At 37.8% G+C, this 72,089-nt stretch overlaps 1 protein-coding gene across 1 annotated transcript; it reads left to right on the forward strand.

Moving 5' to 3' along the window:
- Positions 1-12,802: 12,802 nt before the first annotated feature.
- LDAH (lipid droplet associated hydrolase) lies at positions 12,803-55,360 on the forward strand. Its single transcript, XM_026845766.1, has 3 exons — positions 12,803-12,957; positions 31,835-31,969; positions 55,167-55,360. The coding sequence occupies exons 1-3, from the start codon at positions 12,804-12,806 to the stop codon at positions 55,343-55,345; spliced, it is 468 nt and encodes a 155-aa protein (XP_026701567.1). The 5' UTR covers position 12,803; the 3' UTR covers positions 55,346-55,360.
- The last annotated feature ends 16,729 nt before the right edge of the window (positions 55,361-72,089 follow it).

Genomic DNA, 72,089 nt, shown 5'->3' on the forward strand with positions numbered 1-72,089 from the left:
GTCTTTGTAGCCTCGTTTCTGTCCTCACTTCATTGATTCTCCTATTTGATTTTTGCTTCTCCTTTGCACAGAGCTGCATACAGCCTATTTGTTTTCATGTCTGTGCTTGCAGAGCCCTCCTAGCCTGTCTAGGTTAATAAATTAATATCAGAATGTTCAGCTGCTGCAGTAAACATGAGGAGATGGTAAGCAGCAAACACAGGTTGAGAGATTACTGGAGAATGCTGTTGTGACTAGTAAGTTAGTTGACTGTATTTTGACTTAATTCTTTTATGTCCTTGTTAGAAAGCAATAAAACCGTTAGTAGCTAGAGAGCTAAGTTGAAGATGAGATAAACAGTTTATGTAAGACACATGCAAGTTGAAATAATAAAACGGAAATAAAAGAAAAAAAGTATTTTGAATTCAGAGCATATGTTGGGCTAAGGGAGAACAACTAATGTGGAAATATGGAAGAAACATATAGAAGTAAGGGATAGTTCCATAGGGAGAGTCATGCTGAACAGCACAGCAAAAGATGGGGGAAGCCAGTGGAAGACAGCATGATGCTAATTCGATTGGCATGTGTTTGGTTTTGCTTTGATACCTGCTTCTTGCTAGTGTTCATTATGCTCTTTGAGCTTTGCCTTACCTAACAGCAAAGAAAGAACAGTGCTCTCCATTGAGTAGTGAAGCTCATTCTGATAGAGGCAGAAAATGAGTTATTTAACATAAAATGAAATAGTAGTTGCTTTTTACTGCTTTTGCCTGTCATTACTGCTGCTTGAAAGATGGGAATTTCTTCAAATGCTTAACTTCTGGGTGTTGTGGTTTGAATGCATATATAGGTTACCACTGCTTTAAATTCTTGTGCTTTTTTTTGTTGAATGTTGTCCAGATTACCTGCATGTCTTAAATGGCTGTCCAACAGAAATATGGGGATGTAGTTTTTCTTCCTGTAGAAGAAAAGAGTATAGAACACATGGTTATAGAGCCAGATAGTTCTTTGACTTTTTTTGCTTTTGAAAAGGTGCAAAGTTCTCATTTTCCCTAGAGATAGTAGGAATCAAATGGCAAAGAAGAATCACCTTTGTTTAGTAAGCATATTTTTCAAACCTTTAGACCAAAAGCAAACGTTTATGCAAGTTTGTTTTCTATCTCCTGATACCACTTTCAATTTCTTCTTGTGCATGTGTCTTTGCTTATCTGTTCTTTCACCTTTTTTGCATTATATTCTGCTATTCCTCTCTTATTGAAGCAATACCCTGGGAAAGACTGTCAACTCTTCTCCCACACAATTTGCATACCTGTTCAATTTTGAACTTGCTGTTTTGGGTGGTGATAGGTGCTGAAGTTTGAAGGCCACTAATCTTTCTTTTCTCTGTACTCAAACATAAGCATGGTGGATGCTTCTTCATGAAGATTTCTGCCTCTTAACTTCAGCAAGATTTCAACTCAGTTTATAATCATGACATTACATTTCAGTTTTGCCCAGTGGCTCCCAAAATACTGATGTTCAGCATAACCCACATTCAAAAAAACAATTAAACAAAATCCATACTTTGCAGACTTTACTGTATTTGTGACTTGTTTTTCATGCTATCCATTCCAAGCTGTGATTTATTTCCCTTTGATTTTCTAATGTAGAATTTATGCTTTCTGCTTGACTTTCCTGCAGGCAGCTAGGAAAGTTCATTTACAAGATTCTCTTGACATGAATCTGCTGTTTCTGTGAAATTTGCTGGTCAGAAGAGACCTGGCATAGTTTTCTCCCTGGAAACCTTCTTAACCATGAAGACATTGTACTTCAGCAGCATCTTTTTATATTCTCTCACATAGAAATTCTATCTTTACTTGACTGAGGTTTTGCTAACATCGCAGTCTAATCTCAGAACATATATTTAAAGTATATTTATTATACCCACCCTTATTCATGCCTACCATCAACTGTTGATTTCTCCATTATATTTCAGTTTTAAACTCCCCAAGGTTTTTCTCTGGGTCCAATATTTTAATGCAGTATTTGGAGGGAAAGCTGTTTTTCCTTCATTCATCCAGTAAATATCAATACTGTGTGCACATGAACAACTTTTTCTTCATTTTGGACTGCAAATTTTCTCAAAATCCCATTTTTCTGTTCAGGAAAATACCCCATATTACACCAAATTAAACCAGCCAAATTGCTTTTGTGCAAATGAAACCATTGTTACTTCCTTGAGTGCACTTGTTTCTTTAAACAAGTTTCTTGCTCATTTCTTTTTAGGTCATCAACATTATTAGCTTTATCATCAGGCTTGCCTATTAACTGGGAAATGGGAAGTTGCTAGGAGTATAGCTACCACTTTCTTGTAATCTGTGGGATTCCCTACTTTATTTATGCTGATGAGGTTACCTTAAGAAAAAACAAAATAAAAAAAAAAACTTGTACTCTTTTGGGGTCATTTTCATGTTGGTAGCTCTGATGTTTGTGATGCTTTAGCTCTTTTCAAAAAGTGAAAGTTACCATCTGGGTATGATTTAAATAGATTGACAGGACATGATATGTAGGACCTCTTCCACTGTATGCTGAAATGTGTTCGATAAAACATTCCGCTTTTAAAATGTCATGTCTCTTCCTTTGGGTACATTTATCAATGCTGGTATTGTACAAAGCCTCAGGGGACCTTCAGCCGCACCAGGGTAACTTCTTAGGATTTGCTTGTGCTTGCTATGACTCTCGTACTATGTGTTTCTAGCTGAGTTTTAAAGTTTCAATGGCAAATGGATGACATCTTGATCTACCTAGTAACAAGGGACATGGACTCTGCTATTTGAGCATTGGGCAAGCATAACTGAGCTTTTTGAGACCTTTGTTAAAGGAGCTTCAATACAAAGAAAAACTGAGGTCTGTGATTGCCAAAGAAGAGGAGACCAGACCAGATGTAAACTTAGTGTCGTGTTGCCAGAACTGCAGTGAAATGTCAGATCCCCTTGCTGACTATGTTGAGTGCTGTAGACCAACAGTTGATGCTTTCAAGCTTGCAACTGCTTTCATAAAGTCCACCATTGTGCCCGATCCCTTGGAAGTCTTTCGTTTGCCGTTTCGTTTGCCTACGGAGAGTATGTGGAAATCAAGGCCAACAATGCTGTAATAGTTCTATTATGATAATTAACAAGAGGTCTGTGGGGTTTTTTTGGAGTCATTAGTACATGCTGAACTTCTTAAAACCAGAACTCTTGGTGAGATGTAAAGACTGGTTTAAAGTTACAGTGGGCCTTCCTAACCCATTTCGCCAGGGTTTTGACCACCCTCTTTGTTGAATAATTTTGTACCAGGCCAATGTAGACATGTCTCATTGTAGGATCTGGAAATGTTTTCTGATTTCTTGATTTCTTGCCCCTGAAACTTTCAGATTTTTTTTATACCAGAGCACCTTGTTGGATGGGGGATCCATCTGTTCCTGATTTGAATCCACAAAATCTGGACCTTTCCAAGCTAACACTTTTTTGATTTTCAAGTCCTACACTGCTTTGAGGAAAAGCTGCCTCAAGAACTGCTTTTATAATATTTGGCACTGACAAGGGATGACTTGTCCAGTACAAAATTGATACGCAGAAGTTATTTTCCCTGTTTCGCTTCCACCAGGACAGTACACACTTTTTTGATGATTTCTACAAGGCTATTAGTGATAATGAAATCCAAATTTTGTGGTAATACTGTAGGCCCAGTTCTTAAAACTAGGTTTGTTCCTACTTAGGTCTGTGCACAGTCCCTTGTATGGTGTCTCTGTACAAGTTTCAGAAATGAAAACTGATTCCAGTTTTCATTCTGCACTTCAGCTTTTTATCATTACAGCTCTAAGCATGAGTAAGCTTATGTACCCCATTTCCATGCTATTTCATAGATATTTTTGCACAGTCATCAGTGAAATTCTCCTAGCTGTTTTAGTGCTTAAGGGAGGGGCATGGGGGAAATGACACAGGAACAAAACAAATTAAAGGCATCAGATTGCTAGGTCATTAAGTGATCCCTGAAAATAAGTCTGCCTAGCTACTTCAGTGTTTTAGACAAAACCAGCCTGCTGCTCTGAACTGCCTTATGTATAGATGTTTGGGTTTTGTTGGGTTATTTCATATAACTACATTGCTTCATTTGATATGTCCACAGTCTCAACTTTCTAGCTTTGCTTGCTTTTACTGATAACACCTAACAGTTTGATTTATTAATTCAGGGACTAGAAGGTCCTTGCCATCATATGCTTGGCAGAGAATTGTACTGTCAAATACGATGAGGAAGTGTTTTAGTTTTATGTGCTTCTGCTTTTCTTATACAGAATTGGTCAAGATTTGTGACTGATGTCACAGCAGCCTTCAAAGTCTTTGGCCTTTGCTGTTTTTCTGTAGAAACTCTGGCATCCCCTGTTTGTCTGTAGTTTGTCCAAAGAAATCTTTGAGATCTAGGCATCCTGTGTTCCCTGCCTCCTCCTCTTGTTCATCTTTGCAGTTTTTCTACCAGATCAGTCAGTCTGTCCTTTCTGCTTCTAGTTCTTAGCTATGAGCATGTTAGTTCCAGTCTGCAAATCAAGGAGCTTACGTCAGGTCTGGATGGTTCTTTTCTGGGGATAACATTGAAGAAATTGTTAGAACCTTAGCATAGCAGACAGGTGAAGGAATCTCTCTTCCTTTCTATTTTTCCAGTTATTCTTTTGCATTGTGGTATTGAATTCAATCAGATAAGCTCACCAATTAGGGCATCATGTCATTTTTAAGCTGGTACAGCTTATCCCTGGAATACATCTACTTCCTATGGTTTTGGGGGGCTGATCTAGTTTAGATTACTTTTCTCTGACCTATATACTTAATTACTGTCATCTACTGTATTCATGAAGCCTTCTGCATTTGCTGGGGTACTAGAAAAATTGGCTGAGGCTTGTGTTGTACCTCACCCTTTACCTTTTTCTGGTGTTTCAGGCTCATAAGAATTGTAAACTGTTGATTTATAGAAAATCTGGAGAGAACTTAGTCTGTCTTTGTGTTCAGTCCAAAAATTGTTTTGTCCAGCAGAGTCTTAAAATCCTCCACCAAAAGAGGTTCCACTGCCTTCCTAGCAATCTTCCATTGCCTTCCTAGAAAATAATTTTTCTGTAATGTCTTAAACTATCAAGACACAACTTGTGGCTGTTGCTTCTTGGTTTACCATCTGCCATTGCAAAGAAAAGTTTGGCTATGCGGTCTCTGCAGGTCTCTTTCAAGTAGCTCTAGGTTGCTGTTTGACTGCAGCTTGTCCTCTTCTTGGCTAAAAGTGCACAGTTAGTAAAGCTTTTCCATAGAGGTCATTTGGTCTGGTCTGCTCACCTTCTTGGCAGTCTACTTGACCCTGCCAAGTTTCCCTGTGTCCTTCTGACCTGGCGGGGTGAACGGAACTGGGCTCAGTATTACAGTTGTCCTCACTACTGTTGAATCAAAGGGAAGAGTAACTGTCTTCAAACTGCTGGCCATGCTTCTCGAATTTCAGTCTGATACATAGTTTGCCTTACTGTGTTCGGAGCATGTTGTTGTCTTTCAATCTGGCACCCATCGTGGCAAACATAGCTTTTTCAGCAGGGCTGCTACTCAGCCAAATTCTTAGGAGCTGCTTCTGAAGCATGATGTTCTGCTCCAGGCACAGATCTTTGTGCTTTCCCCTGTTGAACATCATAAGGGATTTCTTGGCCTGGTCCTTAAGGTTCTCAGGGAAACAACCCTCTGAACTGAAGCTCTGCTCCAGATGTATCCACCATCACAGATGATTTAGCATTGTTTGCATTTTTATCTTACCATCCAAGTTTCTGATGAAAATGTTGAGATTTATAGGCTCCAGTATTGACCCAAGATTACTTGACTTGTTTGACATTCAGCTGACAGCCAGCAGTTGACTAACTTTTAAGATTGTTCAGTTAGTTTTCAAACTATGTGAGTCAATTTATTCAGCCTCCATTTCCTTAGCCTTGGAAAGAAAATGCAGTGGGAGATGGTGCCAGAAGTCTTAATAAGGCAGCGTGCATTACATGTCCAGGTTTCATTCTTGTAACCAGGTGTTTTATCATTGAAGGCAATCACATTGCCTGAGCATGGTTTGCCTTTGGGAAATCAGTTTGCTATTCTGGATTAGCGTCTTTGGCTTTATGTGATTAGAATACATGCTTCTGTGATTTTTACGAGGACTCAGCTGAGCCAGATCAGCCTATAGTGCCTTGGGTGCTGCTCCTTACCTTTTGTGATTGAAAATGGCTATGATTTTAGATTTGTTTTTCTGGCTTTTTTTATTTTACCCCTAGCCATCAAGAGCCCCCCTGATTTACTTTGATTCTTTGATAGCAGCAGCCTTGCAATTGCATCAACCAATTATTTTTTTCACTTTCAGGTGTATCTAGTCTGATCTCATAAATTTACATACATCCATCTTCTGTAGGTAATCCCTAAACTGTAGCCCAGCCCCTTTCTCAAAAAGGGCAGTGTGTAAGGGCAGGTTCCTGAAAGCATTGTCCAGTCAAGCATTGAATTATTGCTGAGGTTGGAGATTCCACAGCCTCCCGGGCTACTTCCTCCATTATTTAATAATTCTTATTGTGTGTGTGGGGGAAACCTCTGTCACTGGAATTTCCTTCGTCATACCTTTTGACTGCTTGTCCTTTGAACATTCATCACGCTTCAGCATCCAGATCATCTAATTGACTCTCTGGTACGTTGATGTCTTCCTTGTACTGAGGAGTCCTAAACCGGACACAGTACTCCAGATGGAGTCTTTCTAGTGCCAAACAGAGGAAGATAATCACATTCCTCAACTTGCTGGCTATTCCTGCTAATGCAGCCTTGTATACACCTGGCCTTCAAGGCTGAAGGACACACTACTGACTCATTGTCAGCTTGTTACCCACTAGTGTCTTTTTTGCAAAGCCACTTCCTAGCCTTGGAGCCCCCAGTCTGAGTTGCTCATTGGGTTACTGAAATCTATGAGCAGGATTTTCCATTTGCCCTTGGATTTCATGTTGTTCCTGTTTTTCCAGCTTGTTAGGGTCCGTTTGGATAGCAGCCCTGCCCTCCAGTGTTTCAGATGGTGTATCTTGTCTTCCCCTCTCAGTCTGGTATTATGCACAAACCTGCCGAGAGTGCATACTGTCCTATTGTCCAGGTATTTAATGAAGACATTGAGCAGTATTGGCCCAATGTTGATCCTTGAAGCATGTTGCTGGTAAGTTAATGAGCTTTTTTTGTGTTGTGGTATTTTCTTTTTTCATCATCTTTTTTTTTTTTTTCTCCCCAAGAGGACCTTATAATCCACTTAGTCCACCTCTCACCAGTTTAGCTGTAGGAATACTATGGGAGACAGTGTAGAAAGCCTTGCTCAAGTTAAGCTTAACAGCATCTACCGTTTTCCTCACATCCACTAAGCCATTGATCTCATCATAAAAGACAGTGAGGTTATTCGAGCTCAATGTGCCCTCCTCACCAAATCCATGCAGGGTATGCTCCCAGTTGCCTTCACATGCTTGGGTACAACTTGGGGAGCATGGATTTTCTCTGAGAGCTTTCTGAGACTGAGATGAGGCTGACTGGCCTAAAACTCCCTGCACATGCCATCTTGAATGTGTGCATGATGGTTGCCTTTTTGCAGTTTTCAGCCACTTTCCCCCAGTCATCCTGACAGTTCAAAAAGGATAGAGAGTAGCCTCATGGTAACCCTGGCCATGGGCACCCTGGGATGTATTTCTTACGGCTTTGCGGAATCTTGTTTGTCAAATCTGTGTCAGTGGTCCTTTCTCCTCTATTGTTCCACCACTGTTTTATGCAACTTACTATTGTCTTTGTGATTACCATTGCATCTCTCTCTTCAGCATCATTCTTCAGATCAGGTACAGCAACCTGCTTGTCCTGTCTTGTGATTGGATAGTTTATAGGCCAAATCTCAGTCGACTACTCTGATTACATTATGCAGTGCTAGACTGAGTGTGTGACAATTCTTTCATTAAACACTACTCTAGATACAGATCACAAACTTTGTTATTCCCAATTTACCTTTCAAATAAAATGTCAAGTCCAAGTAATAGCGTAGGATGGAGCAGTTAATATGCTATCAGGACAGTTGCGTAAATAATTAAGCACAATGTGTGCAAAGGAAACTTAGTTTTACTATATCAGCATTTTACTCTGGAGTCAGTTGAACCACAGGTGAATATAAAGAGACTTAGTCATGTGGCAGAAGTAATCTGCTCCTTGTGGACATCTCTGTTTCCAGATATTTTTTATCTGAAACAATGACAGTAGGTGGAGTCCAGATGAGTAGTAAGACACCTAAATAGATGTGCTGGTTTGTAAGTGCAAGTGTATGTCTAAGTTCTCATTATAGGCTTTGAGTTCTCATTATAGGGAATGATTAGTCTCATCCAGAGGTAGAAACCTAGTGGCTGGTCCCGTGGTTAGTCACTATCAATCCATATATTGTCACCCAGATCTCTGTATCCTGTAGTAGGAGTTTGCTTTCAGGTAGACACCTACATTAAGGGTGTGTTAATCTAGTGCTAAAGCCCTACCCTGTAAGTTAAAGCCTGTGTTTATGTATTCTATCAGAATTTTGGTTATTAGATTAAGTACTCGTGACAGAAGCTGCCTTTCTTGTAATATTTTTCTATATATGTTTAGAGTGCATGGGTTGGGGTTGGAGAGAATGAAGGAAATACTGCATGGGACACAATAAGACCTGATTTCCTACATAGGAGCATCTCTTTCTCTCACTCTATTATTTTATTTTGTGGTGACTCTTATGAAACTCCCACTGGTGAAGTTTGTGGTTCTGTCTTCTCTTAGCTTTCTTAGAGCTGTGGCACAAACTGTGCCCTCTCCGCTAGCTGACTGAGCTGAGAGGTCTCATGTCTTGAGACCTCTGCTTTTTAAGTGTGTTTGAAAATTGATAGACCATCTTAAGATATTTCTAGGGGAAATTCATGCCAAAGATATATGCCTATAATGGAAATACTGTTCTTCAAAGCTTCATTTATTAAGAAGGAAGGAGATCTAGAAGTATTTATGGCTACTACTGATTTTACCTTAAAACGGGTCTGCGTAGTATCCTGGGAGTATACCCACCGTCTTTTCTCAGTTTTTGTCTTCAGTCCATTTCTATTACTAAAGGCCATAAAGTTACAAATTGAAACCCCAACAATAAATAAAAATCTCTCAGATATTATATGGAATTAGTACTAGGAAACCTTTTGGGATTGTCTCAGGCAGTTTTTCTGAAAACCTTTTCTTCTCTAGGGTGAAGTCTTCAGGCGCTGTAACACTGTGCGTAGTAGAAATTGAAAGTTAAAATAAGTTAAAAACTGGACCAAAGGTTCTACAGGAGTCTATGTGAACCTGAAAAGCCCAGTCCAATATGTGTTGCTGAGCCTCCTTTTTTCATGGCTTATTTTATTACCCTATGTTGCAAATGCTACTTGTGAATAGAGTTATCAATGGGATTTCCGTTTAGAGTTGTTCAGTGAAATAAATTCAAAATGAAACTATACAACTGATTTTATTAGTTCATGATCAGAAACTTTGTATAAAACCTACTTTCTTGGGTAAAGACTTGTTACTTTTGCTTCTTGGGTTGTAAACAATTCAGAAAAAGGATGACAAGCTTAATATTTACTTTGGTTGTTGATGTACCTGGGTTTTTCTATCAGAGCTGCTCTTCTTCCAGCTTCAAATAATGAAGAAATAAAACCAGGAATAATGCATTAAGTACATACCGTATTATAGTTTAAGAATTTTTTTCAGTTACGTATGTTCCAGTCACTATAAGTTAAAGACGATAACATGACAAATAATGAAGTAGTAAAGATGTCTCCTTTGGCATTAAATAAACTTTTTTGTGTGTGTGGAGGGGTGGGGAGGTGAAGTAGGGAGGTGGGGAAAAAAGTTTTCATCCAGAGAATTGTGCTGTAATTGAAAGTATTAAACAACACTTCTCCCTTCCCTCTAGAAGCATTTTCTGTTTGTATTATACTCAATTTTTTCAAGGTGGTACTTTTTAATTCAAAATAAAACACTGTCTCTTCTGCATTACCTGTTGTTTAAACCCAGTTGGGTGTTGTTACTTACGGTTTAATTCAGATCTGTTCCTTTCAAGTTGTGGAGCACTGAGAATTTTCCAGTGACTATTTGTGAAGGTAGTGCCCCCCCACCTCATGGTCCTGCAAACTTTGTAAATCTTAAGTTTCAGTTTACATGTCTAAAGCTTCACAAACTGACTATTCTAGCTACTAATAAGAAAAATTTACTCTAGCCCAGCTGAAAACAGGACACTAGGAAGTAGAATTTGGATCCTTGTACTCAAAAATGAATGGTCCTTTTTCACTAAGCAAAAACATTTGTAGGGTCTAATGTTATCCTTAACTAGATGCTTTTGATCATGGTGGTAGGCAACAATATCCAGTTTTATTGTAATGGGTTTTTTGTTGCATCTTGTTTGATTGTATTTGCATTTTGTTGGAATGGTTTATCCTAATTCCATGTGCTGATGGATTGTTGCTATGGAAATTGTACATGAAATGGTGGCTTTTGAACTCAGGAAAGATCATCTTAAATAACATTAAAGGTGGTTGTACTTTTGTCTGTTAATTTTAAGATGAGACTTACCAAAAAGTTTTTCTGCAGTGGCTGCATGTGAAGTCCTTCAGACTTCCTTCTGAGAATTGCTGGTCTATAATCTTGGGATTTTTTGCTTAGTGTCTCATTGCACTTTTTTTTTTGTATAACACATTTCAATTCACTTTCAGGGTGCAGAGACACTAATGCCTAATTTTCAGATTAAGTCTAATGACATTTTCTCTCAATTTAAGTAAATTGGAAACAGTTAAGTTCGTCTTTTCCATTATAGATGGTTATGTATTGGATAAAGAATGCATAGTCATTCCTGTAATAATTTAACCAAGTTTTTCAAGTCTGTTTAAGCCAGATCTGTTGCTTCAGAAGCTTGAAGTGTGGCTCTTATAAGACTGGAAATATTCTGTTGATCTTAAATAGCCCTTGAAGTTACTACAGACAGCTTTGTGGATTTACCAAGCACTGGTGTCTGTTCCAAGTGATGCATGTGTGTGATCGTACTCCAACACGGGCAGACTTCTGACTTTGCCTTCAGTGACTGCACCTGTAGTTGCAAATGTTAAATTGCTCTTTTGGCAGATGCTTGTGTATGTCGTCATTCATCTTGATGACATTTTAATTTATAAGTAGTCACTTGATGAAGTAGCTTTTTTACTGAAGGAAAGATACAGGGCTTTGGTCAATACAGTGAGTTCCAAACTGGTAACCTAATGATGATTTCATATGTGGTAAGTCCATGAGCTGATGAACATGCCTTGTTTATTTGGCAGCAATCTGTTTTATTTTCCCATCACTGCATTCAGATAACCAAATAATTTTTAAAAAGTCATAAGGGTGAGTGTAAATATTTGCCTGAATTGATCAAATTTCGATTAGCTTTAACTGACAAAGACTGTCAATGATGCCTCCTTTAATGCTTTGAAAATTTCTAGAGAAGTTATGATGCACTTAAAATGAGGAGCCCACCTAGTGCTGGAAGGCAGTCTGGTAATTAGCATGTTCCTTTTGGCCTCTGGTATTTTCTTTTAGGCTTTATTCTGGTTGTTTTGCTGTGCTCCCATAGTTGAGGCACACAGAAATGGCAAAGACATTCACAGAATCACAGAATTATCTAGGTTGGAAAAGACCTTGAAGATCATCCAGTCCCACCATTAACACTGACAGTTCCCAACTACACCAGATCCCTCAGCGCTATGTCGACCCGACTCTTTAAACACCTTCAGGGATGGGGACCCCACCACCTCCCTGGGCAGCCCATTCCAACACCCAGCAACCCCTTCTGGAAAGAAATACTTCCTAATATCTAGTCTAAACCTTTCTTGGCACAACTTGAGGCCGTTCCCTCTTGTCCTGTCACTTATTACTTGGTTAAAGAGACTCATCCCCAGCTCTCTGCACCCTCCTTTCAGGGAGCTGTAGAGGGCCATGAGGTCTCCTCGAGACTAAACCCCCCCAGTTCCCTCAGCCGCTCCCTGTACGACCTGTGCTCCAGACCCTGCACCAGCTCCGTTGCCCTTCTCTGGACATGCTCGAGTCATTCAATGGCCTTTTTGGAGTGAGGGGCCCAAAACAACACAGGAATCGAGGGGCGGCCTCACCAGTGCCGAGTACAGGGGTCAGATCCCTTCCCTGTCCCTGCTGGCCACGCTAGTGCTGACACAAGCCAGGATACCATTGGCCTTCTTGGCCCCCTGGGCACACTGCTGGCTCCTGTTCAGCCGGCTGTCAATCACCCCCCAGGTCCCTCTCTGACTGGCAGCTCTCCAGCCACTCCTCCCCAAGCCTGTAGCGCTGCTTGGGGGTTGTTGTGGCCCAAGGGCAGCCCCTAGCATTTGACACTCATGCAATAGTTCTGTTTGTTTGGTATTTTAATTTTGTTTGCCTTCAGTTAGATTGCAGCTGAATCTTTTTTGTGTGAATAAGAAATTTAAAATTTTTTGCCTTTAAGGTAGAATAGATCTTACTGTCCAGTTCATCACCATGTATTTTTGTGACAAAAACTGAAAGATTCCTTTCTCATATAGTTGTAACATGTATCAACTTCTACAACTTACTTAAATATTAGATAGTGAATTGGGCCTCTGTTTACTGGAGATGACAGCTGTTTGGGGAGGGTAGTTTGGGGTATTTTGCAGTTAGGAAGGTATAATACCAAAGAGGCAGCTATGTAAGTATTTGCTGATCTGTTATAACAATATCTTATTCTGTCTAACAGCAAACATGAGGTCGGTGTCTGAAGAGCCAGTGCCATTACACGAAGAATTTATCTACTGTTGTGGAGCTGCTACCCATGTCCTAAAGTGTGGGCCATGGAAAGATCTCTCAAAAGATGAAAGTAAAAATCTACCCAGGCTCTTATTCATGATTATTCCTGGTAAGGGTCTTTTTTTGTTCAAGTCCAGAAGTGTGATGATTGTAAAGGGTATGTTCAATTTGAATTTCAAAATTCTCCCTTAGATAAGTGGCAGAATTTGGCCTGTGCATATGGCCAAAAAATCAGTATTACTATTGCAGTGGTGAAATTTCCTTATTATATTTGATTGCTGCTGTTATCTAGATTTGTAACAGTGCCATAAGGTAAAACTGAGAAATCAGTATATCTCATTTACTCTGTGGCGGTGGTTTGCTGAAAGCTTTGTGGTTTGGGTCTTTTTCTTTCCATTGCTCTCCAATTTATTTATTGCAGATTGAAGTAGTACTGCAGTGTCAGCTGTGTGCCTACTGAAAGGTGAAAGTTAGAATATTTGAGGGTAAATTCTGGATCTGGTAGGGTTTTTTTTAGTTGGTTTTTTTATAGTAAATGGTTTCTAACTTGGATTTTTGCACATGAATTTTTATGATAAGCCTCTTGAACTCAGTGAGCACCATATAGTTCTGAGTTATATTTAAATCTAGTCATCTTAAAATGAAAGCTCTGAACTTTCATTTAGTATATGTTAAAATTAATGAAGAAGTCCTAAATTCATTGAAGTCTGCCAGTGAACTGTAGGAGTTCTGCCATTAGCGAAAGTAGAGCTTGAACCCACTCAAGCACAGGTATTGTGACTCTTTCACTGCCTTAGAGTTTGCAGATTTCTAATGCTTCATATAGTTTATTTGAATGTATTGGATACTATTGTTACTTCCCCAAGAATTAGTGATGTAAATAATGACTCTTCTGATTATTCACATCTTTGACTTACTGTTTCTGTTAGAGTATACTCTGCTGCTGTTTATGGGCCACTTTGTGGGTTGGTCCTTAGTGGTAAAAGAGAGAGATGTTTTTTTGGTTTGGTTTGGATTTCCTTCAAGATTTTGGAAGCCCCATGGAATATTTTACATTAGTTTCTTTGAGCACAATGGTTTTATGCCCTTGCCTCCTGGAGTTGAATAATGGTGTATCTTTTAACCCAGTGACAGTGAAGTTTAAATTCTTTCGTTAACTGAAAAGAAGAAATAAACCTCCTATGATTACATCTTGCTGCTGTTTCGTGGGAACCACTTTTAAAGCCAGATACTGCATAGTGTAATTCTTTAATAAATTACTATCTCTGTGGATCCAAATCATCAAACAGTTTTCTGGAGGTACGAGCCCAATTTGATGCTTTTCAATTGCTGTTTTCTTCCAGTTAAGGCATTTGTGGAAGGCTTAAATGAACAGCTAAATTAAGTGTCTTTTTTCCCCCAAGTTCTAGAGCTTTCACCTGTCTTCAGTTTGTGATACCCTTGTGTTTGGGTTGGTAGCAGTGCCTGTAACTAGGATAACTCTGAAGCTGACTAGTATCAATAGAAAGATCTGTAGGGGAAGAGCACAAGTCAAATATTGGCATCCAAGGCAAGGTACCTCTGTGAGGTGTGAAAGTTACTCTGCTCAAATTATACCAAGTCACACAGATTTATGGGCTCTATGTTCATCACAGGAAACTTTTCTTGTAGTGTCAGGGCTACATGGAGTTTGTTTTCTGCAGAACAGTTGTGTGAAAACTCCTTAATAACACCTTACATTAACTAGATAGGTATTCAGAAACAGACATCAGTGAAATATCCACAATGCTTCTGTTGTGGTTTTGCAAGCAGCTGATTTATAGGTTTGCTTTTATTTCAGAATTATGTTTTAACAGGCTGGAAGTTCTCTCACCGAAAAAACAATTAAACGCAGCAACCACAATAATGTTATCTTTATTTTAGATACCCAAATTCAGTAGTGAATCAAGTTACCCAGGCTCCTTGCTGTGTCTGGCAGGGAGCTGACTACGATCTGGCATAACATAATGCAGTTTTGCTTCTCATAAATCAGATGGTTTTTTCTTACTGGTATATGCCTCATTTTTAGCCTTCAAGGGAAATTCTGTCTGCCAACACAAAAAAACACAGCCTTAGGAGAGATCCGGACATTTGGGTCATCTGGCAACGTGTTAGTGTACCTAAACACTTAGGATTAGATAGCATTCCCCTCGTGCTTTTGTAACTTCTCAAGTATGAAATGTGGAACCCTTCTGGAGTCCAGCAATTTTCACACTTGAAAGGCATGTATCCCTAGTTGAGATTCTTGATAGAATTAAATAAAAAGGGCAAAAGGATAGCTTGGTACAGGTCAAGAAAAGGAATATCCAGACAAGGGCAACTCTCATTCAAAAAGGAGAGTATGCACAGCCAGGTGTTCGGTGATCTGAACCCAACGTGGTTAGTCCTGCTGCGTGTAATACATTGTTCTGCATATTAAACTGCTCTGGTACATATTTTTCTAATCTTAATGAAAATAAGATTTTGTTTACATGTAACCAAACAAAGGAGGTTTGGGAGTGGGTATAGAAGAAAAACGTGGTAAAATTCTTAGTTCTGCTGGAATTGAATTGTTGCAAGAGATGAGAGAATAAATCCTGTGTACTTTTTTTAGTCAAATTTCTTCATAATGAGGAGGATTTATTTCTGGTCTGAAATTTTTTTGAAAAAAAGGGAAGAGAGGGAGGAAGCTGACTCCAAAACATTCTTCTACTCTGAAATCAATGGCAAGATTTCCATTGACTTTAAAAGAGGCAGGATTCTGCCTCCTGAGGACTCACAGCTCATGGTGCTTGAAGCACTTGCAATACAGAATGTGCAGCGGAATTCAATCTAATTTAACTACAACAAGCTAATGTTTTTATTAGTGGCAGTGTGTGTAAACTTAGAATTTTAATAAAGTTTTTCTATATTAATTGAAATGTTTAATGTGCACTTTCTTCTGTAATGTTTTTCCCTTGTGTAAGCAAAACCTCTGTATAGGAGTATTAATGTGTTTACTGAAGTAATTACTGTGTAAAAAGCCTGATTTTTCCTCCGTCCATATACTTGTTTGCCTGCCTTAATATAAATTATTTTCTATTAAAATCGATGAGATTTACTCATGAAAGTTGAAGGATCAGGTCCATGGTTTTCTGGAGGCGTTATGGAAAGGACAGGAATTACTTTTCTTCCTCATGTGTTATAAAGGTCTGTTTTCCCTTTTGTGGTGTTTAGCCTAAAATTAGCAGTGAAGTGGAAAATCTACTATAACAATATTTAACATTGCTTGGGTTCATTGAAAAACAGGATCCACAGAGGGTAATGGAATGTTTTTTTACTGTTCTAACAGTATCTGTGTATTTGTGTCTGTGTATTTATGAAATATTTGACTTTGTAAATAAATACAGTACAAATTTTAAAGCCACTGCGCTGTTTATCTCATGAAGTTTTTGATGTTCATCAAGTTTATCTTGCATTTCATTGCAGGAGTGCATTGCAATACCTTCATTCCAGGCTTTGTAATTTGTTTTACCATTGCTGTAAGCTAGGCAATTTTGCTATTTTCAATCTTGTACTTGGGAAGATTAGTTCACAGTTGATAATGTATAATGTAAATAACATTTTTTGTGGTAAAGCATGCCACACAATTTTCGTTCATTAATATACAGAAATAATTTCAGAGTTAGGTTCTTTGGCATGCATGTAGAGTAGTCCCTATGCTCGCCAGGTTTCTTGATCTGCCTGCTTGCAGTTGGATTCCTGGTGGGTTATTGGATCATCTTGTTCTATCAACTTGTGCAGTGACTTGGTGATTCTTAATGCCTGTGAGGATTTAACCAGATACTCTTTTTAAAGTATAAAGTTTTAATCTCTTGAGCTCATCTTCGGAGTCAAGAGTTGCTTATGTTTTTCTGCACAACAGAAAGTGAGGGCTTGGATTCTTATCTTCTTGGAGTAGTTACATGTACTTACATCAACTAGAATTGTTATCACTTGAAGACTACTAAACTATTTCTCAGCAGTGAAAACAGTGCAAACAATTTGCCTGGATTATGACAAGTCATTAATGTGTTCTCCCTTGAAGTGAGACTTCCTGTTAGCTTCAAAGATTTAGAAGTTCTATTTTTGACTCTAACATAGGGACTCTGAAAAAGCTTTCAATACATTATCTGGCTTGTCTTCACCTGCTGTTTTGATACCTAACAATCATCACCCTCAACATTTGCATAAGAAAAGTTATATTAAGAATTACTATATAATAATACTTTGCACTAAAACTAATGGTATAGCCCTGAAGCTTAGTTCCTTTGTATTATGCTTTTCTTGGCTCCCACTAAAACAGCTTTTCTGAGGTTGTTAATCATTCATTCTGCTCAGCAGTCACTGGAATTAATAGTTCTTCAGAGGTCTACTGTCATCACCGAGACCAAGGGGTTTGCTTAATAATAAAAGAATCTATTTCTTCATTCTATAAACTGTGTAAGGCATGTTTACTCCAATTCTCTTCAGTTTGGTTTTAGAATGTACTTTGATCTATACAGAATGTATGTGATTAAATGTACTTCTTGTTATGTAATCTGTTATAACCATTTGTCTGCAAGAACTGCATTGGATCTAGTAAGGACTCATAGTATTGGCAGATTAGGTTGCAGTATGTATCTTCTGGCAATCTTGGCGAGAATGTAATCCAGAATCCTGTATGTGAAAGTTGGTCCTTAATGTGTGATTAAACCAATAAAAGGATCAGAACTGTTGACGTGAAGCAAAACCTGAACTTGGAGAAGAGACCACAGGGTTACTCAAAGAAGATCCTTCCATCTTCTGAGATGCTACTTTTTAACATCCAGTGCTGCCTCCTCCCCCAGGGCACAGCAGTGTTCACTATTTACCTCTGAAATACAACTGGAGGAAAGATGCTAGCAATGGACAGCCAGGTACAGATGAAAGATGACTTTTTAACTCCTGGGTATGGGGACTTCTAGGTCATGTTAAACTCCATAAGCTTTGTGCTTGCAGTCACTGAATGAGCTCTGGCAACAATTCTATTATCAAAATCAAGAAGCTGTTCTATCTGAACACGTTAGGCAGTAAAAGCTGCTTTTTTCCTCTTTCTTGTTTTGGGTTTTGGTTTTTTTTTGGTCTGAATAGTGCCAGAGCATCAGCAATAGGAAAAAATGTCTGTCCAGTCTCAGTTCATCTTTTACCTCTGTCACTATCAGCCTGGTTATGAGAGCTCTCCTGTGGTTTAGTTTGTTTGGCCTTTTTTTGTTCAGTTGGTTTTTGAGATTTTTTTGCAGGGTCAGGCTGTGTCTATGTCACCTAATTCAAAAAGGGACTAAGGCTAAATTTCATCCAGCTTAATATTAAACACCTAATTAAGATGCTAAAGTAAGGAGCATAAATTCCTGGGTACTTTGTATAATCAGTAGCTGGGAATGGTAACTGCCATGAGCATTTCTGCCTACTGAGAGGTTAAGTTGCTGTTGTTAAGTCTCTAGCTGTGGAGATAATCAAAACTTGACCAGGTACAGACCTGAACAACCTGCTCTATCTGAGCCTGCATGATCATAGGGTGGGCTAGGAGATCTCAGGTGATCCCTTCTCACCTCAGTGATCCTGAAAATGTGACCCAGGGACTGACCATCCAGGCTTCTTGTCCAGGTGTGGATTCTGATCTTCATTGATTTTGGGATGCCCTCAAAAGGTAGTAAATATGTGGATAATCTTAGATAAATGCTTTCTAGAGCTGTGATTTAAGGTCTTCACAGCCATACTGCAGAGTAAGTATTTTAACACCGAAATTGGGTTTGTTGAGTGTTAGGAACCAAATAGAATTAAAAATTGGTAAGGAATGAAGTATGGTACTTAAACATAGTATGGAAAGAGCATGCCAGAAGGGGGAGCTGTTTTAAAGATTAGAAAAAAACACAGTATTTTTTCGAAAAGTTTATTGCTGTAGTAGCCAGCTATACCATGTACTAGCAAGCTTAGGCCCTCATTTGAATGCATAGATAAGCACTGACTGTTTCTCTACTCCATACGTATCACAAAAAAATTAGTAGTTTTATAAAACTATTCATGTGAATGTGATTAATTGGTTATGTTGGTTTTTGAGGATGATAAAAATGCCCTTTACTTGTGTTAGGAGGACTGAAACAAAGGAAGTCCAGTTAGAGCAGAGAATATAAGGGTTGGAGTACTGGGGCTTCTGTTCCCAGCCTTTCCGCTGGGTTGCTTTTCAGTGGATGGCCAGTCATCCTTACAAATTGTGTACAAAACCACCAAACAAATCTTCTTTGTTCACATTTGCAAAATTTATGTAATCTATCACCCAAGTCTCTAAGCTACCATTCAGTTACAATTAGCTAAGACTGAGTAAATAACAACGAAAGCACTACTGCATAGAGTGAGACAAGAAATACTTCCTCTCCTGGAATGTTTAAATCACTGATCAACTCCATGGGTGGCTCCACTCTTACTGATTGTGTGAAATTCTTGCTCCAGGGTGTATATCTTATGTACAGCAGTAAATACCCAAAGAACATTAAGGAAAATAACTAATCACATCTAAGTACTTTAGATTTTATTAAAGAATCATTAATTTAACTTTGGATTTTGGTGGTTTGAATTAAGTAATGCTCTTAGATGCATTGAGAATTTTTAGCTGAAAGTCATAGACCCTAACTGCACTTGCGCAAATGTTGAAATAAGCTGTGTAGGGCTCCTGTTTACACAGTAACTTGCACTTTATTTTGCTTAAGCAGCATAGTTTTGATGACCTAAAGCTGAGGCTGAAGCTCTTTCCTATGTGGATGTATATTTTCCATCATTAATTAACACTGTGCTTTATATATTTATCTTCACTTACCTTTACTAGTGTAAGATATAACAAGTTGCACAGGTTCTGTTACCTTTGCTTATTCTGACCATACCTTTTCAAGTAGAGCAGTGGAGCTTCAGTCCATCCTCAACTGAAACAACAGAGCAGAAAAGGGAAATTTAGGTGCTCAAAAATGAAGATGATGTTATTTAATACTACACCTGGTTCAGAGGATCAACTTAAGAATCTTGTTTGGTTGGAGTCTTGGCTCCCTTGACAAGGCATGTGGAGGATTTCACGGCTTGGAATGGCATTTAGTCCAGCTGGCACACTTGAGTCACATGCAACTAATCAGCAGGAAGGAAAAAAAAGGTCAATTTTGCATCTAAAATTCTGTCTGGAGCTAGATGTTTCTATCCAAACAGCTGAGCAGGATCCCCTCTCTCTGTGTATATACATATTCACTCTGTTTACTTAAGAAAGGTTCCTCTTTTACACATTAGCTTAGCAGCAGTGTTCATCTGTTCTGTTATTTACAGTGCTTGAAATTAAAGAAGATATTATACTTGAGTATTCACTGTAGAACATCATGCCTGACTGCAAGTTAGCCAGGAGAAAATGGCAGTAAACCTGCTGCTACTTCATGGAGAGAGGAAGAGAAATGCTATGCTCTTTTATCATAGTCTGTCCTGCACAACTACAGCATAGGACTTGAATCAGCCACTTGATGCTTTAAATGTACTGTATTACTTTGCTGCTCGGCTGCTCTTGAGCCTGGCTCTGGGAAAGCTAGGCCTGTTCCTAAAATACTTAATAGTATCTTTTCCTCTATCCCACTTGTCTGCATTATGACCTTATGTGATCAACACCACGTAACCAGAGTCTTCCTAGGAAGTCTCCACCATTCCCTGCTTTATTAGACAAGTAATTGAATCTCTAGATTAAGGAGAGTGAGGGGCAAGACTGAGCTATTCCTAGAGCTCTTGCCTTCAGGTAACTTTTAGAACCATCAAGTGCAGTATAAAGAAGACATTGCTGAGTCCAAAGTAGTGTGGAAGTTAGAAACTCTTTGTAGAATGTATATTAAGACCCACTAGGCACTGGAAATCTAAAAGCTTAGTGCTTAGAGCACTTAAACTTCCTCAGGCCATTATTTCACAATCCAAAATGTTTGTCAACAATACTGGCATAAGGTATTCCTGTTCCCACCACACTGTGCCACTCCACCCTTTAGTTATGCCAGAACAATAGTTTGAGAGATCATGCTGTGAATTAAATAAATACATACATTTATTTCTGGGGTCTTTTTAAAGCTGGAACAGTTCCCTGTTTGGGTTCACAGCATGGTCTCACAGAGTTGTGCCAGTGTAATTCAGGGGCTGGTGAGCCATGGTAGGGGGGTGGGAATGACAGTCAAGGGAGAAGGTGGGAGTTCCTTCAATTGGACTTGCTGCAGAACTTTCTGTTGTTAAATTATGGTGTCAGTCCACAACACAGCACATATATGTGGGTTCACACGCTCAGTCTTGACTTCTCTGGAAGGCGCTAGTACCCCACCAGCCACAGCAGGTGGTGTTGAGTTGCTGAGAATGACTCTCCCTTGTGACTTCTGCTTTTGTTTATACTGCAGCTCCAGATGAAGCTGCCAGCTCTTCTCATTTGACCCTGAGTTCTCAGATTTTGACATGGAGAATTTGTATTTTACATTACTTTGAATTATTTTTTTCCTGAATAAATTCTTACTCTCCAGTAACTGGTATATGTGATGCAGAAACAGTCAATGAGAACAGACTACACTGTAGAGTTAAAATTTGTGTGGTGTAGCAACCCAGGAAGAAGGGTCTACATAGAGCAAGATAACATGTTTTCCCCTTTCCCTTTAACTGCAGCTCTTCTTATTGGTAGTCAAGGTGGTGAGAGTACAGCTTTCTATTTCAGTAAGACATAAATGTGGCAGAACACTTGATTCACACGCTTACATGGGATGTGTATTATATGTGACCATATTTTGTAAATCTACACTTGAACCAGATCAAAAGCACAGAAAAAACCTCCAAACCCACCCAACCCTATCTTCCTGATGCTTCTAAAGCCGCTTCTTCCAACTTCTCTAGCCATTTCTTTATCTTCAGCATGAATATTCATGGCTTAGTTATGAGATAAGTCTTATTTTCAGCTGATGATGCCTCTGAAGTACTGTTAAATGGTGGAGTTCTTAGTGGTTAGTGTACTGGGTCTGGCTGAACTGGAATTGGTTTTCCCCTACAGCAGCCCTCACGGTGCTGTGTTTTATGTCGGGAGCTGGCAGGGTGTTGGTAGCACCCTGGTGTTGTGGCTACTGCTGAGCAGTGCTTACACAGCACCAAGGCTCTTTCTGATATTTCCCCCAGTGGGACGGGGTGGGCAAGACCCTGGGAGGGGACACAGCCAGGACAGCTGACCCAAACTGACCAAAGGGGTATTCCAGACCATATGACGTCTGCTCAGTATAAAGCTGGGAGGAAGGGGGTGGGGTCACCCTTGGTCCTCCGAGGCAACCACTACGTGTATTGGAGCCCTGCCCTGAGAAGGCCCGACATCGCCTGTCCATGGGAAGTAGAGACTAAATCTGTTTGCTTTTGCTTCCGCGCGCGGACTTTTGCTTCGCTTTGCTTATATTAAAACTGCTTTTGTTTCACCCACAAGGGTTAGTTTATCTTCTTTCCCCTCTTTACCCTATTGAGAAAACAAGGGGAAAAGGGGGGGGGGGAGTGATAGAGCGACTTGGTGCCTACCTGGCATTTAGCCAGAGTCAAACCATCACAGTTAGTAATCCTTTAATTTTCATGCATAGATTATTTGGTCTGATGTTTCTCATTTATAAAATGGGAATAATGAAATCTCAGTCATGTATTTGAGGACTTTGTCAATGAGATGTGCTGCCTTGAGTCACACCAAGGTTCTTTTGTTGACTCTCCCCTTTATTTCACTGAGCTAAATAGTTTGACTTCCTGAGAACTCTGTTCTTTGGGATAACACTATTTTTTCTGTACCTATTTGATTTCTCCTTTTAAGCTCCATAAAACTTTGAATACGTTGGTCAATTTTCCTGATTTTTTTTCTGAGAGATGGGAGACTCAAAATGATACCAAGAAAAAAGTATGGCTAGACGACATACATGCTGGTAGAGTACCCCCTGAAGTAGAAAGGTGTAAGTGGGTTCTATTCCATATTATATATTAGAAAATTCAGTTCTTAGGACACAGCTCTCCATTATTTTTGCTTCTTACGGACTACTTGTTTGTGACTAATATTTTAAAATATGCTGACAGTTGTGCTTTGTTTACTCAGTCAGCCCACCAGCTTCCATTGTCTTTAGAAAAGAAAAAAAAAATCTTTCATTAAAAATAAAAACTTCCTCATGCAGAGAGGAGCCTGTACATCAGATCTAGGCTTGAAATATGCCACTTTTGTTGAATTTCCCAGTGCTCCAGAAGTACCTCTGATGGGGACTTGGCACATTTGAGCTTGTTAAGTTTGAGGAGGCAGAGTAATGACAGGATGGTTGAACATCCAGCTGTGCTTGACAGTATTTCCCTCCACTAAATCTGGGTGGCAGATGTGACTTACTGAAAGCGACTTACTGACATTTCTCAACCCATAGTCTTCTCTCAGCGTCCTCTCCCTGCTAATGAGGTGTTGTTTTCAGCATGGATCCTTCCTGCCTGGTTGTGTGCAGCATAATCAGGGGAGGAAGTGATCCCTCTCCTGCAGCATGCAGAGGCTTGAGGTTGGCCAGAGTTATGGAAAAGTTGTGGTTTAGGGTATTTTGCTTGATTTGACAATTTAAAAAAAGATCTGTTTCTCTTCATGTGATGTCTGAGGCAGGAGGGAAGAAGAAATTACTTACTGAAGGACCTACCTATGAAGGAAATCCAGTGTTTCCATGTACAAATAATGCAACTGAAGTGTATAATGTACTTACTGCTTCCTGGCAGCTGCTACCAGAAGTACCTGAGCTGATATGGATTGGCCTTGATATTAGATATTTTGATCTAGTTACCTCTGAAAATAATAGAAAATATCCCCTTTCAGATTCTAGTTAACACATGTCCTCATCTCTATCCCAGTAGTAACTCCCATGGATCATTGAAGCTATATTAGAAATAAATTTGACCCCTTATGTTTAGTATCTATGTTATGAAAAACAGTAGAGCCAAAAAGTCAGTGAGTCACAGCTCTTGCTCTTGTTTTCCTGTTAGGGGCATAATAGAAGATTTTGATTGTTATCCTGATTTCCATTTATGAAAACAATCCTTGGTTATTCTTGATGGATTTGAAAATTCCCATAAGATAAATAAATATATAGTAATACATACTGAGATACTGCCTTCCACCTTTAAGTTTTATGTGTGTTACTGAAATCTTCTCTTAACAGGCAGAAGCTCTTCGCAATAGGTCTTAAATGGCTAAACAGCTGTGCTTGTGAAGTGATTTTGTCTTTATCAATGTGGAAAGTGTTTGCCTGAATGAGGTGTTTCATTTGAAGTCTTCATGGAACATCTACTTAGGACCAGTACTAATATCCTAACTAGAAGGCCTTTTTCCTCAGAGATACAGTGGTGTTAATGCAAAGAATTTGTTCCTAAAGTTGTGGATTGGTAAATCTTGGTTTATCCATATGCAGAACAGTTTGTTCTTTTCTCTTGCATTTCTGAAGACTGATAACAAATGCAAATGCAGAATTTGTAGACCGTTTGTTTCAAACATTTACATTCCCTTGACAGTCTTGATACACAAAATTTACAATCTTCTTTCTGAAATTAACTGTCTTCATGTAGTCTTTTGCTATTTGTTTCCCATCTGTCATTTCATTTGAAAATTTATCTTAAAAAACAAAACCAAACCCAGTAACCTCAAAGCCCCCAAACCTATGCTTTTCTTCTTTGTAACTCTGACCAATAGTATGGCATAGGGAAATCTCTTATACAGATTTAAAAATGTACTTTCTGGTGCCTTTTAAATTTATGGTTTGCTTCCTCCTTGTATATTATTCAAAAGTAATCAAATCTGAAGAGCTCTTTATCTGTACAAAACAAATAATTTGTGGTTATCTTGGGTTTGAATTGCTTGTTTTTCTTGTCTTTGTCTTTCCTGCTGATGTTGTCTCATCAGGGTTACGTTGTTATTCAGATGTTTCATAGGCTTTCTTGTGAAACCATTTGACATCAAGTCTCATGTTCCTCTTCTGCACACTTCCTTTTCCCCCCCCCTTTCCTTCAGATGGAGGTTTGTTTTCTGCTGGTCCAATTCTGCTTCAGCCCCTGAAGCCAACTGAAAAATTCCCACTGGGAATTCTAGACCCAGCTCAGAGCTCACTGCAGCCTTTCTTGCCAGCAACGGTTGTAGTACAGATTGGATCAGACAGACCAGCCACATCTGGGGTGTTCAAAGTAGTTAAATCTGTCTTCATCTGCATGTGTCTATGTTCATATAAGAAACTGTAGGAGACCTAATTAAACGTGTTCATTTTTCATTTCCTATGGAGAAATTGGAACAAAAACTACATAATTGTAAATGCTAGAAAATCTTGATTTCTACCTTTAAAGAATGTGGTGGAAAATTTGCTAGTCCGTTATGAACTAATTTTTTTCAGTTTATATCTCAATCTTAACTCCCTTCCAAGAACCATTATTTTACAGGCATATTTTAAAAAAAAAAAAAAAATGTACCTATTTTACCTGGTTGAGTCTTTAGAGGTAACTATTGAAATACATCTGTGGACTTTGTAACCCTTACAATATCACTGAACCACAGACAAAGTCCAGTAGGTTTGCACTGGGCAAAATCAGGTTTTCAGACGTTGTATCTTATCTGCCTGGATAGATGCTGTTAATCATTTGTATGAGAAAACAGACATGTACTGTCACAATTTCTAGCTGGGAATTTTTATTCACAGGCTTCAGGCACAATTGTCAGTTGGGCAAAACCATCTGTGTTAGGTTAATTCAGGTTTATCAGGCTGTCAATGGGATTTCTTTAGAGGTAAATGAACCCACATTTGTCCTAAAGGTGGAACAGTGTTGGATGACAGCAGGGAAGTTTATTTGCTCGCAAAATGCATATAAAGAATGCGCATTGTAAAATCCTGTATGTAAGTTTTATAGCTGTATCAAGCTAAAAACCTCTGTGTGTATATGTATAGGGAAAAAATGTGAAATGTTTTTGAAAAACCTCTCTAATAAGCTGCGTTACCAGCACCTGGCTGAATCCTTCTGAGATTCCCCATTTTCACAACCCAAGCAAATATATAATGTGCTTTCCAGCCAGATCCATGATTCCAGAGTTAGAGAAGATCAAACAGAGTTTTCACATGTGTTTCTGCATAACGTCCTTGTAATTGTTTGCTCTTTGGCTGATGCTGCTCCCCTGGTGTATGGACTATAAACAGAATATAGGACAAAAAATGCCAGTCCCCTAGATGTGCAAACAGGTGAAAGCTTAATTGATGTGAATTTATGGTGATCATTCAAATGTTACTTGACATGCTTTATTTGAAAACCCTTGACCCTGCATGTGAGAGAAACCTGTGTGTTTCCTTTTAAGGCTTGTTCATCAGCCATGGTGTCAGTTTCTGCAGTTTTCTCCCAAGTGTGAGAACATCATTGTGTTTTTTACATGCTCCATTTAAATCCTTCTGACATCTGCGTGGGCTGCTTTCCATTCATTAACATAGGGGAGTTGCATCTCCTTCCATGGTGGCTGGTCAGACGCCAAAGGCAGATTAAGTTTCCTTGAGTGAGGAACTTGTCATTTAGGCTCTTCAAGCTGGAGCTGGGAGCTTTGGCAGCTCTGTGAAGAGGCAGTGAGAATCATTGCCACAAAAAATGATTTTTGTGTGGTCCTGCTGTGCACCCCTGGATTTCAAATTTGATTTATGGCTGCTCAATTAAAAATAAAAAAAAGCATTTTGTTTTGTTGCAGGAGATTATCTTGTAAATACTGTGGCATACATACTTAATTCTGAAACTGTGGATTATTTCTAAAATTAAACTCATGGTAATTGCTGGCATATTTTCCAGTTCCTCAAAGTTCTCTGTAAACCCACTGTTGGCTGTGTATTTCCCTTCTTCTATTCATGTAGCTGTCTTTATTCTTTATGGTGCTGCTGAGGTCCCAGAGCAGACAGAAAGCAACTGCTCGAGGAGTGCATGGAGCACCACAGCTACATGCCAGTTACTGCTCCCACAGATGGTCAGACTTCTGGAGACAAAACTGAAAATACTGGGGAACGCCTTATAGGACAGTGCAGAGAACCCAAAAACTTGTTTCAGAACAATGTACAAGAAATGTTGGTGCTGTTTGGGATGATTTAGCTGCACATAAATTTCTTCTTCACTCCCCACCACTCTTGACATTTACTATAGACTGCTTGAATAAATCCTTTTTAATTTAGATAGCCCTTCCAGAACTGCTAAGAATTATTTTCATTTTTTGTTTTACTTTCATTTTCATCTGAGTAAGCTGTATATATTTGTGACCTACCCCTTTCTGGACATAAGACTTTTCCTGTAAGTTTTGGTGTATATCTTTGTTTCTAGCCTGAAACATTTTGCTGTTGTGATTGACATTGTACATTCCTCCATAAGTGTGGGAATTATTTTTGCACAGGATTGTCTAATGTTAGTGTTCTCTTAATTATAGCTTCCGTTTTACATTAATATTTCCTGTTGCAGAAGAATTAAAAATGCTTGACAATTTGTAATCCACAAAAGCTGTCATTCCTTGTGGAGGGTAGCTATGGACTGTGGCTTTTTAAATGAGCGTTGTATGTTTGTTGTTTTGCATTCAGAATTAAGCTGATTGAATTGCGCTAATGGCATATGGTATATAAGTTTAAACTTCCCAAGTCTGAGTAACTTCTTTTTTGGAAGTGTAGCATCTCAAATATTAGTGTATTGAAATATATAAGACAGGCCAAGTTTGATTGTATGACACGTTGTGTAGGAAGTAATGTGAAATCAGGATAAGTTATTCTTTATCAGTGATATTCTGGGGCAGATACTTAGGTTGTAGAAATTGTTCTCTCTCCACTACTAGCTGTCCTCATCAGAAGGACGTGGTTGATATTTAAAATCTTGATTTGATGGAAAAAGCATTAACAAGGAAGTGTTTGAAAGTGAAAGGCGGACAAATGCATGTTTATAAGTAATTTCCATGGTTTTAGCTATGTGAATGATTAAAGAGTAGTAGCTCCAGTTCTTAAAAGCCTGTATGTGCCATATATAGAAGTGGAGAATATTTACCTCCTGATACAGCTCAAAGTTACCCCTCTGCACATTCAGTTGTTCTGTACTGTTTTGCTTTAGCTGTGGGTGGAATAGATTGGAAAAGGAAGAAGTGGATTCCCATCTTCAAATTAAAATGGAAAGATTTTGAGCCTAATGTAGAATAGCTGGATGAGATGTCATGTATTATGGGGAAGAACAGAGAAGGTGACAGGAGTCCTTTGGTTATTGAAACTTATGAGTACACCAAGTAAAGTGGCCTACTGTGTTCTAATTCACTGCAAATTGTCCATTTGACACACTCTTCCCATGAAATGCTTAGAAATCTCTTCCAAATTAAGCTAATATGCAGCGTATTGTAGTTTCGTGTCGTCTTCTGTTATGCTCACCATTTACAGCTATTGTTTAAGACTTCTGAAACAACATAAACACTGCTGAAAATTAAGCCCAGTTGAGAGTAACTGCTTAAGATGTGCTTCTCTGTTCAGATGACTGCAACTTGAGATTTGCTGGCATGCATGAATGATTCAGGTGCCTTGAGGTGTCTGAGGATTGATGTGATATTCAAATAACCAGAGTAACCTTCAAATCATGGTGGTTAACACTGCATTTACTTATGGTTTCCATTTTTTGACACTTAGTTGCTGAGTGAAAGATCATAGGCAGTTTTGGTTTGATGTGATGGGAAATCCTTAAAATGCATAAATGAGCACTGAGTTGCCTGGGTGCCTTTGTGTTGAGCCTGGTAGTTCTTTTTCTATAAAGTAAAATAATTTAATTGAACAACATTTCAACTGCAGCACATGAGCCCAAAATATTGTTAATCACAGACTGCTGTGCATACAAAGCCCCACTTTTTTCCATTAGTTGTTACTGTAACTCTGTTATATGAAAAAGATCTTTATCTCTTCAGGTTTTTTGTTTGCTCCCCTTAAAGTATTTTGATGGATAGCAGCTAAAGTAAAAACATAAAATGACTTTACAGAGATGTGAGTTTGAGCTGTATTATGAGATAAAATATTCTTCACTTATAAATGTTGTAGATGCAAGCTTTCAAGAGCAGGGACTATTAATCTGCATTTACTTAAATCAGTGCAAATCTGGAAAAACTCCACTGAAATTGAAAGTTCAATAAAGAATAAATTTATAGCTGCTTTACACATGGTGGGTTTTTTATAGAAATCTTTGCTGTTTAAATCTGTTAATTTTCCTTTCCAGTTGTGCCAGCAGTTCTCATTCATGCCCCTTCAAGGCATTTTAAAGTATCAGTAGCAGTTCTAACAGTTGACCCCTCAGAATATCTTTTACCATGAGCAGATAGATGCTTATGAAGAGTGGGGAAAGGGGGGTTCTTTTGCATTTATGGATTTTCTCTTTTACCTGCCTAAAATACGTATCACATTTATCACAAGATAAAAATCCCCTTTCCCTCAAAAAAGTATTGAAGTGCCTTGAGCTTTGTATAGTATTTGATGCAAAACCTCACTATTCATAGGCAGTTCTTACTTCACTGCTCTACAGCCGATGACTGAATCCTGAGAATATTTACATGTTAGGTTCACCTGGCTGATCATGTGAAAGAGCACCGAAATGTCTGTTTTAAGACAGCTGTTGCCATTTCTCCCCCTCTCCTTGTTTTGCATTATTAAAGGAGAGGAAAATGTAAAGAAAGCAGGTGCTTTTCAGATTAATTTTGTGATTTCTTTCTCTCAAAATACCTAATTACATTATATTACGGGACTAAGTGTGGTGCCAAAACATCATGATCATTTGTACTACAAAAGACACACTTTATTTTGGATTGCTACGGCTTTCACCTTCAACCTTGCTGAAAGACAGATTTTCTCTATGTAACATCTATCCAGGGAGCTTGACAGATGATGTCTAGATTTTATTTTATTGTCTCTGGGACCCTCTATATTATATATCTTTGACATATGAAAATGTGGTGCAGTTGTATGGATGAATTTTACATTGTTTTTCTGGAAATCAGTTTGCAAAAATTTGATCATGCATCCTGGAGTTTGTATATACAGCAACTTTTTTTTTTTTTTTTTTTTAAATATCTCTTTTGATGTCAAGCTTACAAAGAGATGTTTAGATACATGTAATAACTGATACCGTGGGGTTTGGGTTTTGGTATTTTGGTTATTTTTTTTTTTCCTCCTCCCATAAAAATAATGTTGTTTTAAGATGAGTAATTTTGTTAAGGTTTAAAAACCATCAGAGAAACTTTTTACATGTGAGGGATGAAACACGTGTGATACGTTATCCAGAGTGGAAGGCTTCCCTGCTCTTCCCGTGTGTCATGGCTGGCGTGAGCCATGGCCTCAGCTCCGACACAGGGTCCGTGCTGGGGGCGGCTTCGGGCGCCTGGTGCACTGCTGCTCTGCCGTGAGCAGGCTGGGCTCTGGCAGGCCTGGCCTGAGGAGTGCCCCTTGGGAGAGCAGCGAACGCACTCTGTGGTACCTGAAGAGCAAAAGGGTTGAAGTAAAAGAAGACAAAATGAAAATTCCTATTATAGAAAATGAAGAAGTAAAATAAACCTAGATTTTTATCTCCACACACCATTTCCACAAGTACTGATTTGATTGCAGCTCTTATTCTTCTCTGTCACTATAAATACTTGCACAGCTCTGCCTCCGTTATTACTGATATAAAGGAGTTTTACACAATTTTAGTGAGGGTTGGTTTTTTTCTCTCATACCCTTTCAGTAATATGTTTATGTTTTTTTGGAATGTTTCTGTCTTTAAATTTAATGCCTTTTTACACAATACTGCTCTTGCCACCTTTTGATGTCAATGATACCCAAATTAAGAATTGCCTAGTATGTGAGTGAAAGACCTGTAACTGATCAGTCCTAACCATGATGGTGGGCCTTCCTGGTGTCTAAATGATAAATCAGTGGAACTACTCTGAAAAATTAATAAATAGAGAGAAATTATATGGTTTTATGTCTGTGTGAAATTTTTATTCATCCTATGGGAATTAGGAAACAAAATCTGCTTTGTCTTTATATGGATTTACTCTCCAATTTAAGTCACTATGGTTATCAAAAGAGAAAGAAAAAAAGGAAGAATAGAGATTTGAGTTTTATTTGGAAATTCTGAAATCACTACCACATACATATATATTTTTAACTTTGGGACAGTATTTTAGTTTCCACTTCAGCGGTGGTACCTGACTGTTGATATTGTCACTGTTAAACCGTGGATATAGAGCAAGGTGATCTACTCTCTTAGGGCAAGCCGGATTCCTTCAGACACCAGCCTCTTCTGAGAAGTTCTCTCTAAAGCTGATGGGGTGCAGGAGGGAGGACAGATTTTCCCGTGGTTCTAGAGCACGAGGGTGGACAAGGAAAGAGCTTCTCAAGCGGCATGGAAGAGGACAGAGAGATTATGAAGTTGCAAGCAGAAAAGGATGATATAGTCCAGTCCACCCTCTCTTCTAGGGTCATACAGAACCATATAGGTTACCACATACCTGTTTTCAAGTGGTAACACTCTGAAGGGCAGACATCTGGGTTAAGTGATATGCGCGGTAGTCTTTGTGATATTTTTGTAAGATCTGGGGGGTTCTTTGACCAATTTTCACATACCTGTGACTTGATGGAATAAATAAGCAAACTGGTCAACCTCTGATGGAAAAGGAGATTTTTTTCTTGTATTGAGCTTCAATTTTAGGTTCTGCAATTTCAAAGTAATTCTGTAAGATGCTTCTCATGGGTGCCACTGATCAGTGGAATTAAACTGGTTCAATATCATAGCCCCTGAAATTGAGAAAAATAAAAATTGGAAATGTACTAGAGAAAATAAATTAACAAATTGCTATATAATGCTGTTTAGTTTGCTGTGAAGCAGATTACTTGCTATTGGAAGGTTAATACTGACTTGTGCTTGTATGTTTTGTTTTTTGGCAGGTAACCCTGGACTGGCAGGTTATTACAGGACCTTTATACAGGCCTTATATTGTGGACTAAATCAACAGTATCCCGTTTGGGTTGTGAGCCATGCTGGACATTGTAAGCCTCCTAGTGGTATGGAAATGATAGAAGGTACAATACTGTAAATTGTACATAGAAATATTTGTTACCCCCCTCATTGCACTAACAGAACTTTTGCCTATTAAAAACAGCATGACATGGGTTTTAAATGTTTCCATTGTATTTCCACAGAACAGTTGTAGGAGAAGTCACTGAGGAAAAGAGTATTTCTAGGTACATTAGGTTTGCCAGTCAAATAAGTGCTGTTAAGAGAGTAGGATTTTTGCTGATGGTGGTCTTTAGAGACAAGTTACCGAGAAGGAGGTCTAGAATCTATTTATGCTGAGAAGAGTAGATTAGAAAAGTACATATTTTAATGAAATGTCCAATTCAGCGATTGAGTACTTTAGGAGAGACTTAATAACATCTGAATTTAAAAATAGTTATACTAAATTAGTGAATTTCCAGGAAGCAAGTAAATCTTTCTGAGTCTGGAGTATGGGGTGTTTGCAGGGAAGAAGTTGCTTGTTTATCTGTTAAAAGTCTTTTGACATGCAAATCACCAGCAAGACATGGTAATCAACTCAAAGTGGATATTGTCAATGTAAAGTATTGTAAGATGGGGGAAGCCAATACCAAATCCTTTCCTGAAAACTGCTTGGTGTCAGAAGACCTCTGGACTGGGTCAAGCTGCAGTGATGTAGCACTAAATCTATATGATTCCCTAGGACCAAAAGGTTCAGCAGTGTGAAGCAACCTGAAAATTTTGAAGAATAAACTGTTTTAGCTGTTTAGCTTAACTTTCCCTCACTAACCTTTGCACCTCAGCTTTTAAGCTTTTTTATTCGTTTGTTTATTTTCAAGTCAGAAACTGAAACATGAAACCTGTATTTCTTTGGTAAAGTTCTTGCCAGTCATTGTGTTCAACCATCAAACTACCAAATGCTAGCTTCCATTGGGTGAGAAATCCCTGGGTTTATAATTCCTGGTACAGTGTTAACCATGGGATACAGGTAGAAGTCTGGCAACTGCATGGAGATGAGTTTATTGCATAGACCAATTGTAGGTCTCATAACTTGTCCTGGGATCATGTCTGCAAGTATGTAGTTACTGAAAAGAGCTTTTGATGGTGAGAGATGTGTTTGGTGGCTTGAGATGGCTGAGCTAGTTGAAATGGAGAGGTTTTCAGATGGAGCCAGCAGAGAGGTTGTACAGCTGTCCCACTTCCACTGTGACAGTCCCTGTGCTGCTAAGGGGGAACGAGAGCACCCAGTAGGAAAAAGGGAGCTGATACCTAAATTGAAACCAAACCTTCAGCTGACTTCACTGTGCCCTTTTGCACTGACAATGCTCCTGTGAGAGAGAGGTTTTTCAAGAATATAGTAGCTTGTTAAGACGGACATATCAGAAGTGAAGTACCATAGGACTGGTGCTGAGTCAAGTTTTATTCAATATATTCACCCATAACCTGCAGAATGGAGTAAATAGTGATATTTCTCAGTTTGTGGATGGTACCTCATAGCCTTTATTTACTGGGATGGTACTAGATGTCAGGGAACTACAGAAACATCTTAGAAAATGTAATTCATGGGCAAAAAAAGTGGTAGATGAGTGTCAGGGTAGATAAATATGTGATAATCATCTGACAAAAAAGATCTCCTTTAACTGTGCCTGGGCGATGCTGAACTTGAAATTCATTTGTAAAACTCAGGAAAGATACTGGCATTGTCACTGACAGTTCTAATACCATCTCTCATTGCACAGAATCAGACAGAATTTAAGTCAGCAAAACATTGGACATAACCACTGTTACAGACAAGGCAGGAGGCATTGTTTTATTACTGTATATAACCATAGTGGGTCTGAATCTTGAATATTAGAGTGCGGTTCTGGTGGGCATTCAAGGACAACATTTCAAGATTTAAATTGGTGAGTCCATGGAGAAAGGCAACTAAAACATTGAGAAAACACCTTACTTGTTAAAAGAGATTAAATGGTTCTTTGGTCTGGGGAGCAGAATGCTTCTCAGAAGTGTGACTGAGGTTTCCAAAATCATGACAGTAAATAAGGTAAACGTAGAATAAAATACACCAGATTCAGTAGTGGAAATAATGGTCACTTAATGGTATTTGCTGGTTTAAAACAAATAAAAGAAAGTAAGTATTTATGCAACAGGTAAAAAATTTAGGGAACTAGTAGCCAAAGTACTATACTGTGGGTAAATTGTATTTGCAGACTTAAAACGATAAAACAAACTAATGAACAACTGGTCCATAAACAGCTGCAGAAAGAGCCAGGTTCTTTGTTGTGCAGGTGCAGGGCCATTGTTGCTTTGGACACTTACCTCCACACTTCTGTGCTGCTCCAGGTCCCAGTGCGATGTTGTGGCAGAGTTGTGAGACTGAGAGATTCACTGCGAGGGGAAGGGATGCCAAAAGTGCCCCGGCTTGATTTCTCTCACTAAATAGCATCTATTCTTGCCACTCCTGAGCATGGGGGACTTACTCATTTGACTCATTAAGGTGTTCTGTGTGTTCCCAGTATCATGTGCTTGGATCTGTACTTACTGTAGCACCATGGAGCTAAGAAAAACTTAGAAAGCCACTGATGGATAGTTTAAAAAATAATGAGAAGACATTTATGAGTTTGTTTTCATATTTATTTTATTAGAAGCACAGGAGCAGGTAGCTCACATCCTGTCAGTAGTATATATTTAGACAATATTCCAGAATATTCCATAGGGAGCCTTTTTCAAGCGAGTCATCTAAGGGAAGCCTGAAAAATTTAGTGACCTTTGGAAGTAATGATGTTACTGCAGTTGCCATGGGTAATACAGTGCTTTGCAGTAGCATTGAATTAACAAAAGAAATGTGGCTCATTTCATGCAAACTCAAGGGAAGGCACAAAGTGGCTAGAAGGCCTTATATTCTGCCATTTTATGCCAACACAGGTTGCCTGCAGTGAGAGAAGAGATTTGGAGTAATTCTCCCTCATCCTTATAACACAAAAGAAATGCAAAGCAACTTTTTAGTATTAGAAGCTAATTCCCTATCTTTTACTTTTTTATCACCAAAAATGTAATTTTCATGAATTGACTATAAAAGTGTGATCGAAAGCACCTAACTAAAAATTGAGCATCTTTGCAATTTCCCAGGTGACTGAAAGCAATAGGGAGTCATGGACTCATTGCTCATGTTCTGCTCCTGCATCCCATGGGAATTCTTAATTGGCATTTTGTGGCATTATAGCAAAAAACCCAGAACCCTAAGAACTGACAGGACCACATGCATAGGGACAGATAATTTTGTTCTCTGCAGCTTTGTTGCCTTCTAGATTTTGGATTTCTCAGGCAAAGTTCCTGTAACAAGGAAGTGGTCCTGTACTGGATTGTGAAAACCACATCCGTTATTAATATGCTGCGTAAGAGGAAGAGGGGATGTCTTGGCAAAGAACTGGGCACGAAACTGTTATTGTAAAAGTTCCATGTATTCCTTTGTGCTTCTAATGGGCATTTCATAATGGTTCATTTAAAATAGCCTCATGCAAATCCTCTGAGGAAGTTCAGTATTTCTTGATAAGATGGATGAGGACATAAATTGACGAAGACAACATTTCAATCTCTGCCACCATTGATGAGGTTTTTTTCAGACTGAAATCTAGCACATAAAAATGTAAAAAAGGGAGAGGATAAGCTACGAGGAAAGAAAAATTCATATTGATGCATTTAGAACAGTGGTCTACAAACTTTTTTGATCATGCACTAGTATCAGTAAAAAATTTTTTGAGCATGCACCACCAATATATATATTTTTTTTAAATTATATACATGTACTATTGCATTTCTGATATTTTCTTCATGCACCCCACTTTGGACACCACTAATTTAGAGTGTGCACGCATTTAAATAGTACACTTAACATATAAGTGATGCTGCTTGTAAAGTAATAAAATGAAGCAAACTGTGTTGGAATGCCTGGTTATATTTAGAGCAAGTAGATTTTGAAAGTTGCAGAAAGACTGGGGGAAGTTTTCCAACAGCAGCCATCAATCAGAAACTGCTTCCTAATTTACTGGAGACTGTCACATAGCAATTTGAAAACTGAACAAAGCTACACCCTTCATTTTTAATTCTGTATGATATCCTTCTATTCAGAGAGCTCTTGCAAGCTCTGCTCCACAGAGACACACAACATTAATCGAACATCTCATTGCTGTAATTCTGCTTCTAGCAATCAACCCACTGTGCAAAAATATTTGAAACTTAGTTTTACTCAGTGAATGCAATTCTCAAAGTTATGCCTCAATTTCAACTTCCTTATCCTCCTGAGCTTTTGAACGCTGCTGTGACTGTAAAACAAGCAAACATCAATCCATAGGTGTAGGCAAATTTACAAAAAGGAAAGTAGTTTTCTGTCATTTTGTTTTGAACTTGTATAATCTGTATATGCCTTATAGTTTTTCATATAATCTTTAAAGTGTTGCTTTTTTTCTTTTCAGTGCCTGATAATGAGACTTTAACTCATAATTTTCCTTATGATTAAGATGTTCATTCCTCTTGAACAGATGCTGCCTAGGAACAGGTTCTTTTGTAATACCAAAACCGTTGCTTGCTTACTTCAGTTGTTTGCCATGTCAAAGATATTATGATTGTATTGTGATCCTGTTTAAGGTGCGGGTAGTTGCACCTCATTTGATTTATTTCTACCTCATAAAGACATATTCATAAGAAAGGAAAAATGCATACAAATAGATCATAATTGTGATACAAATTTTTCCTTAAAAGTAAAAACAATAGGCAGGTGAAATCACAGTTGGGGTGTTTTTTTATGAGTACTGGAGCCTCTTTTAATGTGTCATCCCATTGAAGAATTTGCATTGCACTCTTTTGAGATTTCTGATTTGATAAGATATTCTCCTGTGTCTAACCAGGTAACTCATTAGATATTATGAGCGCTTATTTAAAGTGCAAGTTATTGTTTCCCATATGGATGTGTTAGAAGTCTGCTATAGCTCAGTGGTTTCACTGTCAAAACAGAGGTTACTGCCTGAATGCTAGTATCTGTAAATTATGATTTTCTGGGGATTAAATGGTTGGTCTTTTGATTTTTGTTGCAACACTAAAAGCAGGTCATATTTTCATGGGATATAGCCATCACTGAATGTTTGATTTTATAGGTAGTAAAATCAAAAGAAAATAATTTGTGTTGCATTGCTCTCTTTTACCTCGTATGTAAGCATACAATTTCCCTTAAGCAGGAATGGAAAAGTTTAAGGAAAAAATGAAAACGTACTTCAGTGCTTTTTGAAGAAATTAAACTGTTAAACAATGTTATTCTGGAAAACTTTGTAAATTTCTTGATTTAAAAAAGGGTAAAACTGAAAAAATATAAGATTAAAAGTATTCCATATTCCATATTTATTTATTTATTCACACTCAAATTATTCTCTCAAAATGACAGTATACCTGCTCAGCTGGTGGGGGTGAGCATTATAATGCATTAGGAATTGCTCTATATATTATGAAATCCAGTTGAGTAGAAATCCTTGAGTACTGCAGGACTAAAGACCCACGTTTTTAGGAGTAGCTCTTCTGATGGCAGTGAATAGTAGCCAGTTGGAAGCTTTTAAACAGCCTTTCTATTTCTTTTGATGGCAAACAAACGCTAATCACATATCAGTGAACAAAACCTAACATTTTATACGCATTGCTAATTCAAGTACCGTGTTATGAATATCACACTTTAAAATAAGGACTAGAAGACTCAGTCTCGCCCAAAATTTCTTTAAAAGCTGTGGAAAATGGGAGGTTAGATAGGAATCCCTTGACACTCGGTCCCTCTAACACATCCCTCACCCCCCTTTTTTAGCACCCTGGTCGGCTTTTGCCAGTGAAGACTGTATAGACAACAGGTGTACATACCATGTCATAAAGTGGTCTAATTCTGTGGACATGTGCTGTGCTTTGATAAGAAATAAGGACTAGAACATCTCAGACAGGAATAAGAATAGAAGAACACAGGTTTGGTTTTGTTTGTCCTTAGAACTGCCAAGATACTTTGGAGCGAAGTAAGATTGAGAGGTAAAGAAAAATCAGAGTTAAATGATTTTGGGTTTTGCTAATATTCTGTGTATGCCAAGTGCTATAGAAGTATGGAATAATGTGATTCGTATCTTATTGAGAGACACAATTGATGCATTCAAATATCATATACCTAATAAATGGCTAGTCATCAGTCAAGTCTTAATGATACCATATTTGGTCACGTGATAGATTATATTAAATCTCTAGAATTTTCTAAACTGCACAGATGAGTAGAGTTATACGCAATCATAATACAAATACTTTTTATTGTTTCATTATGGCATGTTTATCCTTTGGAACACATTGTCTACTGAATTTTTAGTCATTTTGTTTCTGAATCAGTATTAGATAGCTTTTGAATGACAGTGAAGTTTGAGTGACATTATTAATAGCCAAGTTACAAGATAAAATTCTAGTCTGATCTTTTATGTTCCATGGACTGCAGAAGATAATACTGTCCTTAAAATCTGTTAAACTATCTTTAGTTCATTTTCCATGATAAAAAGAGGTGGGTGAGGATTGATTTATAGTCCATCAAAAGAGTGTTTCCATTGCTTTCTCTTTATGCAGCAGAGTAGGACCTTCAGACCATTTTGAAACTGAATTATATCGTTAACAAGCAATGTGGGAAAAAGCACAGACATGATGGAGGGATAATAAATTATCTATGAAGATATTATGTGATCCCAAAATGTTAATGTACCAACAATGTGATGTTTTGAAGAGAAATGAAGTTTAGGATAAAAAAAAATTCTAGCATTACAGGAAAATTTGGAAGCCATGTGCAGTTTGAATATATTTGATTTATTGCTCTTAACTGTTAAAATTCATCTGAATGGAGTTTGCTTTTCCATCTCTCTGACTTCTAATAACACTGCAGAATTGACTATGAGTGAGATTCTGCCTCTAGCTAAAGTCATATGTCGGAAAAAAATTGACTAAAATCATGTGAGTAATACTGAATTTATACTTCAGCAAGTTAATCATCTCATTGATTGCTAGATAGTTGTCCACCAAATGACAGATATAAACGTGGGCATGATTAGCAAGATATAAGCCGTACGTTTCTACCGTCATGATATGCTGTGCTGACAGGAAAAAACCTAAAATAGTAGCCTGAGCAAGACAAGGAGCATGGTGTTCTATAATAAGAGGGTTGTGAGTTATTTAGGACAGGGATTTCCAAACTGGGGTCTGTGGGCCACTGGTGGTTCTGAGGACACTTGCTCATGGTCCAAGAATTGCTGGCTGATCAGATGGAGTTGGCTGTCTCGCCAGTTCCCACTTGCTAAGCGGAATTAGTGGTAGCTAAGAATACTTTTCCAACAACACTTTTTTTGTGTATGCATTTGCTGCAGTGGCCTTAGAGACGTTGTGCCACCATGAATGTGTGGTGGTGGTGGGGAGAGGGATTGTGGTTTGCAGGAGAGGAGGAGATCATGAAAGTTAGGTGTTCCAAGAACTGGGCTCCTAAAAATAGGGACTTATCCTTAGCTAGCACAGTTCACTGAGATGATCAGTGCTGTGATGTTTCAGAGTAACTCATTTAAATGTTTACCATACTATTGTAGGGAAAGTTAAAAAGTAAAATAATTTAATAAACAAACTATTCAGATTATTTTCCCCAGGGAGAATGGTTAGTCATTGTTGTTGTGTATAACCCCAAAGGAGAGTAGTTACAGAGGCACAGGGAATCAGTATGCATTTGGTAATTTTAGCTAGCTTGTGACTCTCATTTATTTTAAGAAATACGGATGTTTTCAATGATTGCTGATGTTGGAGAATACCTACATTGTTCAGTCAAGTGAATCAGAGCTACTAGAAATCTGATCATTACAAAACCACCTCAGAATTAGTGTCTGTAGTGCTTATAAGGTTCTTGACTAGCAACTCCTTATCTGGGCTTCAGTACTGTTCTGTTTCTAGTAATGGTAGGTATCTGACCACATTGAGGTACACAGTGATTAAAAGGCATTTATGTCTTGTATTATACAAGTAAAGGAAGAAAAGCAGTAGAAAGGCAGCTGAGCTGGCATCTCACATGAATACTTTAAGTTTATGCATACACACATTTAATTCACATTAATTCCTATTTCAACAATATTTTCTGCTTCCTAGGTACATAAATCAAAACCTGAGAAACATTGAAAGATGAATTATCTTTACTATAAGTAAGTTCTTTCAAGGTTTAGTCAGTTATGTTTAAATAGTACAGACCTGGAGAACTCTGTAGGCAAGTTTGCGTCCCAGAACATGTAGGGACACAAATCAAATTCTGCTTTCTTTTAGTGAAGAATTATATGGCATGATGTCTCCAGTCCAGTGATACCACGCTGTAGATACATTAAAAAGAAGCAAGTTGTAAACATGCCATCCAGGTAGGATTAACCTAGTTTCATAACTTAAGTGTTTCATAGCTCAGTGTCTTTTTGTAATGTATAGAGAGGAGAAGCTTCCTGTTTACAAAGCTGGCCTCCGCACGGATTAATCACATTGAGCTCTTCACATACATGGTATTCGTTGGCAGCGAGGGATCCCACATCAGGGTGTGCACAGAGGAACCAGTTGTTTTCACAGGACAGTACAGGAACCATCAGCGCAGTGCAGTGCAGTCCTGCTGCCCTTCCTGATACAGCAATTTCTCCTGCCCAGAAACCTTATTTCTTCCTTGTCTTGGAATAGACAGCTTAAGGAAGGAAGTGTGTAGGTATATGTAAAAGTTACTATGAGGCATTTAAATGTTGAGGTTTTTGTCTTTGCCTGGTAAGATCTGCATTTTACTGTATGGTTTTAGGCTAGGTGTCTATTTTAAGGAAACAAATGATCATTTCATGTTACGAACCCACTGGTATGTTTTAAGTCTAAATGTGTGAAAAGTAAGCAGCCCTAGGGATGCTGCAGTACTCCGTTTACTTCTTTCCTTTGAGCCCTATTCAGTTAATTATTCATAGAGATCCCATAATCATGCCCATAATTATGCAAATAGATCCTTTGAGTGAAATCTTGGCATTTGGTGTTGACTTTATCAGTTCTGCTTAATTTTAAGCATGTGTGTAAAAATCTTGTTCCACTAAAAATCAAAACTAGGAAAATGGAATTTTGCTGTATGTGAAGTATTTCGTAAGTTGCTCTGTTTTTTTCTTTTCTGGCCAACTGAAATGATAACAATTTTAACTGCTCATAGCAACATGCCTTAACAGCCATGTATTTATTTGTAATGATCACTTAAACCACTATTAAGCTGATTCTGGTACCATTTAATGCATAGCTCTATATTCCATTGACTTTGGAGTAGTGACCAATTTTTATTGATGTTGCTGAGGACTTTGTCTTTGCATTTCTTATAGCTATATGAAAAATAGGTTCTCTATATTCTCTGTTTTTTTCAAGGTTTTCCACTGAGTCTAGCAACGTAATATCTGTAGGCATCAGTAGCTTTCTAATCCATTCTAGTACTTTAGGCAACTAATTTTCCTGTTAGAAGAACCAGATTTTTTCATCCATATCTACAAATAAGGGTAATATAATTCTGTTTTTAAAGATGTATTTTAAAGTAACAACTTTTGAAACCTGATACAGTCTTCTGGATCCTTATCCAGAAAACAAGATTTTTAAAAAAAAATTGACATTCATCCATTGGAGAGTATGTCTTTACTGCATTCCAGGAAACTTTGGATGTAGGTTTTGAGATTGTTTAGGGATCATTTTCTGCCTTTCACCCCATGACATAGGTATGTTCTCCAGCTGATACCATCATTTCTAATTAGATGCAGATGGCTGTTAGTGGGGAGAAAAAAAGTGTTCAAGAATGTGAACCCTATGAAAAGGTAACATTTATATCTTTTGGTGTCTTGACTTTAGAAGGCATGTCACAGTTCACTGAGATGATCAGTGCTGTGATGTTTCAGAGTAACTCGTTTTAAGTGTTTACCATACTATTGTAGAGAAAGTAAAAAAGTAAAATAATTTAATAAACAAACTATTGAGGTGATTCAGATCATTTTCCCCAGGGAGAATGCTTAGGCATCTTTTAATCCAAGTCAGTTTGAAAGATACATTTGCATCTGCTAACAGAATGAAAATGAACTATCCCCATAGCAGAGCACAATCCCTTCTGTCTGAAGGTGTAACAGGTCTGGATTTCCTGTGATACTTGACTCAAAAAGTTTATTCACTGCATAGGTTAGCTGCAGGTGGAAACCTGATCAATACTTTTATTTATTAGTAATGTGATAGTTTTAAGCCCTGACCGGACTGGAGACCACATTGCTGTTGTCCCTCCCCCACCCTCGGACACAAATAGGGCACAAACCCTGGGTTAAAATAAGAAGAAATTTAATACAACAGTGTAATAAACAATCTGAACAACAGCAATAGCGATAATAACAACAAACAGTAATAACAGTAAACAAGAGAAAAGATATACAGAGAAATACTGCAGTGAACACATCCAGCTCACCGTGCGTGCTTCCCGGGACCAAAGCCACAGAGGAAAGCTTCCCATGCTCCCGCACTGGACCTGACATCAGCATGGTATGAATAACCCAGCTGGAGATCCCTTCCCCCTGCTGGGGAAACATAACCCTATCCTAGTTGAACCAGGACAAGTAAGAATTTCTGCTTTATGATATAGATTTGATTTCATTTTGATACCTACAAAGCTTGCAATAAATGGGGCAGGTCCTGATGGGATCAATCCAGTGTTTAACGACAGTTTTATTTTAAGTTCACAGTGATCTATAGTTGTAAGACTGAAGAAACATCACCAATGCACAGAATAATTCCAGATTCTAAAAATAATCAGGTTTGGAACATGGAGTCTTTCTGTTTGCTTTTGTTTTAGAAAATTCTCCTTTAAGGTGCAACGTAGGCGTTTCAGGGAAATGCAGGAAACTGTATTGCAGACTGTGCAGTAAGAAGTAATGGCAAATGGCCTCATTCATAGATAATCAGCTTCATTAATTAATTACTCTTACTTCTAGTGTATCTACTTAAATCTCTCAGCAAGATCCAAGCAGGGGCTGTGTGCTTTGATAAATGATGAAGGACAAAATGATACAGTACTGTGGACTCAGGTTGAATGTTGAATGAGGGGGTGTCATTGCTGCTTACTGAATGAAGGAGTTTTCCTTTTTTCTTCCTTTTGATACTGCTAGACATTATCTTTCTAAAGGTTGAATTTTATGTTTTGTGCATTAATACATTTATTAAAATAATCTAATTACTACAGCTATCAAATTACAGGTGTGGTCAGGTGACTACTTAGTTGCTAAATTAATCCCCAGTGGGTTAAATGTTACTGCAGACTACTAAAATTCTCTGAGACTGCCATTATCATGTTATTTTTTTTAGAACAGGACTGTGATTTAGAGCATATAACCACTGAGTCTTTGCTGTCAGAGATTCCACTGACTTCTGCACGAGTGTTTACATGATTTAGAGGAAGAATTTTTATCCTGCAACCAATCACAAAGAGACCAATTTCAGTATCTGTGAATGCACTTTGTGATATCTGGATCTGTTTATGCATAGAGTGCAGGTCAAACTCAGTTGCTGTCTTTTTATATAAATTATACTGTAAAGCTGCAAGCAGTTTCAAAGAGTTTGTAATGAACCGCAGCATCAATGTCCGCTGATGTAAATGTATGAGAAAATCAACCGTTGCCCAACTGTGACCCTAGTGCTGCTTGTGGGTCACAGGTGAATTAGCACATCCCACCTGTGCAAAACGAAGACCAAAAAAATCCCTTATTCATCTGTAGTGACAGATCGGTTTTGTAGTGGTACTTTACTCTCTATTTCAGCTATAAGGTAAAACTCCAAGAAAAATAAAGGCATCATAGTATCTTTGGCATGTTGCCATACTTGCTATGCTAGGCAGTTCAGCTAGGTGACTAAGAATGAAACCTTCAGCGTTTTCTTCAGGAAGGTTAAAAAGGAAACTGCTATCTTGGTAATAGAGAGTAAATCTGCCAATTAATTTTTAAATAGTGTAACAGAACACTGGAGAAGAGAAGATATAAATCAGAATTTAAAGCGGTCAATTTGACAAAAATGTGTTTTGTCCTCAAAGAAAATACAAGGTGAAATTCTATTTCCTCTCCTTAGTTTTGCCACCGATTTTAATAAATTCAGGCTTTTATATATGCTATTTTGTCCAATTTTCTTTTGCATTACGCTGTGCAAAGTAATGAAATGGAGTGCTCCTCAATGGAAATCATGGCCTTTTCCAGTGATGGTGGAAAGCATAACTCAGTGGAGAGTGTCAGACCAGAGAACTGGATTCTCCTGGCTGCTGGATTCAGTCGTGTCCTGCCAGGCGGCAGCAGTCCCCCTGTTGCTCTGACATCCAGTGGGGATCAATGCTGGGAGTTGCTGAGCCACAGCTGGTTCCCTTTGCTGTCAGCTTGCACTCCTTGTGCAAAGAGGAACCCAAACAGCGACTTACAAGGCTTCTCATGACAGGTAGCAGTTAGGAGCATTGACTGAGAGCTGTGAGGTAGCACTGCATTGCAAAATATTTTGCATATGTTTTGTGCTACAGCCCACAGTGCTGGTAGCACAGGGTCACGTTCCCTGCTGGAATAAACTGACATAGCTCTTTGCAGTCAGCAGAGTGGCAGCAGTTTACAGTACCAGGAAATCTAAGATAATAATTTTGAAAACTTACAATCCATCATTTTTGAAGGCTACAGATGACAGATGCTTGCCTAAGTGGGTCATTTACTCTTAAAATAAAAAGGATGCTAGACAGTATTGTTAAATAATTTGCATCTGTTTACTAGAGGTAGTTATTCTAGATATTAAATTTAACATTTCCATGGACAAATGAAGATAGGAACCTACGCTTTCCTTTATACTTTTATTAAAATAGTGTCATCCAAGGTGAATATACACAAGCAAAGAAGAAGGACTAAGTTATACTGAATGTCACCCTAATGCCATTATAGTAGCTAGTGAAGTAGGAAATGTATTAGTAGTATTTTAGTGATACTCTAAAGATGAGTGCTATTCTAGTGTTATTCTGAAGTCATACTTATTTGAAAAATTCCATTTATGTCAATACCACAGTTCTAAATAAAATTTTTGGGTGGATTTTCAAGAGAAAAAAAGGACTCGCGTAACAAAAAGTTTTAGCTTGGATTCAGTAAACGCGTGGAACACTTAGAAAATGTCACCCATTGATCTGTCCAGTTTCTGTGAAGTACAGATTTTGTATTGTTCCTTGTGCCACTGTATAACTGCACCTCTGGGTGTACTCTCAGCTGCTTGCTTTATCCCCTTTCACCCTCTTAATGTTGTGATGTGGTCCTTGTCATTTTCTCCTGCTTTTGAAATAATTCTTTTTATTCCCTGTCTGTGTAATAACATCAGTTGTCCTCCTTGGCCAGCTGTCTTACTATGCTCCAAACTTTGGCTCTCCCTTGTTTGCTTTCAGTCTCTCTTTCTCTATTTGTATCTGTTTAAACTTCCCAAGGTTTTGAAGTGCTGTTTTCAATAGGTGTGACTGTTGGACTTGCCTACTGTGGCGCAGCACCTCGTTTATGATACACAGACTGAATCAATTCCTGTGAAGTGATAGTCATCCATTTTTGTTCCCTTCAGCACTCAAGCAATTGCCACTGTGTTTTCTTTACCTCCTATGCTGTATCTACCCAGTCTTGGTGATACGCAGTACATCATTATTTTTTCTTCCATTGTTAAACTGTACAAATGCAAGTTGTTGTTAAAGTAAGCTGTTCACTGAAGTTGCTTTTACTTGCTTCATTCAGTAAGAAAGTTCCATGCCTCAGTTTCAAGACTGAATTTTCCCTGTGTTGAATTGGAAGATGGTAGATTTGGCCAAACATGAAAAGGTCTTGATACTGATATGCTTTTGAGTAAAGAATTCCTTAAGGAACATATTCTGTGTGCTTTTTTCCTTGAGAGACTCATACATCACATGCCTTGGGCTGATGGTGCAAGATAATTCAAATATCAGTGAAGCACATTTACCCTTGCAAAACTGGGTGATACTATTTCAGATCATATGTGAAATGAGTATCTGTAGGGGAAACACACAAGGTGGACTTGCAGCACTACCACCATCCACCTCTTAGTTAAGGAAAGCAAGTAACATAGACTTTTTGGAGAGTCAAAGTGAGTTTTGGGGGGCCTAGATGATTTTTGCAACCTAGCCTTTTTTTTTGTGTGTCATAAACTGAGCAAATCAGCAAGATAGATCTTCTCTATGTTGCTTGGACATTGTTAGTACAATGATCCCATCCAGAGGCTCAGACTGCATGTGGAGCCCTTTCAGGTAGAAGTGCTCACCTAGGTGCACACTTTTCCTGAAGGCTTGCTATTTACTTCATTTTCTCAACCAACAGATCTTCAATTAGAATCATAGAACCATAGAATCATTTAGGTTGGAAAAGACCCTTAAGATCATTGGATCCAACCATTAACCCAACACTGCCAAGTCCACCACTAAACCACATCCCTAAGCACCACATCCACACATCTTTTAAATACCTCCAGGGATGGTGACTCAACCACTTCCCTGGGCAGCCTGTTCCAATGCTTGACAACCCTTATGGTGAAGAAATTTTTCCTAATATCCAATCTAAACCTCTCCTGGTACAACTTGAGGCCATTTCCTCTTGTCCTATTACTTGTTACTTGGGAGACTGACACCCACCTCACTACAACCTCCTTTCAGGTAGTTGTAGATTAGATGAGCTCTGCTTCCTCTCTTTTTTTATGAAGTCTCTGCCAATGCAAGGCTACTTTGTTGCCTTCTTCCTAATCCCTCTTTTAATCTTTTTCTTGCAATGACAGAGAGGTGTGCCCCTGGCATGGGAAGGCTGAGCCAAGCTATATTGACAACTGCTGTGGTGGTTTGTGTTTGCTCTTACTCTGGAAAGTTACTCTGGAATGCCCAGAGACCTTGGCACCCCAGGAAGAGTAACATTTTCAGAGTTTCCCACTACACTGGTGTTAACTGGTTTTGTTTGGTACCTGTTTGCTTATAAGTAGTCCTAACTATTTCAGTCTATGTTCAGGGGTTCTTCCTTAATAAACTGTGGTAGAGTTGATTCATTTTCAGATGATTGGAAGAGGGAAGAATTGCCGGAAGATTTTGAAGAGCTGCTAGTACTGAAAGTATTTGTTATTTTGCAAATGTAGACATGCACACCTAGACATGAAATTACTATGAAACTGGGCAAAAAATGGATGAAGCCTAATTTCTGGTAAAGCAAGGGCATACTGTTGTTTTCTTTTGTTCTGTAGTTACTTGTTTTATAGAGGATATTCTGCAAAGTAAAATGGTGGCTGAGTGGGATACCTGGTGTGTTGGAGTCACCTTACTGAAGTTTTACAACCATCTCAGCTACAAGAGCATGCTGTTACTGCTCGTCTTCTTCAGAATAATTAGGTCTGCTGAGAAGCAGTCCTTAGTAGTCAAAGTAGTGTGCTGGCATCAAAGGGGCAGCCTAGAGGTAAAAAAAACAGGAGACTAAAAAAGTCACAATGAGTTTTATACTTGTTCCTGTATCAAGATACATTTTACATAGCAGTCAGCCTCAGCAAGGAAGTGCCTTCCAGTTTGGTTTGTGTGGGCAAGTGAAGAAGGGATCCACAGAGCCCTTCACCTGGCTTCAGCATGTCCAGAAAACAAGAAGCATAACATGAACAATGATCTTCCCGTAGGCTCAGACCTCTTTGCTTTTGCTCCTTGAGGTCACTTTTATGATGGAAATTTAGATCTGCTTCTATACAGTGATGGTTCTCTAACCTCTACTCTGCCAAGGTTTCTTTGGTTTACTTTTTTTTTGTTTTTAATAACTAATATGATTTTGAAAATTCCTGTAAATTGCACTTTTTGTAGTTACACAGCTTACTGACTGTAAGATGCAGTCATTTGAACACAGACAACTTTTCAATCTATGTTATGTAAAACACCCATATTATACATGAATTGGAAGATTTATACATGTTAAAGTGGTTCTAGAGGCATAGATTGGTGTAGAACAAATAAAAAAAACCCAAAACTGTTCAATGGTGTTTGTCTTACCAAATTGTAGATAACCAACAAAATTCTACTTCAAAGTTTGTACGGATACCAAGGTATCTCATCATATCTTGGTAATAGTTTCTCTAATCAGCTAGAGGGAAGCAAGACAGGGAATACAAAAGAAGTCTCTCACAGATATCTTAATTTCAGTGTGCTTATGTATGCTTTTAATAAAAATTTGGGGTTTAGTATTTGTCATGTTTATTAGTTCATCCTGTCAGACTATGCTTGTACTAATTTAATTATAATACAGCTTCCTTTGAAAAACAGATTAGGTGTTAAACAAGTGTCCCAGCAATAGGTGTGTAGATAGCAACGGAAACCAGCAGTTCAATTTGTAAATTAAGGTCTTGTTATTTTACTAATAACAAAAATAACACATACAACTACTTCAGTATCTTGAGTAAATGGTGATTTATTTGTGGAGGATACCTTTACAAAAAGTAATTGCTCCAGTAAACACTAATGAGTGGTGTGTTTATCTTAAAAGTTGCATGAACAGTTCCTGAGGGTAGCAGGGCCAGATTAAGGTCTAAGGGTTAATCTAAAACACAGTGCTTTAATACCTGGTTCCTGGTGTCAAGAGGAGTTCTTCTCTGTCTCTTCTTATTTATTAAACATTCCTGCATGGTTTCTATCCTATTTCTTTGGCATTTTATCGCTTGCTGATACAAATTTCCAGAGTTCAACAATCAGATGAAAGATTGGGTGAAGCATTCAGACTTTAAGCAATATATCTTTAGTGGATGTATTTTATAACACCTTTGCCCATACTAGACCCACAAACCTGGAATCTCAGTTTTTAAGCTTACAGTTGTATTTAAACATTTTCAGATGGCATCATTCAATTGTAAGGAATTATTGTGTTTTGCTGTAGGAACAAAAAATAATCAAATGATTTATTTAATTTCCAGAATTAGACTTCTCACTGTGCATGCCAGTTTAACAGGTAATCCTTCTAAGTAATTTAGTTGTGGGGTTGCTTTCTGCAAAGACAGAACTTTCCGTGGGTTGCTTCATCTAAACAGTAGTTACTCAGTCACAACTGCTGCTCCTTGCACCAGTGTCTGTATGTATTTGTAGCAGAAAAAGGAGGTGGGGCATAAAGTCTAAAACACTTGGCCCTGTATGTTGGTTGCACATGCAACATGCACATGCAGTGGACTTGACGTGACTCTAAGCTAGCTCTCCTGAACGATTTGGTTGGCTGTACTTGATGCTTTGTGCCTTCCTTTTTCATACACTCTGATATCATCACTGACCTTTCAGTATATTGTCCCTTTGCTCTTCTTCCTCTTGATACTTTCTTGTGATGTTAAAGCTTTTTCATGTGTTTAACCTTCTTGTTTCTCCTCACTGTTAACATTAAACAGTATGATGATGTGTCATGCAGCTGAAATGAGTATCATCTTCAGACGGTCCAGTCCCTGAACCAGTCCCCTGGTTTGATCCCCAGATATTTACTTGTCCTTATCCTGTAAAAGGTCCAGTTCTGAAAATTCTTGACCACAAGAGTTTATATGGGTGGTTCATTAGAATTTGTCCTTAGATATCTTGGTACTGCCTCCTAGAGTAAACGACCCAGGGAAGAAAAAGATAACAGTGCAGGTAGGGCAGTGGTTTTTACCTCCCTTTCCTTCACGGCATATAATTACAAGTCACCTTTTCACACAATTTCTTACTTGTTCATGAGTAATTTGGAGGCCTTTTGTATGAGCAGATCCTGGGACAGCCTTTAACGTCACTCCATGACAAGGGTCCATATGTACTAAGCTCCAGTGTTGAGTCATCTGTTCTGACTAGGGTAGTTGGGAATTCAGATGTGCAAGCATTCCCTTGTGAAATTAGGGAAGTACAAAGGCGTGCAGAAATTATATGCACAGATTTGAGGGTAGTGTTGGAGAATCTGGCCTCCAGTATCTTTTTAAATTATCTGGGAAAACAGAGTCTGTGATTTTTGGAGACTTTTTAATGAAAGGTGAAATTTTATGAATCTCCAGTCTGAAGTCTGTTTAACATCTTTACTGATGATCTGGACGAGGGGATTGAGTGCACCCTCAGTCAGTTTGCAGATGACACCCAGTTGGGTGGGAGTGTTGATCTGCTCGAGGGCAGGGAGGCTCTGCAGAGAGACCTGGACAGGCTGGAGCCATGGGCTGAGGCCAACTGGAGGAGTTTCAATGAGGCCAAATGCCGGGGGCTGCCCTTGGGCCACAACAACCCCCAGCAGCGCTACAGGCTTGGGGAGGATTGGCTGGAGAGCTGCCAGTCAGAGAGGGACCTGGGGGGGTGATTGACAGCCGGCTGAACAGGAGCCAGCAGTGTGCCCAGAGGGCCAAGAAGGCCAATGGCATCCTGGCTTGTGTCAGCAATAGCGTGGCCAGCAGGGACAGGGAAGGGATCTGACCCCTGTACTCGGCACTGGTGAGGCCCCCCCTCGATTCCTGTGTTCAGTTTTGGACTCCTCACCCCAAAAAGGAGATAGCGTTACTTGAACATGTCCAGAGAAGGGCTACAAAGCTGGTCAAGGGTCTGGAACACATGTCGTATGGGGAGCGGCTGAGGGAACTGGGGGTGTTTAATCTGGAGAAGAGGAGGCTGAGGGGAGACCTCATCAACCTCTACAACTATCTGAAAGGAAGCTGCAGAGAGCTGGGTTTGAGCCTCTTTAGCCTAGTAGAAGGCGACAGGACAAGAGGGAATGGCCTTAAGTTGTGCCAGGGAAGGTTTGGACTAGATATTAGGAAGCATTTCTTTCCAGAAGGGGTTGTTAGGTGTTGGAATGGGCTGCCCAGGGAGGTGGTGGAGTCCCCATCCCTGGAGGTGTTCAAGAGTAGGGTCGACTTTGAGCTTAAGGATATGCTGTAGGTGGGAACTGTGCTAGGCAAACGGTTGGACTAGATGGTCTCCAGGGTCCTTTCCAACCTAGATGATTCTATGATATAAGTGATACATGCTTTTTTTCTGCCTAAGGATTTCCCTTGCATACAACAGCAGAAAAACAAGCAAAAACAATTTTCTCTTTTTCCCTTGAAAAGCAAAGTCCTTTTTCCTAGCAAGATTAATTTGTCAACTAATCTTAGAGCAAACAAGTTATTTTAATCTATCATTGTTTCAGTCTGTGGGTTTAGCAGAGGTCAGAAAAAGAGATTCATTAAAGTGATAGTGCATTTGTTTTTCCAAAACCACATCAGAAGATTTGCCAAAGAAAATAAAGAAATACAGTATTTCTTTTAATACACTTTACCTAAATAAAGTCTTAAAATCACGTGCCTTAACCCAGATGGGGTGTTTGCAGTATAAGGTACAAGTTGTGTAATTTCTACTATCTGAAAACTGCTTAAATGAGCTCCCCTTCAGCTATGCCATTTATTCCATACCTAAGGTGATGTTACTCTGGTCCCTTCTCTGATGTAGAGCCATCATTGAGCTGACTGCCAGTGTGTTTGTGCAAGTCTGTTTGCTTATATAAAGAACCTATTTAAGCTTCTCCACCCAAGAAATTCATGTTGATTTTGGATAATCCCTGGGCAATTTTATTCTGTAAAATAAATAAATAAATCTTCCAAACCTCTCACACATTTTGGACTATTAGAAGTGTAGGATTTGTGTTGGGAAACATGAACTGACATGTAGTGTGGGCAATTTTATATTTGTCCAGAAGTAAAATAGGATGCATATTTCAGTATAGGGTTATGTGACGTTGGAGTTTCACCTGACAAGAGTGCAGGGTCAGTTGGTAATGAGGATAGTTTAGCATGTGGATCACCAGACCCCGCTCTGCACACTCATCCTCCACTGTGGCTTCTCTAGTAGTGCCAATGTGATTTAGTTTGACAACAAACCAGTATTTCAGAAGAAAAGGAAAAGCAATATTAAACAGCTGAAACAATTATTTGGGGTCAGCATTGGCTGTCAGGACTCGCTTTCAGTCTAGGAGAGATTGTACGTGTGTGTAACACGGGCCAGTAGAGGTGGGAATCTGGGCATCCTCACCCCGAGTGGTGCTGAGCTGAGCTGCACTGAGGATGCTTTGGCCAAGTGTAGTAGAACAGGTCTCTGTGATCATCATTAATCATAACTAACCCATTCAGTTAAAAATAGCTTCTGCAAGCTCTGCTCTCCCCTGCTCCCTTAAGGAAACACTAGTGCACAGGCTTGAGTTGAGTATGCTTCAAGTCCTAAACTCAGATCTGGGCAAATGCGAGGAGGAAAAAGCCCTTAGTTTCACTCTACTCTTAATCCCTATGCATATACTTCCTCGAGGTTCTTGCTTTGGCAGCAAAACTGGTTCTGAACAGACACATCTTTGCTGAAGTCAGTAATAGCTATGAATAGTTGCCCTGATTATCTATGCTGCTCTTTATTAGGTAACTAAATATTAAATCTGATGTCTTAAATAACTGAAATAATTAATTGTATTTGTCTAACATAGGTAGCTATCTTAACTTGGAAAATGTTGAGACTGGGTTAGGCTGTCTTTGCTGTATTGTTTATTGATTGCACTGCGGCAGTGTTGTGCATCTCTTGTAGCAGATACTGAATTCATGTAGTGAAAAGCAGCTGTTAACCTTATGAGACTGAACAATACCAAAAAAGATGGGTTTGTTTCCTGCATGGTTTCTGGGGTCTTGTAAACCATGAAAAGTTTTCTAGAAGACTTACACACCTACTTTACCTCCTCTTCCCTTGCTCTAACCTGGGAATAAGCTGAAATTCTTGTAAAATCACTTATTTTCAAGAGTTAAATCTATGAATGGATAATCAAACATTGAAAGACATGCTGATAAATCACTGGAGACGGCAGTGACTGAGTAAAACAGTATGGCAATGACAACAAACGTTTTCAAAGGAAAACTGACCTTCTCAACCCAACACACAATAACATACATATATGCAACATATAATACACTCTCACTTGTTACTGTATCCAGTGGGCTGTCATATTTCTAGTGTTCTGTGGTTTATGTGTTATATATACCCTTAATTAGACTTGTGATGTAGGCAGCCCGCTCCTGCATGAGGTTAATCTGCTGTGTAAATAAATAAAAGGTAGGAAAGACAGCTTTTGTTAAAGATAGAACTAAGTTTAAAAACAATGTTTTGGCCTTAGGCTTTTATTTAGGGTTTCATAAAACAGAACAAGTTGTTTTCCATTACTTGTACAAAGCTTAATAGGCAAAATATTACTTCTTTTCTCATTTTTCATTCCTTGAATGTGTTTTAGTAAACCCCTTTTTTTATTTAAACTACTATAAATTATGCTGGGATATGGTCATTACTACTTTTAAATAGAAATATTAGTTTAACTGAGGAACTTCTTTGTTGTGACCTCTGTGGTAGCTAGTTTAAGCTCAGAAAAAGAGGCATCAGAACACATGCTTTAACAATTATTTTTCTTCAAAAGGTTATGTTTCATACAGATGATCAAAAAGGCAATATAGTGCCAGCCCACTTAGGCTACCAATTAATACTACCACTGTCAACCTCCCAATAACTTCACTACAGTAACATTTGTAATTTTTAGCAGTTAAGGTTACTGATACCACATGCATATTAAAAAAAACAGTCAGCCTTTATAATTTGATGAACTATGTTCACAGACAGAGGCAGAAAGGCCTCTGCTATCACTTTCTCCAAGCAGGTACAAAACCAGCTACATCTGAAATAGATGTAACGCTGCTAGCTTTCTCTTACAGTAGTTTGTCAGTGCTTCTCAGTCTCTTTAATGTATTTTTACAGTGTCTTTGCCTGATGGGTACTTTCTTCCACATCAATTTTTCACATAGGGAACTGATGCAGAGGATGTCAAAAGAAACCAAGTGGGAAATTAAACACTTCATACTTGGTGGGCTCGTTAGGGCTGTGTGTTAACTACCTGTGTTAGCTGCTCCTGACGTTAGAGGTGGGTGGCTTTTGCCAGGAACTTAAATGCTGTCTGCAGTACCATGGCTCAGTAATGAGCTAGTCCCCATCGTGTGTCTGAACCTTGCTGCAAGGAGATCTAGCTTATTTGAGGCTAAAGCTGCATTGCAGGTAAACATGTAAGGAGTGTAAAAGATCCAAGTGTTTAAACTGGAGTATGAAACCAGGCCCTGAGATAATAGCATGGATTTAAGAGATTAAGTGATGCTAATACCAGTACACCTCTTTCAGATAAGTCATAGGCATATTTTCCTTCATGCCTTCTGCCTCTTTCTTTTTTTTTTTTTAGTATATTTTTTACAGTCTTTTCCATCAAGTAGTCCAGATTAAATTGGAGTGCTGTATCTTTAATAGGTACTTTGGTGGGTAGAGCACTTTTCTATCAGAAAAAGATCTGTGAACCCTCTTAGATTGGGGAACTTGAGACCCATGTCACCCACCTCATGAGCAAGAGGTAAAGATGCCCAAATTGCTGTAAATTCTTACAGGCACCAAATCATCCTTGTTGGCTGGTCAGGAAGTGAGTAGTGAAGGCCTCATCATAAATGATTGCCCACACTCCTCTCGGAGGTCCCTGATAAAACAGGAATGAAATTGTACAGTAACCTAGAACCATGAAGCTCTAATTTGATCTTCCTTCTTGTAGCTGGATGGACAGTGATAAAAACCTGCATAAATAGGTGTAGTTTATGTAAATGATAGTGCTCCATATTGACTCATATGCATTTCATATTTTTCCTCATTCCATGGGACTTTCCTCTGCATCTACACTTTGAGACAGGAGATTTTGGATATCTGCAGGTTCTTAGTGCATGCTAATATATATGATAATTAGTGTGAAAGGGACTCTTGTTCCTGGGCAGTATTGCTGTTGTAGGTCCTGATCTGTAAAGTTGAATTGGTTTAAGCTGAACTAATGCCTTGAGTTTGGTCTTGTTCTAAATGAAGGGCAACTCAATGCTAGATGATGTGCCATGAAGCTCCACATGTTTCTGTATCCTTTCCAGCTTCACATCCTGTACATGTGATTCATCAGTCTGTATTTACCAGTGATGGTAACTTAAAATTACTTTTTTAAGTTTGTTTGTTAGGTTTTTCTAATTAATAAGTTTATTTATTTCAGAGTTTTGCAAAGAAGTGGAAAAACTGAGATAGTTGAAATTCCTGTCATTAAAACAAAGGACTTTTTTTCTTCTATGTTTCAGACACAGATATTAAGGAGCTAGAGGATGTTTTTGGACTTAACGGACAAGTAGAGCATAAGCTGAACTTCCTCAAAAAGAATGTATCAAAAGATATAAAGCTGGTACTGATTGCTCATTCTATTGGTTGCTACATCACATTGGAGATGATGAAGCGAGCATCAGAACTTCAGGTACATTAACCTTATAGCATGGGAATTACATTATTAGCAAAGCAGTGCACATGCTTAGCCTGTGGGTAATGTCATGTCTTTCCTGTGGAAGCTATATTCTGCTATATACAAACTTTCAATCCTAGTTCTCATTAAAATGAAATAAAAACATTAATCACTAATCCTAATAACATACAATCAAGTAGTTTAATGTAAAGTTCTTACTCTCAATTTGCAGCTTTAAATGCCCTTGTAATATAAATGATTAATAATGGTGATAAATATATTTAGGACTTCCATGTTGTCTTCTCATCTTTAAATAATTTGTGAACAGATCACTAGATATTTGACCATTATGTTATTACACCAAAAATTAAGACTGGTTATGATTTTAATAGCAGTTTCTTATCACAAGGCAAGCAGATTGCTGGCTGTACATGGGAAAATACATGGAAAAGAATAGTAATATAAATTGTGATGAGTACTACTATGTGAAGGACATTGTTTTTAAAATTTAATACATATGCATATATCATTGCTTCTGCAGCTCAGTCTTGATTTGTGTAACTTGATGAGAGTGAGAAGTGTTACTGCATGTTCTTGTTTATCTGAACATTTCTCTGTCACTGTGAAGCAGTAAGAAGGCTGAGGCAGGGCCATGTCCTTGCAACTCTGGAAATCTCAAACTGTTACTGCTCAGTAATAACTCAGTCTACTGGTGGATGATGAATGAAGAATACTGCATTTTTATTCTTAAACATTCACTCTTGTTAAATCATTGCCTCTTCCTTTACATTATAAAATCTTCAGTGGAAGGAAATGCAGTGTTAGCGTAAAGTCTGTGCTGAATATATGCATGAGTAGGTTCTTCCACTTCTTCATTTCCACTACATGCCTAACTTTTTTTTTTCCTTTAAAGGAAACAGCAACTAAAAACGTGAAACATGAGATTAACCTGATATATTTCCACAGGCGTATTTCACTTTGTGATTAGAAACAAGGGCATTTTTGGAGAGAACTTTTATTACTGTTTTATCTTTTCAAGAGGGAGTGTTCTAGAAAATATCATATGCAGTAATTTGTCCAAAAATACCAACTTTTCTTTAGTCAACATCTGTACAGTCTTTATTGCACAAATGATTTTATCTGGTTTCAATTAAACTATGAATTGTTGAGTAATTTTTTTACACCTGGCTCACTGGATGCTGGCAGCTTGCTATTCATCAGTGTTTTGAAATGTAGGTATCTTTGGGACACTCTTAGACTGCATGGTGCACTGAGTGCATGAAGTTAACATATGACAAGCTACATTTAGGATGCATTTAACAATAGAAAATATTTGTGTAAGCCAGAGTGTTGTGCAATCTTTGTCCCTTTGCCAAAAATAAGTTAACTGTTAGGCTTTATAACATATGAAGTGTAATAATAAGAAACTCGTGTTTCCATCTCTCCCTTTATTTTTACTGGAATATTTGGTTCCCACAAGATTTTGAGCACATATGTGTATTTTAGTAGCTAGAGCATTTGATTTTATTTTTGTGTAGTTCTTATGTGATATTCTTTTATTATACGAGTTTTGGGTTTAGTCTTAAATTCTCTGCTTTAAGAGCCTTTGGTTGCTTACAGTTTATTATTCTGAGCTAGAGGTTAATATGTTGTATTTATTGTTCAAATAATTCAGTACATTTTTATATTTGGAGTGTATGTTTAGCAGATTTTTTGTTACCCAATTTGAAGTCCCTTGATAATCTAACCAAATAGAGACTAGATTGTCCCTCTCTTGTACAGTGATAAGGGAATCTGATGACTTGAGACATGCATGAAAAGGAGAAAATACTATCTCCTTATCTCTCCTTCTTGGTTGCTCTTCATCTGTTAGTTTTGAATTCTGATAATCTCTTGGGCCCTTGTGCTCTCCAGGTAAATGGAGTACTGTGTGTTTCTTTTCTTAAACTTGTGTGAAATAATGCTTTCTTATTTCATTAAAAGAGAAATTAAGCAGGAATTTGCAGTTTACCCAGGATAGATTAATTTTGGACCCCATCCCTATTTTTCTACTGACTCTTAGGGAGGCTTCTGTTAACAGTTTCTTCAGGAGACCCCTTAACACAAACTTGGTCTTAGGTTGATGCCTTTAACTAAGTCTGAGTAGTAGAGAAGGGCTGCACAGGTTACATACATACTTGTAACTAAGTGGGGCTACTGCATGGATTTGAGTACTGGGCCAGCTATGCAGTGACATTTTTGGACGAGTCTTTACGAGATGTTTTGGCCCAAAGCAGTCAGCAACTCCCAAACAACACCCTGGCATGGTTCTGGGCTTGGCAGAAGCCCTGGACCATTCCCAGTAGTTCGTTTGGACGTAGACACCCTATTTTGAGGCAGGAGGAATTCTGCCATGTGGACACAGGCCATCCCGTGGTGTACTGCTCAGTGACAGGACCAGGGAATAGTTCCTGGCCAGTCTGTTTTCTGGTACACTTGTAACCATGAACACTTCTCAGTTATCATGGTGAACATCAAATCTTAACAAGATTCGCCTCTTCATGGCAACTGGAGCATCCAGAGTTTGTCAGACTGCTAAAAAATTTTGACTCTGAGAAGGAAAAATGTTAATCAGCCTTACTCTGGGGAGATAGAAAACTACAATAATGTACAGTTTACTTGATACTTGTTCTTAATCTCATAATCTTCTTTGCTCTTCATTCAGCTAGCAGAACTGAAAAATGAAGCTGAGTGACAAAATTATTTTCTCAATTGTTGGAGCTTGAGCCTCATATATATGCTACATCCTCCAGGCATTCTATTCTAAAATACAAGTCCTTACTTGGAGGATTTCCTTGTGCTTAGCTGGTGACACTACTGTTTCCTAAAACACTTTCTTTGGTCATTAATTTAATCAAAAGATTGACACATTTCCTTGCTAATGAAATTCAGTCTGTTACAGTATTAGTCTTTCATTTTGAAATGACAGCACCTTTGTGGTAATAAATTAACACTTACTAATGAGCTCATACAGCTCATTATATAAGCATTGCTCTTCCTGTAAAACTCATTGAGGAGGAAGACTTTAAAACCTCTGAGTATGTATCAGTTTAAGCAAATAAAATTTCTGTAATATGTAATTCAAAACCATACATTGCTGCTATGTCTCAGTAGTAAAACATAGGTTGGGATGGTTGTGTATAAAACAAGTTTATACCTCAAAAACCCCATTTTATCATTTCTGTGCACGCCTTCATGTGCATCTGCCTTAGCTTTCCTTCGCTTTGTACTCTTCAAAACAAAAATCTGTTGGTCTGTACTTTCTTTTGAGAATTCTGATGAGTGTAACAAAATAACATAGTTCACATTTAACAATTCCACAAATTTATATAGTAACATAACCATATTACATGGGATTTTGTTTGTCTGTATATGAAATGCATTCAGGTCTTTCACTTAAGGAGCTACAACTTTTTAGGATCTGGTAATGTATGTAGCTTAGAAGGTTTCTGCAATGTGTCTTACTCTCCATAAATCAGTACTGACTTTTACCCATCAGGAGGTTGTCCACTAACCAAGCTTTCTTCAGTTAAGCAAACATTTCTTCATTGCCGACTATTCTAAATTGTTTTATGATGTGTAATGTGTTGGTGCTATTCATTACTTTTTATAAATAACTTAAACATGCCTAACAGGAGGTACCAGACATTTTTGTTAACCTTCTGAATTACTGAAATTGGCTATGTATCTCTGCTATTGGTTTTCTGTCTGTTTAGCCACTTTCTAATCCATAGAAAAATGTTTCTCTCACCCATTATTAGTGGTGCCAGGGATTGAATTACCTCAGTGTGAAGCATTTTGTTGGAGCTATTTGGATAGTTATTTTAGGTGATGCTCCTATATGTGCATAGTAGCTTGCTTGCTTTCTTCTTTTTAAAATTGTTTAAAATAGTTAAAAAAGCAAAGGAACTTTCATCTATAAAACATTATTGTTGTCACTTCTGATCTTAGAAAAAGCCAGAAATATATTTTATCATTTGTTTTTAAATTGAGCTGACAGTAGATTAGTCTTCTGTCATTCCAAAGTTTCTGTTGTTGCATTGTTAGTAATGGGGCCTTTTATTACCCTTGGTGCTCCCCCAAATCACACCTTTAGTGTGACATATGTAGTCCTCATTTTGTGGCTTCATACTTGAACCAAAAGGCCACGTTCCATCTGTTGTGAACAGCTTGCTTGGAAATATTGATGGCCTACAGGTACACAACAGAACGACAGATGTCAAGACTCTGTTAGCTTTTTTTTTATTCTATTGTCTAGAAATGTGCTTCTTCCCAATTACCTGCAGCCCTTCGCAAGACATCTTAGTGGGAGAGACATCTCTGCACATGGACCTTCTGACAAAGACATTGATTGGGATATAAAATTTCAGAAAAGCTCTACTCTTTACCATCTCTTGGCCAGGGAATTTCTTTTTTTCAGCGTGTATATATATATATAAAAGTAGTTTTAAAAGAAGCTTTACTAAAACAGTGAAAAATGGTAATAGATAAGTTTTCATTTCAGTGTATCTTTGTATGCAACATAAAATGCAATAATCACAGAAGAAATTAAAGAAATCTCTCTTAAGGGTTAAATGTATGAACATCTATCCTTTTTTTTTTTCTTTTTTTTTTCCCAGTAAGGTAGAAGATTAAGTTTAAAGCAAATTAGCTATTCCTGAACAGGTCATGTAAAACATTCTGGTTCTAAACCAAATGTCTTTTACTGACATAGCTTAATCTATTTTCAGAATAATTTAAGATAATTGTTTTGAATGTATTCTAGATTCATTCTGGACAAGAGTGTTCACACATGAAGTTACTCAGGTATATTTCCATGTTTAGATATTCTTTTACTCAGGTTTTAATTTACCAAGTCTGTTGGTCAACATCAGTTCCATAAGTATCAAAGTTTTCCCAGAGTTTACTGGCAGAGATAATCTCTTTTTGAAATAAAGTTTCCCAAAGAGAGAAACTACAGATAGGTGTCTTTTAGGTTTTTTGTCTTTTTTAAAGCTTTTGGTTCTTCTAAGAGCCGAACTGGACAAGGACAGAATTTTATTTTGCCACTGTTAGCAAATGCATAATTGGATATCACAGCGAAAAGATCCTCGCTGCTAAATGAGTTGTTTTTCACATTTTTTTGCATTAAGAATAGTTATTTAGGGAGAGAGGAAGGAGTGTGTAAGCTGTTTTGTAATGGTTTAAAATCTTACTTTGGCAAATAATAGATTCTCTCCCTGCTGCCTGTCTGCCTCAAATCAAGTTGGTTCTTTTGTCTCCGGTCAACACTTCATTCTTCTCTGTTGAAGTACTTGAAAAGCTCCCCCTAACTTTAGTAAAAGAAGAATTAGGCCATAAGCGAGTGAAATATGTCAGGATTCCTCTGCAAAAGTGATTTATTGTGATAAAGAATTCAATGCAGTGACCCTTTACATTTATAATTTAGTTTCAGTTGTGCTGAAAGCTTGATTATGAATTTGGGAAGTGCTTTCCCTATGTTAGGAAAGATAAAATGTTTTTAAATATGGGCATTTCTACAAGAAAACAATTCTTTAGAATTACTGGAAATCCACAGGGACTACAAGACTGTGGGATTAATTAGAGATTTTTTTAACAGTACAAGAACTACTAAGGCATGTCTGATCTTTGAGATAAAAAGGGAATCTTTTCAGCAGCATGAATGGATGAGGGAAAGACTCTATTTAAAGGCAATGACATTTGTTCAGTTCCTATTTTGCTGAGATTAGAACCTCTATATGTAATCCAAGACTGGTGGTGTCAGAAAACATCTTCTGTAAGGACACTAATTTAGCAGGTTCTGATGTCTTTAGAAGCTCTAGTGCATTTTGAAAGTGGAAGGAAAATAAAAATATAAACACACCTGAGATAAACAGAAATATAATTTTTTATTCCCTTTTTGAAAGTTTTATTTAACATAACAGCATCCAATTCAAATGCTGATTGCCTAAATTAGATGTCACAATATGTTAAACAGTCAGTTTACATAGCTGTTGCCTTAGGTAAATTAACTTCTGATGATCTCACTGACAATTATAAAGTTTAAAATAGGCTGAGTCAACAAATATGTTTTTACCACCTTGAATCCTCTCTTACAAAAGTAAACTTCTCTCAGATATTTTGAAGAGTACAGTGAGACTGCACAAAATAGAAAAATAGCCAGGAAATTTCTGACGAGAGATGGTATCTTCTTCCCTGTAGAGGATTATACTTTGCATACTTGTATGCCAGGGTGCTGTGAAACCAACAGCTCAATAGAAGTGTGAATAAATGCTCTTGGTTTGTGCAGCCTTGTTTTGATTTGCCGAGAACTGGTTGCTCTTGGTTCCATAATGGATTGCAGTGATGGGTGGAATATGGATATGTGGTATGTCTAGCAATAGGGATCATGATCTGGAGAAACAGAATGGAGAAACACTATTTTTATATGAATTTCATGTTACTTGCGGGCTTAAATGATGAAGTGCAAAAAATCCCCATAAAAATTAAAATGGGTAAAAGACTTACAGTAACACAAACCCAATGACAACATTTGCAAAATTATTATGCAGGAAAAAAAATAGATGGCTATACTTAGCAGACCTCACAAGGGAATTGGTACACATTTCAAATAAATGCATATCTTGTGAAGAAAGCTGCAAATTTCTAGGCCATGATACAAAACTAAACTGAGTCTGATGTATTTTCCTTCTCCTTCAGTCCATCCGCCTGAATAAATGAGCTACATATTAAAAAAACAAGCAAACAGCGTTGGGCTGATATACACCCACATTCATCCCCCTTTAAGTGTTAAGGGAGAAAAAAAAAAAGAAAGGCTCTAACAGTTTTGCACAGATTTAATCATGAGTTGAAGTTCAGCTGCCTTCAGTGAGACATGTGTGTTATTTTAAGTTTATGGATGATTTAAGTTGGTCACTGAATTAGACTATTTCTATAATATATATATTTTTGAGAGTTCTCTCTGTTCTTGATAGATAGCAAGACTTTGGGAACATATATAAGGAAGTACAGGTGGTCTAAACCAGCAATTAGACTGAAATTTGCTTGAGTTAACAGTATACACATTGCAGAGTCTGCATAATCCACCTTGCAACAGATGACAAAGTTCTGATGAGTATGTTCTCTCCGTGACGCCTCAGGCAATATCAGTAAATCTAGTGGAATAGCCAGTAAAGCAAGCAATACAAACTTTGTCCATATGCAAACATTATGCAGCTTTCTTATTTGGAAAAAGTGAGAAGTAACACAGATGATTTATTAAACCTGACCAAATAAAATAAATAAGATGCTGTATCTTTGAAGCATCAAGGAAGTTTCTACAAAGATTTGTGGAAAGATTTAAAAAAAAAAAAAAAAGAAAAGAAAAAATGAAAACAACCTTCATATGAAAACCTAAGACAAACATAAAACCTTCTCTCTTTGGGGTGGGATGCCGCAAAGCAAAGAGCAATAGCGGGTGAGTTCATGGCAAACAAAGATTTGTTAGAGAGACACTGACTTTTGACTGAGACACTCATAAAAGGCCACCATCCTGAATTTAAAAGCTCAACAAAACTTCAGAGCGCTGTCGGTGAAAGACTGATAACTGTGGAATGGCGTTGAGAGTGTCAGCTCACCCAAGAGACCACTAGCAACCATTATTTTCACTGGCTTGATGACAGATTCTAATCCTAACGGTCCCAGTCATATTCTTTTCTACCTATCCCCGCCAAAAAAAAAGCTTTAAAAAATGTAAACTGTAAGAAAGTGCAGTAATCAACAGACAGATGGGATTTTTTGTGTAACCCACACTGGACACTGCCTTTGTGAATAGGAACATGAACTTTCTAGATTTCCATATGTTGCATAGGTCTGCCTGAAATTACTTTTCTCTTCATAGACAAACAACCCACCTTGTAATATAGAGGACAAAAGAATGTGAAATTTCTCAAGGATACAGAACAATTTAGGAAACTTAAAATGTAATGAGAAATAAACTGTTGAAGGTAATACATCTTCAGATGTAAAATGCCTAAGGCCAAATTAAACAAGGAGTCTTTTGCTTTCACCAGGGAGCATATTTCTCCACATTAAGAATATAATTTTTATCACAGAAAAGTGGCTTCAAGCCAAAGTGGCATGAACTATCAATTATTGGCAAATAACTGAACCTACCAGGAACTGAAATGTGATCAACAACTTGAGAATAGTCTTCAGCTATGCTGTGAAAATACCTGACCATTATTGCTTTGTGTCTGTCTTGATTTTCTGTTTTCTGCTTTCTTAAGCAGAGAAATTAGCTTTTAATCATACATTGTGTATGTAGTCTGTTACATGTGGTGCCATCTTCTCTGTTCTGATTCAGTATCTTGTCGTCAAGAGCATAGAACTGCCTGCTAGTTAAGAATCCAATTTCCTCTAAAATGAGATAATAGGATTTATACTTTGAAGTTGTTCCCCCCCCCTCAAAGTAGAGAGAGAGAGGGAAAAAAGTAAGAGATTGTCCTGTCTGCAATCCAGACTTGTTCTAGGAGTAGCAAGCAAGAAACAATAAAAGATGAGACTCAAGTTACCAACATAAGATGATAAAATTCTGGATTTTTGGCAACACAAAACGTTAGGATTAGCAACATGTAAAACTTTCAGTGTTTCATGTTAGGAAGAATTACCTGCTGAACTATGCCCTTTTTAAGATCTTCTATGTCTTCACTGTTGGAATCTTAAACTTCTAACCCAAAACCTGTTGTTTACCAAGGAAGCATGAATGGAAGATTTGGATGAGGCTTATGGTGCTTGTCAGCCTACTTGGCCAAACATCATGCCTGATTATCTGGCCCAAAGAATGCTTTTTGAAATTAACCTTGACCTGAATTGCTTTGTTTTATTCTGCTCACTGGTGTTTATGCCGTGTTTCTGTTACGTTGTGTCAGTACACTGTGGCTCAGGTGATGTTAGCCACATGGAGGCTGTAGTTCATCCTACTGTCAGCATCTCTGAGTAGCTGAGTTGTGGATTTGCCTGGCTGAGTTCAGTATCTGATCAAAACCTGTCAATATAGAAATTCAGTTTAGAAAACAAAAAGCTTAAAGATTGCAATATGACAGTCTTAATAGAAAAAAATGGATATACATTAAATTAAACATAACTCATTTTTAAATCCACTCTTCTTGTATCTACCAAATATAGACCAAAGGCTAGACACTGTCAGTTTGTCTGATCATTTGATTCTTAAATGTCTGTCCTAAAACCAGAAATAGAGATACTGGAAAGATAACGTACAATAAGTTTTGTCTTTTGTCTTACAGAAAAGACTTTTTAAATATAAAAATTAATTCTTAATACTGCCTTACATGTATTTTGAAAACAAATAATGTATTTCTGAACAGTGCTGCCGTGTGTATATGTAGCATACCTTGTATGGTTTTTGAAGTAGGTGAAGCAGGTAGATACCACAGCTCAGTCCTAGAACTTTAATGGAAAATACTAAATTACATGTAATTCAGTATTCTTCTGAGTCAGGAGAACGTACAGTCCAGAAATGTTGAAGATCAGATGAGACTGGTAAATAGTAGAGTGATAATTAAAAGCACAAGTGCAAATTTAATTAAAATTGATATCTGGTGCAATTAAAAGACAGGCCTGACAAAATCAGCAGCAGTATCTCAGTCAGTACATAATTGTCGAGCGTAAGAATTAAGATTTCTGTTTTTAACATTGATTGCCTTTTTAGAGTGAGAATTCAGCATCAATAATAATACTGCCCTAAGATTAGGTTGTTTATATAATAAGCCTGTGATAAGAAGGCCTGAAGAAAAACTAATTCCTAAGGCTTTCTGAGGAAAACAGTATTTTGTTCATACTGTTCACTGAAACTTCAACTTCTGACACCATGTTTTAACATATTTGGTTTACTGCTCAGTTGAACATAGAAACAATATAAAAACCAAGATTTTGTTTGTGATGATTCGAAGTAGGAAAACATAAGAACAACAATTTTGATTTCAAGATGCTTGAATTTTTTTTAATAACATTGTGTTTATTTTGCTGCTAATTAAAGATCTGGTTTCAGATGTATGTAGTCAGAATTCAAATAAAACTACAAAAATTATCTTTTCTAGGAAGTGAAAAAATATTAAAGTAGTCAAATGTACAAACAGAAAAGGGAGAAAAAATAAACTGAAAAGCAGAATCTATGATCATTCATCAAGAATCCAAAGTAAAACATGAGAATGAAGAGGAAATGAAGGACTAAAAATTTAAAAATGGCTAGAATGGTAAATGGCATAATAACAGAATTTATTTAGTACTGTGGATTTTTACAAATTTGTTCATAAAATCTTATTATTTTGAATCTGCAAAAATTTAGATTCATATTGTAATAACTAAGTGAAATAATTCTATAGAAATGAGGGAATCATAAACATAAAACAATAAGAGAATTTCAAAAACAATTAGGAATTCTAGCATGTTTTCAGAAGAGCTCAACACCCTTTTGAAAGCCAGATTTTCCAAATAACTTTTTATGCTTGGTGGTGAGACCCTTTGAAATTATGCCTGCAGATATGTATGCGTAGCACTTGAAAATCAGAGACTTACCTTTTTGGAGAGGTGGACCAAACAATCAAAATTCCGTATCAAGATACGTTGCACAGAGCTTGAATTTGATTTGTTCTTCTACTGCAATTAATATGCTTTTAGAGAAGACAGTAGAGCCAGGAATCAGCAGTTTTCATGCTAATTTAAAATTGAGAAGAGGGGAAGTCAGTCAATTAGGGCATTAAAGAATTGTTCATGAAAGGAACAACATGTGAAGTGACACTGTGAAGTTTTTTAACTCGGTTATAACCCTAGTAACCAATATCTGTTCATAGAAGCTCTATATTAAAATGTAATTTCTTTGGCAACCCTGAGCTTTCAACAAAGAAGTTGAACTTCTTCATCAGCTCTTGCCTCTCATTCTATGTGGTAACAGTGACTCAAGTAGTGAGGAGGGACTTGGCTTGGATCTTCTAGTTAGCAGAGGTTACTTAGAATGGACAGTGTTGTAATTAAAAATGTCTCTTACTCTGCCACATCATTAAGTTGTTCATTCCCCATGGTGAAGTCTAGGGATGCTTACTTTAGAGGCTAGAGTGGGAAAATGTATTCCTCTGCATTAGCTTCTGTACTGAGAATGGCGTGTCCTGCTTGAAGAGTTCACTTCAGGAGTGAAAGCAATTGGGAAAAGACAAACTTTATACAAAACAGGTAAAAGATCTCTGTCCTTAGATTGCACATTCGCTGTATTTAGGGCATTTCCAATACACTATTGAATTAAGTTCAGGTAAATACTGGAGAAAATTTTTTTTCCCTGCCTTTTTAGTATTTCTTTGATTACTGATTATTTTAGGGGCATTTTTGCCAATGCCATGATGGATCTTTTCAGATACCTAAGGATGTGTTGGATGACTGTAGACATGTTTAGAGAACTAAATCAAGCCCTAGATTTCTTCTTAAGAATCACTTTCTGTGCTCTTAACTGAGGTTATCTTAAAAATTAAATGTAAAAGAAGTCCACTTCCTTTTCCATTTATTTCAATGTATAAATATTTGAAATGCTTGATTTCTATTGTTTAGATACAAGTCTACTTAAACTGTGGCATTTTGGAAGAAAAATCATTGAAGTTTCCCCTTTCATGTGGAATTCAGTATTAAGTATATGTTTCAGTGGCAGTCCAGGAACCACAATTGTATTTAATAAACCTGTCACCTTTGGAGTCCTGTGAGAAAGTTCAATTAATGTTAATGAAAATATGCTTCTAATAACTTTGTTACAACATTTCTAGTCCATGGAAAATTGTAAGAACATTCCACTCCATTTCAAATTCCAAAACAAAGCATAATTCTATATAAGGAGTAGAACTCAGAGTCCTAATTGTTCTTGAAAACATTAACTTTCTCCTCCTCTATTTTAAAACATCTGTATGACTATTGTAAGTGTATTTTACTGAAATGAAAGGTAGAATCCCCAGATCTCAATAAATATAATTTGAATTGTGACCTTTACTGGCAGCTGGCAGAGCTCAGACTTTTTATCTCACGTTGGCAATTGAAAAGTATTCTCCAAATTTTTGTTCAGTTGCACTAAAATCCTTCCTATTGATGACCAGTTTTATTTGCATGATAAAATAGATACTATATTTTTACTTTTTTAGCAGATTCCTGCCTAAATTTCATTTGTCATAATAAGTCTAGGAGCAATCTGTAGTATTGTGAAGGGAGAAATTTTGTATTTTTCCCTTATTATTTAAAATGATTAGAGTTCTGGGAAAGTCAATGCAAAGATGGAAGAATGAACTGACTGATAGAATTCCTCACTCCCTTCTCTTTCTTCTTCTTGTGATACCCTGACAAGACTTTGGGATATAAGTTCTATCTTGAACATCAAATATTCCTTGTTTCTTTTCTTCCTTTGACAAAAATACAACGTTTGGCTTTGTGTTCTTGTTTCTTCTCAGTGTATCCTTCCTGGCTCACTCATCCTTCTGTTCTTCATTGATATCACAGGTTGGGACTTGTTCCGCTCTTCTTCCTCCAGCATACGTCATTAAATAATCCACTTAAAGTGGTTAAAATGGTAATGGACTGAACTCCTAACATCAAATGTCACCTCTGCTTTCCTTACGTGCCTACTAACCCTTCTAGCCGAGTGAAGCTATGGGCTTGGGTTAACTGGATGCCTTTTTGATGGCTGATTTCAGTGAGTGGCAAAATATAGCCCTTCCAAATGTCTTAAGTGGAGCTCTTAAAAACAGAAGTCCAAGGATCTTGAGGCACTAATGGAAAATCTGGCCTTGCCTTTTCATCAGCAAAATGAGATTATAATTGTAAGGCTGGTTTCTCATTCACCTTGGTTTAGCCACTTTTCCTTAAACTGAACGGATTGTCATTGAGATTTATTGGTAGGTATGGCTGCACATAGATGTCTCTGAAAGCAGCTTGTTCAAGACAACAGAAAATATGATTCTTAATGCTTTCTTTTTGTTGCACCATCTCTCCCCTTTAAGGGCATACTGCTGGTTTATCGTAAGTGGTAGGTGTCCCAGATCATGTCTACAAAGATCACATTTACCAGTCTGTGTAACATAAGGGTACCTGCAGATGCAATGAGGTGATCTCATGGGAGTGCTACACTGAAAAAAATATCCCACCCTGTACTTCCAAAATGAAAACGGAAAGAATTTCTCCTGGAAAGTGGCAGCTGCGTTCTGACATTCATGTAATGGGAGCAACTGAAAGCTTTATGGTGTGTAACTGTGACACTGCATTCCAACATAAGCTTCTCCCTGCCCTTCTTCCAACCAATAAACTATTCTTCCTCTCTTTTCACTCTCACCCCTCCTAATCTTCTTCTGTTTATATGCTTTAATCATAATAGCAACAAATCCATCCCTGCTGGTATTATCACACCGTTGCAAATTTTGGCTGTCTCCTTTGGCACTTCCCTTGTAGATGGAATGATATTGCCCACTTTGATGGGACTTAATTCTCTATGTAAAATACTGCTCTGTCAATGAATATTTTCTCTATTAAACTATTTTCAGTCCAACAATAAGATACAGATTTTTGGGAGAACAGTTTTCTCATTATTACCTTAACCCATAAAAAGGCTTTTTCTTTTTCTTTTTTTTTTTTCCAAACATTTTGGGCAAGTCTTCAGTTACCCAAATATTTGTAGTACAGGGTAATTTGCATTTCAGCCCTGTGAGACTTGTAAATGTAATGAACATTCTGTGTGTTTAATATTTTTTACATTTTTAATAATTTGCAAATCGTTCAGGATGTAGAGCTGACCTGTTGAGAGAGGGTTCGCAGTGTCTGTAGAGAACACTTCTGAGTTCTAGTCTTTTGTATGTTTAGCAGAATTCTGGGCTTCATCTGGAAAAATTCTAGGAGTACTTCTTACTGGAAAATATTTCAAGTAATGTGAAAAAAAACAATAATTTTTTCCTGTGCTGTGACCCACATGTAAGGTGAGGTATGGATGGTCCCTCTCCTGTTGCTGTTAAATAGGTTTCAGCATTGGAAGTCAGCTCTTACAGAAGACACTTAACAACCTTTTGAAAGGTGTGATTGAAAGCGTATTGATTTCAAAGGGAATTGTCAAAGGTTCCGATTTACTTCTCAATCAAAGAGGTTACTCTGTAACTACCATGATAAGTGTTTTACAGCAGTCTTGGTCTTCATCTGTCTATCCAAGAATAGGTGAGAGAATCTTGGTCTCTAGAACTGGGAATATTGTGTCTTCGGTGAGATCTACATTGACTTTAGACTGTGTCCTGGTTCAGCCAGGATAGAGTAAGGTTTTCCCCAGCAGAGAGAGAGGGGGAAGGGATCTCCAGCTGGGTTATTCATACCATGCTGACGTCAGGTCCAGGGACAGAACCTTTTCCTGGCTCCTTGGCGGGTTTGGGAGGGAATTTTGCTTTCCGTAAACCAGCTAGCGGTATTTCTCTGTATATCGTTTGTCTTGTTCACTGTTATTGCTGTTTATTGTTGTTACCATTGATATTGTTGCTGTTCAGATTGCTCTATCACTCTGTTGTATTAAATTTCTTGTTATTTTAGCCGGGGTCTGTGTCTAACTTCCAGCCCGACCGGCGCAGGTCGGGGAGGGGCAACGGCAACGTGCTCTCTCATCCCGGAAAGAATTAAAACTTGCACAGACTGTCATATTTAATTACTGAAAAATAAATCCTTTATTCAGAATGTATTCATGAGGCAGAATTAAGGCACATTACATTGATTAAAATTTTGCCACTGGTTTCAACAAGTTCCCACACCCATCCATAGAGCGGGTGGAACCACAGAAGCATTCAGTAGGGTATCGGACACGCTGCAGTCTCATTAGGGCTCTACACTCTGCTTGTGACCGTTGGCAAAGGTAATTTCTTAACCTTAGCAACTCAAGTTAGATACTACCAAGATTTCCATGCCCCTCACTTTCTTGCTGCTGAAGGATATATCCTGAGTTATTTTCATCCCATTTTAGTTCTTCTGTATTTGAACTCTGCAGAGTAAGTTTTAGTATACTCCTAATAACATATACAAACTTAATACTGTAGAACTCTGATTGTGATTCACATTTTAAAAAAACTCTTCATGTGGCTGGTCCAATGAGCTTGGATGGAGGATTCCAACATATAAGGCTCAAAATCAAATTTATGCTAAGTCAGTGGAAAGTGGCCTTAAAGTAGACATAAATTTAGTCACACCTCACCTTGGTGCAAATGACACTTAGACCTGCATACCTAAGGATGTAATCCTTGTACCTAGCCCTGTATTCGTCGTTATACTGAAGACTACAGCTTGAAATACAAACACATTAAAAAAAAATGCTGGTCCTTGAATTTTTTTTTCCAAGTGTAACTGCCAGGAAGCACTGGAGGCTTTTAGGGCATTAAAGATGTACTTCAAATAAAATTGGATAATGTATGTTAAATAAAGAAGGTGCCAGGACATGGAAAAACCTTGTGATCACTGTAGAGCATTTGAAACAGTTGAGAATATTGCCTGCTATTTATATCATCAGGTAGAAGCTGAAAAAAAAAAAAAAAAAGTAGAAAAATAAAGCCAGGTTTCCATTCATTGAAAAATGTGTAGTTTCGAATATAGTGGGTCAAATGCAGATATTGAAGAAGGTGTAATTTACATTACAATATTGGATATATTGAATGTAAGAATCTGTAAGTTAGTATGAGCAATAGATGGACAGACTGGGAGAAAGTATAATTTTTTAAATGGTGTGGAACAGGTACATTAACTTTTATATTCAAGACATCCTACTAATTGCTTTTTCTGCTAAATTCTTCTTTTTACCACATAGAGTAGAACCAAAGTTGTGCTAGATACACAGCTGAATTAAGGACTTTGCTGCTGACAAAAATTCTGATGGTTTACCCAAGGGAGTTTGAGATTTTCCGTCAGCTGGGAAGTTGTTTTTTTTCTGTTTTCCTGTCATTGAATATCATCACCTGAAAGTTAACGTATCTTAAACTATTCCTGTCTTCTTTTTCCAGGGTAGTCTGTAAAAGTAAATCACAGGTTATCTGCCTACGAGATGCTTCAGTATATTAATTTTGCTTCTGTATTTCATTAGAAAGGAATAGCATGGCTATTTGTAGCTAGTGTATGTGCTACAGCTAAAAGAATGCCTTTGACTAACTTGTCCCAGAAATGGTGGTGTACCTCAGGCAAGGAATATACACGGGGCAGAGTATGAAAGCAGGACATGCTTCTTTTTTAAAATAATATTTCTCTGATAGAGTCACAAAAAGTAAGGAAAAGATTTGGCATTGTGAATGAGCCTGTATTGCTGGGAAACATAAAAATTCAGTTTGTTGTGATCCATTGTATTACATTTGACTACTTCAAAAGGAAGGTACAGGAATACTGTTGGGAAGTTATGAACGAGCATAGACAAAAAGGAAGTTTCCCCTTAAATTTCATTAACTGTTGCTTGGCTTACATACAGTTATGTGCCATTTACAAATAGTGACTGTCTAATATCACTAAGGACAACTGTGTAATCTTCTCCTGAAGGAAAAATAAATCTTATATGACCTTGTATTACAACTTGTACAGTTAATACCAGAGTAGAATACTGTAAAGTTGTGAAGATTATGCAGAACTTCAGAAGATGAGTATCAATGTGTTCTGTATCCTTCGTTACCCTGTATCTTGAAGGAAGTTAATGCTGTTGAAATGTTTG

Source organism: Athene cunicularia (assembly GCF_003259725.1).
Source record: "Athene cunicularia isolate RWA chromosome 3 unlocalized genomic scaffold, athCun1 chr3_part1, whole genome shotgun sequence".
NCBI classification, from domain to species: Eukaryota; Metazoa; Chordata; class Aves; order Strigiformes; family Strigidae; genus Athene; species Athene cunicularia.

Coding starts and splice junctions, on each gene's coding strand:
- LDAH (XM_026845766.1), top strand. CDS start 12,804: ATGAGGTCGGTGTCTGAAGAGCCAGTGCCATTACACGAAGAATTTATC. Junction 12,958..31,834: donor CTTATTCATGATTATTCCTG/GTAAGGGTCTTT, acceptor GTTTTTTGGCAG/GTAACCCTGGACTGGCAGGT. Junction 31,970..55,166: donor TGGTATGGAAATGATAGAAG/GTACAATACTGT, acceptor TCTATGTTTCAG/ACACAGATATTAAGGAGCTA.